Genomic DNA, 72,089 nt, shown 5'->3' on the forward strand with positions numbered 1-72,089 from the left:
TTTTAACATCAGCTGGTTTAATTAAATTGTTTTATGAAAATCATTTTTTTATTTTTCTATTTTACCTTGTTTTACTTTGTTCTTTAGTTGATGTGCACAAAAGCAACTTGTGTGCTGGAGAAACCTCAGACTGCTATGGGCTCTGCTTGAGTAAATGAGTAAGTCGATATGCTTAACATAAAAAATGTTTTCCATTGTTATAGCAGAGTTGCTTTGGAATTCTGCTACAGATGACTGTAGTAAACCAGCAACTACTATATTTTTATTATTATACACCTCATCTGAAACATCGGGACACTTGAGCTGTGTGTAAAATGCTGAGAATTCTCTATCCATACAGAATAGCGGTACACAATAAAAATATCCTGGTACTGTGCATACAGTTGTGTACTGTTAATTGATTCACAAAGGGTTGAATTTTTACCTGGAAAGCAATTTTTTTCAGACCCCTTAAAATCCGAACACTGACTCAAACAAACATATATCCAGAGATTTTTATCACTAATAACACCAGAGAATTTTGAGAAATGTTGTACATGCATACTCAGCTGTCACTGTGTCTTAAGATGTCTTGACAGTATTTATAAGATGTCTTGAGACATTTTTTTATGCCAAGACGTCTCAAGAAACCTCTTCAGAACATCTTAAGACATTTACATTTACATTTATGGCATTTGGCAGACGCTCTTATCCAGAGCGACTTACAGTGTGATCTACACAGGTAGGCGAAGGTAGTGTTAGGAGTCTTGCCCAAGGACTCTTATTGGTATAGTGTAGAGTGTTTACCAAGGTGGGGTTTGAACCCCAGTCTACAGTGTAGAAGGCAGAGGTGTTACCCACTACACTATACCAACCACCAATACCAAGACATATGAGTGAAGACACTGTCTTTGTCTTGAGACATGAAAGTTAACGTCTTAAGACAAAGAAGTAATTATTTTGTGTGTCTTGAAGACGAGGCATAACTTAAGACATCACTTTGTCTTAAGACATAGAGATGTTGTGTCTTAAGACAGTTCAGTTGAGACCAAAGAGTGGTCCATTACAAAAGGTCCTGTGGTATGAGTGTGGTATTCCTGTGATACTGCCAAACTGAAAATTACTACTGAGGATTACCACAGCACTGCCTAATGTACAATATAATGAGAATATAACTATATAAGAGAGAATATAAGTATGTCCTCAAGAAACAGCCTGCTGTAATCTTATGGTTTTTGTGTGATATTACTAAAAGAATATTCACAAAGGTTTTACTTGCTGTACTTTTGTGATTCTTTTTTTTTGTATGTTTTGTTTTTTGATTATTGCAGAAATGTGTTTACTGTGGCAAAATAGCAAAAGAAAAAATCAATTCTTAAACCATTTACCTTACCTTAAAATGTTTAAACTCATTTCCAAACTCATTTCATTGAAGTTCATGGTAGAATAACTTTTAATTTGTAACATTTACCAAAGGAGATAATCACAGTCAGTCACAGCCTTTTGCTCATTTGCAGAAAACATGCTATGATTAAAACAACATTGATCTATTTTCAAATGTACAACTGTAACCAGAGACAACAAGCTAGGAACCAAGATAAAACAACTTTGTGCTAATAGGAAGTAAATGTACTTAACAGCTAACCTGAGCACTTTAGAGATCTCATACCACCAAAACTTAATGCAAAAAAAAGCACTTGGTTCACTCTCTTCAACATCTACACTTCTGTTTATTTTCTTAAGCAGATCAGAGCTGCCCAAAGTTAGACTTTTAATTTGTATAACTTTCAAAATTATTATCTCCAGTATTTGGAAAACACGAACAATAATAAACAAATATATCTGAGTAGTAATATATAAAGACCTGTATTGTTTCACCACCTAAAATTACATAATAAACAGATTTTTGTTTAAATGTCCAACTTCATACTTTGACTTTAATATATTAAGACATGGCCTCCAGTGATGCTGTATGATAATGCTGCACAGCTGTCTTATGTATTTCAAGGGTTTGCAGTTTTCTATTCTGTGTCTAGATTAAAAAAACAAACAAACAAAAACATAGCAGCACAGTTCATTCAGTACAGCAGAGCCGTGCGAACCAGAAAAAAAGATCTATGGGAGGACAAACAAAAGACTGGCGGGAGTTTAGACCAATCAGAGCGCGGGACTCCGCCGCTTGGACGTTCGGTTTTGAAGCGCGAGCGCTCTCCGCCGTTCCTCCGTTTAAAGCCAAACGCGGCCGTTACAGCCGTTACAGTGAGCGGGTCTCTCAGGTCGCTACCGCGGGCAGTTTATCGAGTTTGTTTAGCGAGTGTTAAACCTCGATAAGACCGTCTCTTACACTCCTTACTAAGACAGCGCCGCCTGCCGGGTGACGCTTTCAGCTCCCAGAAACGAGGATTTTCAGCTGCGTAGCTGACTAACGATAACTACTGACTGGACCGAGTGGAGTGGAGACTGGTTTTACGACTGGAGTCCCGACTGCAGCGGTCAGAGTCTGCTTTTAAAAGGTGAGTAGTGACAAAATGAGATGAGCAGCCTCACTGACAGTCAGCTGGAGTAAACTTTTGTTTCTGTATTTCTGGGTTGATCTGCCGAGTGAAGACACCAGCGGTAGGTTAGCGTATGTAGTTAGCTAGCTAGCGGCTAAGCGGCGTGTCTGTTTACGCCTCGCGGCTGCGTCAGATCTCGCTTGGCACGCGCTCCAAATGAAAGACTGCCTCAGAAATAAACCTAAGACTGAACACAGTGCAGTAGGGTCAGCACACTGATCACGGTGCAGCAGGGTCAGCGCCCTGATCACAGTGCAGCAGGGTCAGCGCACTGATCACAGCGCAGCAGGGTCAGCACACTGAACAATACAACAATGAAACTGAACATAGTCCGTCAGTCTGTGTGGTTCAGAGAGGGTAGTAATAATTTTAATTTGCTCAGTTACATTTACTCTAGTAACGTCTTGGTGGATTTGTACTTTCTAGAGTATTTTTAAAATGTATTATCTGTGCTTTAGATTAATAATCTATGTTTTACTCGGCTACGTTTATTAGTAATATATAATGACCAGTTTGTTTTGTGTTTTTCATTGTTATGCCTTACTGTTGTTGTTTTGCTGCATTTACCTCATGTGTCTGTTTTGTTTTAGATGTTTCTCATCAGAAATCATCTGAAGCTGAGCAACTGGTGAGACTCAAGTTTTTTTTTAAATGAAACTATAAGAATGTCAGACAGATGTTTAGATTTGGTGGGTATTTCAAATTCATAATTCATGAAGTATTTATGGTAATACAGAAGAGCAGAATGTTTAGGTAAAGCCAGGTTACAGTATTCAAATATCTGCGCTTTGTTCACTCAATTTATTAATATGTTATTTGCCATTACAGGTGTGTTCAAAATATCGATATGGCAATATCACCAACACTATGTCAATATTTATGAATTTACTTCTTCACAGTGCTTTAATGTGTGTTACTGCAAGTCTCAGAGCCCTACAATTTATAGCATAAAGCATGTGGTAAACACGATCTAATAGAGTTCAGCTCTTATTAATAATCATTTCATGTAATAATTCTCTGTGAGAGAGATTAGAGGCATTGAACTCTTCAAACGTCTGGTTCTTGTCACTGCCACTATGAACAACTCTGACTCTGTAAGTTTTTCCACAGTGGAACATTTTGTATCAAACTATTTTTTGGCATCTTAATGATGAAATTGTGCTTAAAAATCATGTAATTCTTCTTTAACACAGCTTTTAACAGATACAGATATCAGTACTAAGCTCACACCTACCTCAATAGCAAATGATCATTTCTGTCACGTGTTGACTGAGGCATGTTAGAGGATGAAAACAATAGAATTGTGAATTATCTAATCAACTTTGTTGTTTTCAATCCTTCCCAAGGAACATTCTCTCTTTGGGCCTCATCCAGTATGGTGGCAGTCCATATCATTTTCAACACTCAACTGTGCTCTTACACAAGTGGCCTCATCCTGATGCTTCTTTCATTACACTGAAAATCATTGTCTGAACATCAGCTATGCGTGTGAGCTGGGTGCCACACTGGAGTTCATGCATAGGTATTATTTAAAGCCTTGTCACATTTCTTTGTGTACTAAATGCCTGAGTTGATTTTAGATGAGTAAAATTATGTATACTGTACATTATATTCTACTTATAAAGGGAATATATAATGCTTTCCCTTTTATTTACTGTGTTATGTAGCTTTTTGTGCATGCAAGATACAAAGCTGAAAGTATATGCCAGAGGGAGAAATTCTTTCCCACAGAAACCACTTTTCTCAGCTGCCTGAGGCCTGGAGTTCCCCAGCCCTTTTCCTTTGTTACAAGAGGATGTAATCCCATAACACAATCCTTATTGCCCACCTACCAGCAAGCTTGGCACGCCCTCACACAACGCAACGCATCTACCGGAGCCCGTGTATTGGCGGAACCACTCTGGTGCTTGATCAGTCAGAGCCAAGTGAGTGAGCTAACTAATCTGAGCATACTGGGCTCATCAGGAAGGAGGGGCTTAAAGACACTGAGGCTCTAACAGAGCGTTTCAGACAGAGGGTGAGTAAACAATTACAGTATGAGAAAAATAATGTGTTTCTGGAACACTGAAGCATGTAAATGTATTATAGTAGACCCCAAAAATAAATGTATGAACATTGGAAATTAGCATAACAGGTCCCTTTTAAATTCAGCCTGCTTGTGTATGCAGATCCAAAAGTAATTTCAAATTTATTGTCTTAAAATTGATTTTTTAACAGATGCATTTTCCTCATATCTCTGACAAAGAAGACCAACACTGAGAAAAAACAGAGGAAGAAGCGATGGGCTGTGAATCTGACAGTTCTCTCACTCATCACGGATTTAACTCTGAAAGGAGAGATCGGTAACATTAGCAGTGCGATATCAGTAATGTTAGTGTTCAGGCATTACGGCATGGACATATGCACACTGAGTTATCTGTGTCCTGTTTCCTGTGTCCACATATGTCCACAGCTTGACTCTATTCCAGCTACCAGCACATCTGAGTCTGGTATTAATTGTTTGACAGCTGATCATTATCTGGCTCAGGTATGTTATGAGTACTGCTGGGGTTCAGACCTCTGTATTACTCTGTTGGTCAGTTTTTCTTTTTAGTCCATATTAATTTGTCTTAAAATTGTTTCCTATCATTTATAATTGTTCATAGTACTATATTGTTAATAACCTCAGCATAACTTATATACGGAATAACAGCAGGCCTTAAAATCAGATTCATTGGTTTGTGGAACCAGTTAACATGTTTTTCTCTTTCTGTAGAACATATCAAGTGTGATGACGCTATTGTACTGTGCATATACACAGTTGTAAAAACAATAAACAATAACTGTAATTATATTTTTTGAAAGCTATGTGGGTGCTTTTTCATGGGCTATGCTTTGGATTGCAGAGTAAATTATTTGAATGTAGAAGTATTCTGAATTTTTAACAGATTAACAAGGAAATACAAAACTGTAAAATAGTGATTTTCCATACCCCTTTAAATTACTTTACTGTAATTTATGCATACTTATTATTGTTCTTGTTCTCCTTATTATTATTTTAAAAGTTGATAAAATGATACCTTCATTAAAAATGAAGCAACTGTAAAATAGTCTGTAAAAAAATGTATTTAACACATTTTACCACATTTTTAAAACATTAAGGGTTAATTACTATAAAAAGGTATTTAAAAGAACTGAATTAAATTTTTAAATTTTGCTGCAACACTGTATTACAAAATAGTTGCATAAGAGTCTTCTCTCATACTACCACCATGTTGAAGGCATGGTATGAACTCACAAATAAACTTTCATCATATCACTGATTCCATAAACTTTTCTAATGCAGCAGAAACATTTAAAGGAGAATTCCACATTTTTCTAAACTTGGCATAATTCTGTCATTGCGATGTAAACAAAATCATTTAGTGGTTTCATATAAAATGGCTTATTGTAGAGAAAGCTACAGACTGGGAACCATGTGCCTATTATTATTATTATTACTTTTGTTGTTAAATTTGTTCTGAAATGTATAAATGTAGTATGTACTAATGTATGTAATGTTTGTATGTTTATAAAATGATATGCAATATATTAAAATAAATGATACCATTATGCATCCTACATAGAACAAAAAAATTAACAAAAAAAATAATTACTATAATTTTAACTATAAATAGTGTTACATTTTAAAATTCCCTTTTAAAAGTAAAAGATTTGTTTAAAAAAATGTAGGTAAAATTTAAAAATACATATTATACATCCTACATCTTGAGACGTCTTGAGATGTTATTATTGCCAAGACATCTTAAGATCCGTGTCTATAGACACGTCTTAAAGACATGTCTTCATGTCTTAAGACATGCCTCAAGATGTCCTAAGACATCTTCATAATGTGTCTTTAGACATGTCTTAAGACATCTCAAGACATGGTGATGGCTGGGTATGTGTTTGCAACTTCATCACTGTTTACAAGCTTTGAAAGGGTCTCTTTCAAGTAAATACGTACTTTATTCAAAACATACTTATTTATATTGATTTCTTAACACAACTGGAAGTGTACAGTAGTAGTATTAGTATTAGTAGTAGTAATAATAATAATAATAATAGAAGGATGTGATTATACTTAAGTAGCACATAGAGTATATTCACATAACACTGAGTGAAAAATGTTTGTTTTTGTGCAGATTAACTCTGGTGAAGGGGCACCATTTCACTAAATCAGGAAAGAATCAATGGAGATGGAGTCTTAATGGTTTAAAGAAAATGACCAACAGGTGCTTGATGGGGAGAAGCTATCCCACCACAAGTGAGTGTATGTATATATACACACACAGGTTGCGTTATTTGGTACACCTACCTACACTCAGGCTACACTCACTGCCAATTTTTTAGGTCCACTTACCAAACAGGAGCACTTTGTACATCAGATTGTAGTCCATCTGTTTCTCTGCATACTGTATTAGTTTCCTTTTACCCTGATATTCAGTGGTCAGGACCCCCACAGGACCACCACAAAGCAGGTATTATTTGGGTGGTAGATGATTCTCTGCACTGCAGTGACACTAATGTAGCGTGCTTTGCTGTTTTAATTCATAAATGGATCAGAACTTTTTGAGCAAAGTCAGATCTGCATCTGCATGCGGCAGGATGTTTAGAAGGACCAATAGTAAATTTATGGCTGACTGCTAAAGAGACGTCTCACAGCCCATTTGCTGCTTTTTGGCAACCTGGTGCAGAAGTGGGGAGGGGGTGGCTCACCTCAGAATAGACCTACTTTGACCCAGAGGTCTGAAGACTTCCTTTTTCTTTTGACTAACAGTTTAAGGGCAACATAATGGAACGTCATGCCACCCCTTTATAAACATGCTGAAGAGACCTTTGGACATCGCTGAAGTAAATTTTGGGATACTGATAAATCGGGACTTTCGAAAATTCCTTTCCCTCTCTCTCACACCCATACATCTCACCTTCCCCCACAAAGAGAGACATCTAACCTAAACAAAGGCCAAAGATGGCCCACCAATCAACTCTGGGTGAGGGGACTGTTGAGACCTCACGGATCCCTGAGCAGACCCCTCGGTGTGGCCAGATACTCTTAAGTGCATTCCTTCAGTATCATAAATTTGGGGTTTGTGCAGAGGCTAGGCTCCTGAGAGCCCTGCTTTCTGGCAAAGTATTCACAAGGTGATCTTTAATCAAGTATCAATCAAATGCCTTTCCTTTATCAAACTGTGAAGAACACCTCTGTTACTGTTAACATGTTGCCTTGTCAGGCGTCAATTGATTAATCCCTGCCAAAGGGAATTCATACCTAACTTTCTACACTATGTTCTTTTATATTCTAGTAGTTATTTTGATTCTTGAATTGTAACCCTTCCTCACTGATCTAGGTTATTGTATTGATCTTTGATCATTTGCAACTATGTTCATTTCACCCATTATATAATTTTTCTTTTTCTTTTGTTTGAGAAACAACCCATGTATTTCGTGATCACTGTTAATCTTATATATCTGCTTTTCTTGCAAGTCTTCTTGTAGTGTTATTAGAAGTAGGATTCTAAAGTTTGTAGCTTGTGTGACTATGTACACTTTAATCATAGAGTTTCTCCCAACATATCTACAGAATTATTGATGATTACGTACTCACTTATTTTACTCTGAGTTATTATGTAACCGTTCATGTAAGCATTGTTTAGAAATAGTAATGTGACGTATGACCTCGGAATTGTCTTAACAATTTAATTCTTTTGACTAAGTAGTTCCTACTTCTTATATGACTAGAATGGTTAAGGATTCAACTTATTGTATGTAACCATATCATGGTTTACGTTAAGGGATAATGATCTGTATGCTCCATAGTCATTTGCAATAGTCGCTATGGGAACAATAATGTTTTATATGTGAAATTGCATGCTTCTTTTACTTAAGTGTAACCACACCCAGAATCTCCAAAGGATTATGTGACACTTGAGCAGCATTCAAAGAAATTGCATATTCATTATAGGTAACCTAACCTTAGCTTAGCTCTGCCTTAGCTCCGCCCCTCAAAGTTCTTTCTTTAAAGCCAGCAAGAAAGAGAAACAGTGAGGAGGAGAACGAGAAGAAGAAACAGAGAGACAGGGAAGGTTGGCCCTGAAGGGAGCGAGACAGCCAACATGTAACCTTAACGGAACTCCAAGTATAGAAGCCCGTTCTCCTCGTTTTGCACTTTAGCTAAGCTCTGCAAATCTTAAATGTTAGTTGTTTGTCTTGTGTCTTAATCCGTTTTGTTTCATTTACTCAGTAATCTTAAAGTGTTGTAACTGTAAGGTTAGACTATTGAAGAGCTGCATCTAGCTGCGTTTGTTTTTCAAGTTTTGTCAATCTATTTTGAAAGTCTAATTGCCAACGATAGGCCCTCAGAACCTAGTTTTAGAACAGAAACAGAAGCAAAACAGTGCTGACTGAAATCCACATCAAGAGCCTGCTCCGACCACCGCCTGCCTCCATCGCCAAGAAGAAGATCTGAGTTCCTCACCGGAGAGGCCGCCAAGCGTCGCCGGAAGCCTGCCTTGCCAGTGGGGTCCGGTCCAAAGCATTGACCAAGGGCTTGCACCTCTAACGGCCTTGCCTTCGACCTGCAGACTGTTCCTAGCCTGTGTGAGCAGCGGCTTCTCTTCCTCAACGTGGCATGCGCATCAACACGGCTCTGAGGCGTCCAGCAGCTTTGACCTTTGACCTGCGGACCCTGCTCCAGCCCATGCCAGCAGCGGCCTCTCTTCCCCTCAACGCGACACTCACATCACACAGCTCTGAGGCATCCAGGTCGTAGATTCACTCGCACTGCCCTTTTGTGGTCTCAGTCTCACTGTGATTTTGCTTTTCTTTATTGATACTTAGGCCAGCTTTACACTAGTGTCAGGGTTGTTCTGCTTGCTGCTGAAACGCCACATAATTTGGAAAATCAGCTAATCTTAGTACTTTTGTTCAGTATATTCAATATCTCTGGTTTCTTTACATAACTAGTAATCCAATATTTAGTACCTATATACCTTTGTAATTGATTGCTTTATATTTATATACCTCTATCAATAAATAACCCTTTATTACAGTCATCTCTGTCATGGTGTGCATATGAAAAACTTCAATTTGGTTTTATTCCCTGGACCATGGTCAAGCCCTCACTTGAATTTAATTAAAATACCCGTGTCTTACGGTAAGTGGGAAATTAGGTGCTTTTGAGGCCTTGTCCCGCTATACTAACATGACGGTGACATGGTAGTGGAATGTTATTGTGTGTTATGTGTGCTGCACTAAGTGGATCACACACAACAGCTTTTTTAACTACTCAGAGTCACTGCTGGCTGAGAACAGTTGGCCAAACAAATGTGTCCAATGTTTTGTGTCCAGAAACTGAACACTGATTAGATCAAGAGGAAAACTAATGCAAACTGTGCAGCAACAGATGAGCTATACTCTACTACTTTACATGTATATGGTGGAACGACAAGGTAGTTGTGTCTAAAGCAGCAGACAGTGGAAGAGGAGCTAACAAAGTATGCAGAGAAACAGATGGACTACAGTCTGTAATTGTAGAACTACAAAGTGCACCTATGTGGTAAGTGAAGCTGATACAGTGGACAGGGGTTTTACCTAATAAAGTGGCCACACACACACACACACACACACATAGTTGTATGCAAACATTGGGTTAATTTTCTGAGTGAAGATAAGTTCATATTTTTATGCACAAATACTGTGTATTTACTAAATTTAACATAAGATTAAAAAAGAAAAAAAAACATAAAATGTGGCCCATGCAAATGTCATAGTGTGGTAAGCTTGGTCGCCACTTTGGTGGTGGTGTGGTCAATAAGTGGTCTGGAGGCTCCCCATTCAACACTTTTGGACATCAGAACTCAATTCCACAGTGCTCTGAAGTTTATTGTGGTTTTTGCACACAAAAGTATTTACACTCGCGAGAGAAAAATTAAAAGAAAACAAAGCTGTAGCCAAATGAATCCACTGACTCCGCAGTCAGCATCCAGCAACCATTTGCCTCACACAGAACTAAAACGATTCTGTTGCATTGGGTCTGAGGCTGCAAAGCCACACAGACCTACCCCAAACATACTTCAACTCCTCCATTGTCCCCCTTCCCTTTTAACTTGGTAGCCCCGCACACATTAACTCTGGGTCATACCATTATCCACAGTCTAGGGGTGACAATAGAACAGACAATACACACATAAATCACCTATATACATACATACAATGGCCATTTTCTTCATATATACACATGCATACTTATCTTAGAAATGATTGTTAAACTAGCTATATTTAACATTATATTTTCTTCTTTACAGGTACCAGCGACCTGGCTCCCACCTCGCCTGGGTCCCCCAGGACCTCAGGTAAGTAGAAGTTTAAATTACGTGCCTGTCAAAATAAAAGTCACCATAGTATTTATTGAGGGAAGGTGAATTGTAGTCCTGGTGAGACACATAGCACTTTTTATATTTTGCCTTTTATTTTTTTCAACATGTTAAACTTAGCAAAAAAATAGAAATTGTGCACTAAAACATGCAGGAAATGGCATATTTAAATGCATTCCCCATAGAGAATGTATTTAAAAACAGGGATATTCAAACCTTTTGTACACACAGCCCTATGTTGATAATATTATGTTAGTAATATTATACTGAGTGAAAAATGTTTGTTTCTTGTACAGATGGGGGGAAAGAGTACCTTTTCAGTGGAACAGAGGAGAATCAGTTGAGATAGAGTTCTTGTCCAAAAGCTAAGTCTGAGGTTTACAGCAAAACAGCCAACAGGAGCTTGGAGGGAAAAAGCTGTCCCACAACAAAAGCCCAGCTCAAGAACCCCTAGAGACCAGAGAAGTTTGGAGCTTTAAAAGGTACGCTCTCTGTCTCACACACACACACACATTGCCATTCGCCTACAATACAGGTTCCAAACCCTGATCCTGGAGAACCCTTACGCTGCACATTTTAGTGTTTTTTGCCCAGACACGCCCACTTCAGGGCTGTTAATGAGATAATTATTTAACCCCTAAAATATGCAGGGCAGAGAATACTCCAAGACCAGAGTTGGGAACCTGTGGCCTACATCATCATGTGCCTACAGGACATAAAATAGACATAAAAGTTTTCAAAATGGTTGGGTGCTGTGCAAAATGTGAATGAAAACAGAATGCAGTGATGTGTAAATCAGTCCTATATTTAATTGAAAATATTACGAAGACAACATATCAAACACTGAAACTTAATGTTTTTTGTTTTTTTTAATATATATGCCCATTTTGAATTCAACACGAGTCAAAAAAAGTTCTGACAGGGGCAACAAGAAGACTGGTAAATTTGTGTAATGCTAAAAAAAGCACAGTGGAACATCTCACAAGTATATAAGAGAATCCAGAGAAATCTCTGTATGCAATATTGGATGGCTGTGATCTACAGGCCCTCAGGCAGCACTGCATTAAAAACAGACATGATTCTGTAGTGGAAATCACTGCATGGGCTCAAACACTTCTGAAAAACACTGTGAAAACAGTTTGTGGCTGCATCCACAAATGCAAGTTAAAACTCTAAAACGCAAAGAAGAAACTAAATATAAACAGCATCCAGAAATTCTGCCATTTAAGATGGACTGAGGTGAAGTGGAAAAGTGTCTTGTGGTCCCACGAGTCAAAATTTGAATTTGAATTTTTTTTGGAGATCATGGATGCTGCGTCCTCTGGGCTAAAGAGGAGAGGGACCATCTGGCTTGTTATCAGCACAAAGTTCAAAAGTCAGCATCTGTGATGGTATGGGAGTGCATTAGTGCACATGGCATGGGTGACATGCACATTTGTGAAGGCACCATTAATGCTAAACGATATATGCTGCCATCTAGATGATGTCTTTTTCAGGGAAGGCCTTGCTTATTTCAGCAAGACAATGCTAAACCACATTCTACACGTATTACAGCAGCATGGTTCCATAGTAAAAGAGTCCGCTTGCTAAATTGGCCTGCTTAAAGTCTAGACCTGTCACCATTGACAACATTTGGTGCATTATAAAGTGAAAAATATGAGAAAAAATACAAAGGAGATCCTGAACTGTTGAGCGGCTGAAATCCTACATTGAGCGAGAACAGGAAAACATTTCACTTTCAGAACAGCAACTGGTCTTCCCAGTTCTTAAACACTTACAGAGTGCTGTTAAAAGGTGATGCAGCACAGTGGTAAACATGCCCCTGTCCCTGTTGAAATGTATTGCTGGCAACAAATTCAAAATGGGCATATATTTTTCAAAAACAATAACATTTTTCAGTTCGAACATTTGATGTGTTGTTTTTGTACTATTTTCAATTAGGGTTTGTACTATTTTCAAAGGGTTTATTGCTCCCACATCATTACATTGTTTTTATTTTGATTTTGCACCGTGTCCCAACTTTTTTGGAATCTGGGTTGTATACCCAAATGTCCTCAAAATAAAAACTTTTTTTGAGTGTTCATGGTTCTATATAAAACCATTTTCTTTACCAAAGAACCCTTGAAGAACCATCTTTTTTTTACATGTGTAGCGTAATCGTATCCCAATCACCTCACTTTAAAAAGGTGTTCCACCGTCTAATATGTATCCCTTTCACTTGCATTTGTTTCAGCTGCTCCCCAGAAGTAAATTACAGGAAGCACCAAGCTGGCATCTGTTGTGAAAATAATATGTGCCAGAGAGGGAAAGGAGAATACCAAGAAGGACATCAGGTATGGTCATTTTGTTTTGATTCTTTTTGTCAAGCAACATATATAGGCCGCAATTGCATTAAATTAATATGATGTGCACTTTCTGTCTGTTGTTGTCTTTATTTGTTAGGTGCAGTGCAGCAGGAGCATTCCCACAACTTTTGATCACACTCTCCTATGAGAAAACTTTAACAAATTTTATAAAAATAAAAGTGCTTTCATCAAATAGTTTCATGTGTTGTTGTTGTTGTTGTTGTTGTTGTTGTTATTATTATTATTATTATTATTATTATTATTATTATTATTATTATTAAATTGAGTATATTAGTATTGTTATTTGTATTGTTGTTGTTGTTGTTGTTGTTGTTGTTGTTGTTGTTATTGTTATTATTATTATTATTATTATTATTATTATTAGACAACCATATTTTTAGAAATCCCGTTGTACATAAAACAGGGTTATATGTGTGATGTAAACACTGAAACAGCCTCACTATAAGCAATGTTTAGACAAAGGTTGAAATGGAGTTGATACGGCGTCTCGTTTCAACGGATTTTCAATGTTGATTCAACGTTGAACAGTATGTGCACTTTTCCGTTGAATCAACGTTGATTCAACAGTTCTGCGTTGAACTGGACAACGGTGAATCACCGTTGTTTCAACGTTACTTTGCTATCTTGGTAAAGTGTGTTTTATGGCAGAAATATCTGTTCTTAATCATTATAATGTATTCGCGTTAATAACATCCTGTATAGCGGTTCTAGACCAATGTCTTCATGTTAAGAGAATACTGCATAGCATTTCGAGACTTTGTAAAGCGTTTGAGCGCTTCTGCAATGCAGTCAACGCCTTTTCAGCAAAACACAGCGTTTACAACAAAGAAATCATACCCTACACAGTTCGTAACTTATGTTAAAGCTTTTGTGTTCATTCTCATGAAAATGTGATTTACAGTCATTAGTTTTACATATAAAGTGTGTTTTATTGTAGAAATGTCTGTTTATAATCATTAAAATGTCCTCACGTTAAGAGGATCCTGTAAAATTTTCTGAAGCGCTTGAGAGCTTTCAGAGTGCAGAAAATGCCTTTTTAGTGAAAACAAACGCCTAAAAGCAAGATTGAATGATTGCACAGATCTTGTCACACAAATGCTTTAGTGATCTTTCTCATTAAACTGTGATTTGCGGTCAGTACCTTTACATATAAAGTGTGTTTTATGGCAGAAATGTCTGTTCATAATCATTATAATGTTTTCGCGTTAACATCCTGTATAGCGGTTCTAGACTTTCTAAAGCTTTTGAGCGCTTGTGGAGTGCAGCAAACACCTTTTTAGTGAAAACAAACGCCTTAAACCAAGATTGAATGATTGCACAGATCTTGTCACACAAGTAAACGCTTTAGCGTTCTTTCTCATGAAAATGTGAATTACGATCAGTGCCTATACATATTTTATGGCAGGAATATCTGCTCATAATCATTATAATGTCTTTACATTAAGAGGATACTGTATCGCGCTGCTAGACTTTCTAAAGCGTTGGAGCGCTTGTGGAGTGCAGTAAACGCATTTTCAGTGTAAATAGACGCCTAAAACAACAATTTCATGATTGTACAGCTGTAGTCACCCAAGTTAATATTTTACTGTTCTTTCTCATGAAAATGTGATCTTAGTTCAGTTCGTTTGTAAACAAAGAGTGTTTTGTGGCGGAATTATCTGTTTATAGTCATTATAATGTCTTAACGGTAAGAGAATAATGCATAGCGATTCCAACCTTTCTGAAACGTTTGAGCGCTAATGCAGTGCAGTAAACGTGTTTTAAGTGAAACTTAGTGTCTACAACAAAGATGTCAGTATTGTACACAGTTCGTCACCCATGTTAAAGCTTTAGTGTTCATTCCCATGAAAACTTGATTTACGGTCTGTTACATTACATACAATGGGCATTTCATGACAGAAATGTCTGTATATAATCATTTTAATGTCATCACGTCAAGAGAAGATTACACAGCAGTTCTAGCCTTTCTAAACTGTTTGAGCGCATCTAGAGTGTAGTAAACGCCTTTTCAGTGTAAATAAACACCTGAAACCACGATTCCATGATTGTACAGGTGTGGTCACCCAAGTTAATGCTTTACTTTTTTTTCTCCTGATAATGTGATATAAGGTCTGTTTCTTTGGAGACAAAGGGTATTTTATGGCAGAAATATGTGTTTATAATCATTATAATGTCTTCAGTTTAAGAGAAAACTGCATGGCGTTTCAAGCCTTTCTAAACCGTTTGAGCTCTTGTGCAGAGCAGTTTCAGTGTAAACAAACGCCTAAACCACAATTTAATGATTGTACAGGTATAGTCACACAATATAAAGTAGTCAAATTTTTCCTCTCGAAAATGTGATTTACAGTCTGGTTCATTGCATTTAAAGCGTATTTCATGGCAAAAATGTCTGTTTATAATCATTATAATGTCTTCGCGTGAAATAAATACTGCATAGAGGTTTTACCTTTCTAAACCGCTTGAGCGCATCTGTAGTGCAGTAAATGCCTTTTCCGTGTAAATGAACACCTGAAACCACGAAACCATGATTGTAAAGGTGTAGACACCCAAATTAATTCTTAACTGTTATTTCTCATTAATATGTCACATTAGGTAAGTTTCTTTGGAGACAATGGGAACTTCATGTGAGAAATGTATGTTTATAATCATTATAATGTCTTCAAGTTCAGAAAATACTGCATAGCATTACTAGCTTTTCTACAGGGACAATAATGATGAAATGAAAGACCTAACACTCAGGCAAAGTTCCAGTTACATGAGTCAGCCACTTGGACTCTAAAGAATAAAATTTGTGATAGGAGCTCTGTGGCAAGGTCCAACCATAGTATAACTGACACAAAATCCCTTTAAATAAGGCCAAGACCCAACCTCTTAGAATAGGAACTCAAATATTTGAATGGTAATTTGGAGGCCAGAGCCCAGGTTCTTTTAACTGCACTTCTGAACAGAAGCCAACGATGAAATTTCAACGACATCTCTGAGCCAACACCCAGTATGAGTCATTTCATTTTGAAAGAGTAAGATGGAATATGAGCCCTTAAACACAGGCCCAGAAGCCTCTATCGTATTAAAATAGAATAGGGAATTAAAATTCTGGAGAGAAGACAAAGTAACTATGACCCAGATATTTATCCTTAAAAAAACATTTCATCTGAGCTTTTAGCCAAAGGTCATGGGCCCACTCTCTATTACAAAACCCTTAAGAATAGTGACAATGATATTATAATGGGAGCTTCGAGCCTTTGGGTCCATGAACCAAAATCCCAACCTCTTCAGAAAGCTGAAAAAAAAAATTGTGAATGCAGCTCTGAAACCCATGCAAGCATCTGCTAACAACGATCCAGCCATTTAGCCTGCAAAGAATAAAATGTGGAATGGAAGCTCTGAGGCCTAGGCCCAGTGTTCTCTGGACAACATAAAACAACTTAGAAAATAGAAAATAAATTTCTTTGGGAATGAGTTTTGAGTATGAGATACTTGGCCTAGGCCCAGGCCAAGTATCTCATACTCAATAAAAAAAAACAAATAAAGATAGAGAATATAATAAATCCCTGATCGTCTCCACGGTTGAGAAAATTCTATGATTTCTCTTCTTACGCTGTGGTCCGTAGCTCACTAAAATAAGCCAAACCCTCAGAAAGGGACAAAATTACACTAAAATGGCGTTTATTGCAGTCGACAAGCACTTAAAGGCATGTAACGCTATGCAGTGCTATCATGGTTATAAACAGACATTTCTGTCGTAAATACATTTCAAATATAAAGGAAGTGACTTAAATCACAATTTCATGGGAAAGAACGCTAAAGCTTCAACATGAGTGAATACAACTATACAATCATGGAATCGTGGTTTCAGCCGTTTATTTAGACTGAAAAGGCGTTTACTACTCTCCACAAGCTCTCATATGTTATGAAAAGGTTTGAAACGCTATACAGTATTCTCTTAACGTAAAGACATTACAATGATTAAATCCAGACATTGTAGCCATAAAAAGGCCTTTTATATGTCATGGAACAGACAGCAAATCACATTTTCACGAGAATGAACACTAAGCTTTAATTTGGGTGATGAGACTTGTACAATACCGAAATCGTTATTGTAATGGTTAAGCTACTCTGAAAAGCCGTTTCCTGCACTTCACTAGCTATCATATCGTTTACAAAAGCCCTTTAAATGTAAAGGAACTGACCTAAAATCACATTTTCGTGAGAAAGACTACTAGACTTTTAACTTTAACACAAGTAAAAGCTTTAGTGTTCTTTCTCATGAAAATGTGATTTATGGTAAGTAAATTTACATATAAACTGTTTTTATGGCAGAAATGTCTGTTCATAATCATTACAATGTCTTCACATTAAGAGAATACTGCGTAGCATTTCGAGCCTTTGTAAAGCGTTTGAGCGCTTCTGCAATGCAGGAAATGCCTTTCCAGTGAAACTTAGCTTCTACAACAAAGAAATCAGTATTGTACACAGTTCGTAACCCATGTTAAAGCTTTAGTGTTTATTCTCATGAAAATGTGATTCACGATCAGTACCTATACATTGAAAGTGTGTTTTATGGCAAAAATATATGTTCATAATGATTATAATGTCTTCAGATTAAGAGGATCCTGTATAGCGCTTGTAGCCTTTCTAAAGCGTTTGAGCGCTTGTGGAGTGCAGTATACGCCTTTTCAGTGAAAACAAATGCTAAAACCAAGATTGAATGATCTAGTAGCACAGATCTAGTCACACAAATAAATGCTGTAGTGTTCTTTCTCATGAAAATGTGATTTACGGTCAGAAATTGTACACGAAAAGTGTGTTTTTGGCAGAAATGTCTGTTCATAGTCATAATAATGTCGTCGCGTATAAAGCATCCTGTGAAGCGTTTCTAGCCTTTGTAGAGAGTGTGAGCGCTTGTGGAGAGCACTAAACGCCGTTTCAGTGAAAACAAACTCCTTGAACCAAGTTTGAATGATTACACAGATCCAGTCACAGAAATAAATTCGTTAGATTTCTTTCTCATGAAAATGTGATTTTCTGTCAATACCTTTACATATAAAGTGTGTTTCATGGCAGAAATGTCTTTTCATAGTCATTATAATGTCGTCGTGTTAAGAGGATCCTGTACAGAGCATGTAGGCTTTCTAAAGCGTTTGAGCGCTTGTGGACTGCAGTAAACGCCGTTTCAGTAAAAACAAACTCCTTGAACCAAGTTTGAATGATTGCACAGATCTAGTCACACAAGTAAAGGCTTTAGATTTCTTTCTCATGAAAATGTGATTTTCGGTCAGAAACTGTACAAGTAAAGTGAGTTTCATGGCAGAAATGTCTGTTCATAGTCAACAATGTCTTCCCGTTTAGAGGATCTTGTAAAGCGTTTGGAGCCTTTATAAAGCGTTTGAGCGTGTGTGGAGTGCAGTAAACGCTCAAACAAGTTTGAATGATTACACAGATCTAGTCACACAAGTAAATTCTTGAGATTTCTTTCTCATGAAAATGTGATTTTCAGTCAGAAACTGTACAATAAAGTGTGTTTCATGGCAGAAAAGCCTGTTCATAGTCATAACAATATCTTCGCGTTAATCGGATCCTGTAAAGCGCCTCGAGTCTTTATAAAGCGTTTCAGCGCTTGTGGAGTACAGTAAACGCCTTTTCAGTGAAATCAAGCGCCTAAAACCAACATTGAATGATTGCACAGATCCTAGTCACACAAGTAAAGGCTTTAGATTTCGGTCAAATGAAAATGTGATTTTCAATCAGAAATTGTACAAGTTAGTGTGTTTCATGGCAGAAATGTATGTTCATAGTCATATCAATGTCATCGCGTTAAGAGGATCCTGTATGGCGCTTCTAGCCTTTCTAAAGCGTTTGAGCGCTTGTGGAGTGCACTAAACGCCTTTTCAGTGAAAACAAACGCTTAAAACCAACATTGAATGATTGCACAGCTCTAGTCACACAAGTAACGGCTTTAGACTTCTCTACACTGAAAAAGCGTTTCTAGCACACCACAAGCGCTCAAACGCTTTAGAAAGCCTAAAATGGCTTTACAGTACTCTCTAAACCTTAACTCATTATAAAGATCTGAAACAGACATTTCTGCAGTAACAAACCCTATCTCTCGAAAGCAACTGAACTATAATCCAATTTGTAGGAGATAGAAAGCTAAAGCATTACCTAGGAAGACCATACCTGTACAATATTGACCTTGTCTTTATGTACTCTAGCATACAATGAAAAGACCTTTATTGCACTCCCCAAGCGCTCAATCGCTTTGGAAAAGCCAGGAGCGCTATTCACTGTTCTCTTAAGGTGAAGTCACCATAAATCCTAAAAACAGACATTTCTGCCAAAAAAGACCATTTATATATAATGGAACAGACCTTAAATCACATTTTCTTAATTAAAAATATGACTACTTTAACTTCGGTGACTACACCTGTGCAATCATGAAATCGTGTATTTAGACGGTTCTTCACACTGAAAAGGAGTTTCCAGCACTCCCCAAGCACTCAAACGCTTTAGAAAGGCCAGAAACGCTGTGCAGAATTCTCTAAGGTTTAATTGTAATAATTATAAACAGACATTCGTGCCATAAAATACCCTTTATATGTAAGGGAACAAACCATAAATCACATTTTCGTCAGAGAAAATATGACTACGTTAACCACACCGGTACAATCATGAAGTCTTTGGAGACAAAGGGTATGTTATTGCAGAAGTTTCTCTTTCTGATCATTATAATGTCTTCATGTTAAGAGAATACTGCATTGCTATTTGCTCTTTCACTTCATTATTGTACAGGCGTAGTCAACCAAGTGAGTCATATTTTTTTCTGAAAAATGTGTGATTTACTGTTTGTTACATTACATATAAAGGGTATTTTATGGCAGAAATGTCTGTTTATATTCATTATGGTGTCGTCACGTTGAAAGAATACTGAATAGCGCTCCTGGCTTTTGCTAAGCGTCTGGGCGACTGTGGAGTACAGAAAAAGCCTTGTCAGTACAAACAATCGCTACTACTTCATGATTGTACAGGTGTGGACACCCAAGTTAAAGTAGTCATATTTTTTCTAAAGAAAATGTAATTTACTGACTGGTCACAAAGATATGAAGAATATGTTATGGCAGTGATGTCCGTTTGTAAACATTATAATGAGCTCACGTTAAGAAAATATTGCATAGCGTTTCCAGCCTTTTTAAAGCGTCTGAGCGCTTGTGGAGTGCTGGAAACGCCCTTTCAGTGCGACGAAGCGCCTGAATCCACGACTTCATGAATGTACAGGTGAAGTCCCCCAAGTTAATTTAGTCATATTTGGTCTTTAGAAAATGTGATTTACAATCTGTTCCCACACATATCAAGGATGGGTCATGGCAGAAATATCTGTTTATAATCATTACAATAAGTCCACGTTAAGACAGTACTGCATAGCTTTCCAGCCTTTCTAAAGCTTCTGAGCGCTTGTCGAATGCTGGAAACGCCTTTTCAGTGTGAAGAAGCGCCTAAATCCACGACTTCATGATTGTACAGGTGTAGTCACCCACGTTAGAGTAGTCATATTTTATCTTAAGCAAAGCGATTTCCTGTCTGTTACCACACATATAAAGGATAGTTCGTGGCAGAAATGTCTTTTAATAATCATTATAATGAGTCCACGTGAAGACAGTATCGCATAGCGTTTCCAGCCTTTCTAAAGCTTCTGAGCGCTTGCGGAGTGCTGGAAACGCCTTTTCAGTGCGAAGAAGGGCCTAAATCCACGACTTCATGATTGTACAGTTATTGTCACCAAAGTTAACGGTTTTTCAGTAGAAAATGTGATCTACAGTCTGTTCGTGCACATATAAAGGACAATTTATGGCAGAAATATCTGTTAAAAATCATTACAATGAGTCCACGTTAAGACAGTCCTGCATAGCTTTCCAGCCTTTCTAAAGCGTCAGAGCGCCTGTGGAGTGCTGGAAACGCCTTTTGAGTGTGAACAAGCGCCTAAATCCACGACTTCATGATTGTACAGGTGTAGTCACCGAAGTGAAAGTAGTCATATTTTTCTTAAGAAAATGTGATTTCCTGTCTGTTCCCACATACATAAAGGACAATTTATGGCAAAAATATCTGTTTATAGTCAACACAATGAGTCCACATTAAGACAGTACTGCATAGCTTTCCAGCCAATCTAAAGCTTCTGAGCGCTTGTGGAGTGCTGGAAACGCCTTTTGAGTGTGAAGAAGCGCCTAAATCCACGACTTCATGATTGTACAGATGTAGTCTCCCCAGTTAAAGTAGTCATATTTTTTCTGCAGAAAATGCGATTTCCAGTCTGTTCCCACACATATCAAGGATAGTTCATGGCAGAAATGTCTGTTTATAATCATTACAATGAGTCCACGTTAAGACAGTACTGCATAGCGTTTCCAGCCTTTCTAAAGCTTCTGAGCGCTTGTGAAGTGCTGGAAACGCCTTTTCAGTGCGAAGAAGGGCCTAAATCCACGACTTCATGATTGTACAGTTGTAGTCACCAAAGTTAATGGTTTTTCAGTAGAAAATGTGATTTACAGTATGTTCGTACACATATAAAGGACAATTTATGGCAGAAATATCTGTTGAAAATCATTACAATAAGTCCACGTTCGGACAGTCCTGCATAGCTTTCCAGCCTTTCTAAAGCTTCTGAGCGCTTGTGGAGTGCTGGAAACGCCTTTTGAGTGTGTAGAAGCGCCTAAATCCACGACTTCATGATTGTGCAGGTGTAGTCACCCAAGTTAGAGTAGTCATATTTTTTCTGTAGAAAATGTGATTTACAGTCTGTTCCCACACATATAAAGGATAGTACGTGACAGAAATGTCTGTTAAAAATCATTACAATAAGTCCACGTTAAGACAGTACTGCATAGTGTTTCCAGCCTTTCTAAAGCGTCAGAGCGCCTGTGGAGTGCTGCAAACGCCTTTTGAGTGTGAAGAAGTCATCCAAGATAGAGTAGTCATATTTTATCTTAAGAACGTGTGATTTACAGTCTGTTCCCACATATAAAAAGGACAATTTATGGCAGAAATGTCTGTTTATAATCATTACAATGAGTCCACGTTAAGACAGTACTGCATAGCGTTTCCAGCCTTTCTAAAGCTTCTGAGCGCTTGTGGAGTGCTGGAAACGCCTTTTCATTGTGTAGAAGCGTCTGAAACCACGACTTCATGACTGTACAGGTGTAGTCCCCCAAGTTAATTTAGTCATATTTTTTCTTAAGAACATGTGATTTACAGTCTGTTCCCACACATATCAAGGATGGGTCATGGCACAAATGTCTGTTTATAGTCATTACAATGAGTCCACGTGAAGACAGTATCGCACAGCGTTTCCAGCCTTTCTAAAGCTTCTGAGCGCTTGCGGAGTGCTGCGAACGCCTTTTCAGTGCGAAGAAGGGCCTAAATCCACGACTTCATGATTGTACACGTGTAGTCACCAAAGTTAACGGTTTTTCAGTTGAAAATGTGATTTACTGTATGTTCGCACACATATAAAGGACAATTTATGGCAGAAAAATCTGTTTATCTCATTACAATAAGTCCACGTTCAGACAGTACTGCAAAGCTTTCCAGCCTTTCTAAAGCGTCTGAGCGCTTGTGGAGTGCTGCAAACGCCTTTTCAGTGTGAAGAAGCGCCTAAATCCACGACTTCATGATTGTACAGGTGTAGTCACCCCAGTTAGAGTAGTCATATTTTTTTCTTTAGAAAAAGTGATTTACAGTCTATTCCCACACATATCAAGGATAGGTCATGGCAGAAATGTCTGTTTATAGTCATTACAATGAGTCCACGTTAAGACAGTACTGCATAGCTTTCCAGACTACCTAAAGCTTCTGACCGCCTACGAAGTACTGGAAACGCCTTTTCAATGTGAACAAGCGCCTTAATCCTCGACTTCATGATTGTACAGGTGTAGTAATTCAAGTTAAAGAAGTCATATTTGGTCTATAGAAAATTTGATTTACAATCTGTTTATAATCATTACAATGAGTAGACGTTAAGATAGTACCGCATAGCTTTTCCAGCCTTTCTAAAGGACAATTTATGGCAAAAATATCTGTTTATAGTCATTACAATGAGTCCACGTTCAGACAGTACTGCAAAGCTTTCCAGCCTATCTACAGCTTCTAAGCGCTTGCGAAGTGCTGGAAACGCCTTTTTAGTGTGAAGAAGCGCCTAAATTCACGACTTCATGATTGTACAGGTGTAGTCACCCAAGTTAAAGTAGTCATATTTTTTCTGTAGAAAATGTGATTTACAGTCTGTTCCCACACGTATAAATGACAATTTATGGCAAAAATATCTGTTTATAGTCAACACAATGAGTCCACGTTCGGACAGTACTGCATAGCGTTTCCAGCCTTTCTAAAGCTTCTGAGCGCTTGTGGATTACTGCAAAGTCGCGTAAATCCACGACTTCATTATTGTATAGGTGTAGTCCCCCAAGTTAGAGTAGTCATATTTTTTCTTAAAAATATGCGATTTACAGTCTGTCCCCACACATATAAAGGACAATTTATGGCAGAAATATCGTTCATAATAGTCATTTCAATGGGTCCTCGTTAAGACAGTACTACATAGCTTTCCAGCCTTTCTGAAGCTACTGAGCGCTTGTGAAGTGCTGTGAACGCCTTTTCAGTGTGAAGAAGCGCCTAAATCCACGACTTCATGATTGTACAGGTGTCGTCACCCAAGTTAGAGTAGTCATATTTTTTTCTTTAGAAAAAGTGATTTACAGTCTGTTCCCACACACATCAAGGATAGGTCATGGCAGAAATGTCTGTTTATAATCATTACAAAGAGTCCACGTTAAGACAGTACTGCATAGCTTTCCAGCCTATCTAAAGCTTCTGAGCGCTTGCGAAGTGCTGTGAACGCCTTTTCAGTATGTAGAAGCGCCTAAATCCACGACTTCATGATTGTACAGGTGTAGTCACCCAAGTTAGAGCAGTCATAATTTTTTTGCAGAAAATGTGATTTACAGTCTGTTCCCACACATATAAAGGACACGTTATGGCAGAAATATCTGTTTCTAGTCATTACAATGAGTCCACATTAAGACAGTACTGCATAGCTTTCCAGCCTTTCTAACGCTTCTGAGCGCGTGTGGAGTGCTGGAAACGCCTTTTCAGTATGAAGAATCGCCTAAATCCACGACTTGATGATTTTACAAGTGTAGTCCCCCAAGTTAGAGTAGTCATATTTTATCTTAAGAAATGTGATTTCCTGTCTGTTCCCACACATTTAAAGGATAGTTCGTGACACAAATGTCTGTTTATAATCATTATAATGAGTCCCCGTGAAGACAGTACTGCATAGCTTTCCAGCCTTTCTGAAGCTTCTGAGCGCTTGTGGAGTGCTGGAAACTCCTTTTCAGTGTGTAGAAGCGCCTAAATCCACGACTTCATGATTGTTCAGGTGTAGTCACCCAAGGTAACAGTAGGACTTGGAACTCTGCGTGCCGAGTGACGGGCGGAAGTGGATGCTCTTGTGGCCGCAGGAAGCAGCCTCTGAGCGGCCACAGCGCGGCCAGTTTTGTTTTAATTTTATTTCGTCGTTTTGTCCCATCTTTTTCCTTTTTTTCCATAATGTTTCATGTAATCCATCAGGGAATTACCCAGTAGTATATTATTTTTTATTTCAGGTGTCTTTGTTCTGTGCTGTTCAAAGAACTGCTTCGCCACCTGAGAAGTTCAGTAGTTTGGTCAGAAAGTCGTAAGCCCCACTCTCATATTGACACTGCTTGATCCTGCTTGAACTTTTACAATTAGAATTAAGTTAGAGCTTTAAAGGCATAAAAAACACAGTAACTTTGAAAAGAATTTGAAAATATTTTTTTAATTTGCATAAAATGTTTTATTACAGTGCTTAAATGGCATTAAATAGTAAATATGGAGTATAAATAATTGTAATTAGTAAATGACGAATTAATAAATGCAAAGAAAACAAGAATAAGTAAAAAAAAATAGATGAGTAAAACAAATAAAATGCCTTAATATTTAAATTACAGGCCAAAATAAACACTTTACAACCTATGCAGTGCCAAAACTAGATATCAGGATTGTTGGTGCTTGATTTTGATTAGGTTAAAAAAAATGAAAAAAGGGAAAAAAGAAAGGTTAAATGTTATTCTAAATATCCTTTTGTCACAAAGGCCATTTCTGCTTGGAACCTGTGGAAGCCCTCCGTCTTCATTAGGATCAAGATGGTTATCTTTGAATGGCGAAGAACACACAAGTCTGGTCACTCACTGTTTGCTGAGCAATAATAGAACAAACAATTATAAAGTTTTCCATTGTTACAAAATGTATTTTCGTAATTTTTATATAACTGATTTTAAATTGCATCTTATTTTACCTCAGGTGTCAGAACCTCCAGAATATAAGCAGTGCTGTTAAGGCCAGCTCTGTCCAGCTGTGTGACTTTGTAGATTCGTTCAATGATGGCTTCTGTCAGTTGAATGGAAATTTTTTTACCAACAATAACTGAGTTACTTGTGAGTATTTCTACATCAAACATCATGAAATATTGCCCAGTGAAAACTTAAACTTTACCTAAACTTTTGTATTTACCTGTTTTTCATCAAAAATAGAAATCCGTAGGGCTAGCTGGCTCTTCAGTCGAGGGGCGAATGTGGGATGTACATGCAGATACATCCTGTTAGATCTTACTGCCCCTGTTTTGAGATCTTCATGTATTTTCAAGCAAAGACGTAGCAGCTGTCCAGGCAAATGCTGTAATTTTTACTACAGTGTCTTTTTGGTCTTGAGTATCTAAGTTTTTATAACCATAATTTTCATAATAGTATTATAACCCTAATGTACGTCTTCAACATAGCTTACTATTCCACAAATTAAAGTTTATTCTTTCTTTTCCTGACTGTTAGTCAGTCTGTTTTTTTTTTTTGTATTTCTTTATGCCTTTCTTTGTATTTCAGTGAAGAGGGAGCATTTTCCTTATGAAAAGTGGATAAGCACAGCCCTTTCTTTTTCTTTTGGGGAAAAGAGAACTACTACAACTCCAAATCATAAAAGGTTTGGAAAACAGTAATTTGTAAATTAGTTTTGACTTGTATTTCATTGAAAACAATAAACTAATACATTATTAGATGTTTTATCTTATGTTTTTCTTTTTGTAAAACACATTTCAATGTTAAAAATAACAATAAAATAAAAAAAAAATACAATTTGGACAGTGAAGCTGGCTTTTCACTGGGAGAATTTATTTTAAAATGTTTTAATTTGGTCCCATTAAAAGTGTTTTGATTAGCACTCTAGAGGGTAGTGAAATGTTAAGTGATGTACTGAATGTATTTAGTTTTCTCCACTACTTGTTGGGTGAGAGGGAAAAGCAGAATATCACACAGTAATGATTGTCTGCACTGATGATCAAAAGGAGCCGTTCGTCTTTAAAAAGATTGTAAATGTAATTGTGAAAAGTGAGTACATTTTCCTTTAAACAAATGTCAGTGCAGGGTTTTGACCACATGAATGCCTTCTGCTTTCAGGACACAACAGATGGCTTTACAGTGATTTGTGTTGAATTGAGAGACAGTTTTCATGGATGATGGAATGTATACGGTGCCTTACTGCAACTTTGTGATGTGAAATGCCAAGTTCAACACAACAGTGCAGTTCATGAAAAAGGCAATTTGTGGTTTACTGCAGTACTAATTTTTAAATTAAATCTTCTCAATTGATTTTGAGTTATTGTGTTTTTGTATAAAATACCAAAATGAAATGAGTTACTCTAGTGGAGTTATTTTTGCATGTACTCCCAAAAGTTTTGAAAATATTAAGAGTTACAATTTCAGCAAATGACAACAGCGCCTCCTGCAGGTTCTAGTGCCCTGTGAACGCTGTAAGATTTGAGCTAAAATCCCCTAAACCTGGCCTACCGACGCTCCTGATGGTCTTTTTTCAGACTTGATTTGTTTCCCTTAAAATAGACCGACAAAATGTTTCATAACAGTGTAAATTTCTCTTTTAGCTTTTCAGAGTCACAGTCTGTACTGCTCCTGTTATTAGCGCTATTCTACGCAAAAAAAAATAAAATAAATAAAAATGTTTATTTTTTCATTTTGCAAAAGAATTTAAATTCCTGTTAAACTAATTATTGTGTTAAGTTTTATGATACAATCATAGGAGAGCCAATAATTTAAAACAGGCATGCTAGTTTTCTATATTAGCTACTCCATTTTGTGGAGAGTACCATTGCAGACAACAGCTTAAGGTATGGTGATACACTAGTATCTCACGTAACAGCACGACCTTGAGTGAATTATTGTCATTATGTTAAATGTAAAACATTACCAAAAATTACAGCAATTAAGAAGCAAAGGAAGAAAAGGGAATACAAATAAACTTGGGCTATTAATGTATATTATAAGACAGGAACCACACGCATCTAGAAGATGCAATGTTTATAACACAACATTAAACGTTTAATCTTGTAATTTCAAAAATAAAATTGAACAGTTTGCCCTATTGTTTCTGTACAAATTTCGGCTTGCCCTTTACTGTTACCTAAATACTAGATACTCATTGATCTGGAATAAGCCTATGAAACATAATATCAGCAAAATGTTTATTTATTCTTGCCAAGTTTACAAATTTGTGTGGTCTAGCCCAGCAACAGTGTAAACTAGTAGTGTTAAATAGAAGTGGGAAGAGTTGCAGATCACAGTTATTTGCAGTTGGTCACAGAAGATTTCATATTACTGTGAGATGGGGCAGTGGAGCTCTGTGGGGAAAAAAGACAAAAAGAATCATTTGACTTGAACCTGTAAACAAGCACATTAGGAGAAGACTGAAATCTCTGAAGTCCCTAATAACACTGCTGGTGAAGTGGCCAGACAATGACGGCCGCTAATAAAACTGGCCGCGCTGTGCCCGCTCAAAGGCGGCCGCTAATAAAACTGGCCGCTCAGTGGCGGCCGCTAAAAAACTGGCCGCGCTGTGCCCGCTCAATGGCGGCCGCTAATGAAACTGGCCGCTCAGTGGCGGCCGCTGTGGCCGCTCAATGGCGGACGCTAATAAAACTGGCCGCGCTGTGGCCGCTCAATGGCGGCCACTAATAAAACTGGCCGCGCTGTGCCAGCTGAGTGGCGGCCGCTAATAAAACTGGCCGCTCAGTGGCGGCTACTGTGGCCGCTCAATGGCGGCCGCTAATAAAACTGGCCGCACTGTGGCCGCTCAATGGCGGCCGCTAATAAAACTGGCCGCGCTGTGGCTGCTCAATGGATGCTTCCTGCGGCCACACGAGCGTCCACTTCCGCCCGTCACCCGACACGCAGAGATCCAACTCCCTCTCCAAACTAAAGTAGTAATATTATATTTTCGAAAAATGTTACTTTCTGTCTGTTCCCACACATATAAATGGCATTTCATTGGAGAAATGTCTATTTATAATCATTATAATGAGTTTATGTTAAGAAAACACTGCATAGGGTTTAAAGCCTTTCTAAAGGGTCCGAGCGCTTGTGGAGTGGTGGAAACGCCTTTTCAGTGTGAAGAAGCGCCTAGATTCACGACTTCATGATTGTACAGGTGTAGTCACCCAAGTTAGAGTAGTCAAATTTGGTCCATAGAAAATGTGATTTACAGTCTGTTCCCCCACATATCAAGGATAGGTCAAGGCAGAAATGTCTGTTCATAATCATTACAATGAGTCCACGTTAAGACAGTATCTTATAGCATTTTCAGCCTTTCTAAAGGGTCTGAGCGCTTGTGGAGTGCTGGAAACGCCTGTTGAGTATGTAGAAGCCCCTAAATCCACGACTTCATAATTGTACAGGTGTAGTCACCCAAGTTAGAGTAGTCATATTTTTTCTGCAGAAAATGTGATTTCCTGTCTGTTTCCACACATATCAAGGAAGATTTATGGCAAAAAATATCTGTTTATAGTCATTACAATGAGAACACGTTAAGACAGTATTGCATAGCTTTCCAGCCTTTCTAAAGCTTCTGAACCCTAGTGGAGTGCTGCAAACACCTTTTCAGTGTGACGAAGGGCGTCAATCCACGACTTGATGATTGTAAAGGTGTAGTCACACAAGTTAAAGAAGTCATATTTGGTCCATAGAAAATTTGATTTACAGTCTGTTCCCAAGGATATCAAGGATAGGTCATGGCACAAATGTCTGTTTATAATCATTACAATGAGTAGACGTTAAGATAGTACCGCATAGCGTTTCCAGCCTTTTTAAAGCTCCTGAGCGCTTGTGGAGTGCTGCAAACGCCTTTTCAGTGTGTAGAAGCGCCTAAATCCACGATTTCATAATTGTGCAGGTGTAGTCACCCAAGTTAGAGTAGTCATATTTTTTCGTAAGAAAATGTGATTTACAGTCTTTTCCCACACATATAAAGGACAGTTCATGGCACAAATGTCTGTGAAAAATCATTACAATGAGTCCACGTTAAGACAGTACTGCATAGCGTTTCCAGCCTTTCTAAAGCTTCTGAGCGCCTGTGGAGTGCTGGAAACGCCTTTTCAGTATGGAGAAGCGCCTACATCCACGACTTCATGATTGTACAGGTGTACTCACACAAGTTAGAGTAGTCATATTTTTTTCTGTAGAAAATGTGATGTTTTGCCGTCGGTTTCCAGAAGGACAAATTATGGCAAAAATATCTGTTTATAGTCATTATAGTGAGTCCACGTTAAGACAGTACTGCATAGATTTCCAGCCTTTCTAAAGCTTTTGAGCGCTTGCGAAGTGCTGGAAACGCCATTTCGCTGCGAGAACATGTGATTTACAGTCTGATCCCACACATATAAAGGACAATTTATGGCAGAAATGTCTGTTTATAATCATTACAATGAATCCACGTTAAGACAGTACCGCATAGCGTTTAAAGCCTGTCTAAAGCTTCTGAGCGCTTGAGGAGTGCTGCAAACGCCTTTTCAGTGTGAAGAAGCGCCTAAATCCAAACTTCATGATTGTGCAGTTGTAGTCACCCATGCTAAATTAGTCATATTATATTTTCGAAAAATGTTACTTTCTGTCTGTTCCCAGACATATAAATGATACTTCATGGCAGAAATGTCTATTCTCTAATCATTATAATAAGTTCATGTTAAGAAAACACTGCATAGTGTTTCCAGCCTTTCTAAAGCGTCTGAGCGCTTGTGGAGTGCTGCAAACGCCTTTTCAGTGTGAAGAAGCGACTAAATCAACGACTTCATGATTGTACAGGTGTAGTCACCCAAGTTAGTCATATTTTTTCTGTAGAAAATGTGATTTACAGTCTGTTCTCACACATATCAGTGATTGGCGATGGCAGAAATGTCTATTTATAATCTTTACAACGATTCCACGTTAAGACAGTACCGTCTTAACGTGGACGTACCGCGTTCCAACCTTTCTAAAGCGTCTGAGCGCTTGTGGAGTGCTGCAAACACCTTTTCAGTGTGAAGAAGGGCCTAAATAAACGATTTCATGACTGTACAGGTGTAGTTATCCACGTTAGAGCAGTCATATTTTTTCTCAAGAAAATGTGATTTACAGTCTGTTCCCACACATATAAAGGACAATTTACGGCAGAAATATCTGTTTATAGTCATTACAATAAGTCCAGTTTAAGACAATACTGCATAGCTTTCCAGCCTTTCTAAAGTTTCTGTGCGCTTGTGGAATGCTGGAAACGCCTTTTCAGTGTGTAGAAGCGCCTAAATCCACGACTTCATGATTGTACAGGTGTAGTCACCCAAGTTAAAGTAGTCATATTTTTTAGGAAAATGTTACTTTCTGTCTGTTCCCACACATATAAATGGCATTTCATGGCAGAAATGTCTGTTTATACTCACTATAATGAGTTCAAGTTAAGTCAACACTGCATAGTGTTTCCAGCCGTTCTAAAGGGTCTGAGCGCTTGTGGAGTGCTGCAAAGGCCTATTCAGTGTGAAGAAGCGCCAGCATTCACGACTTCATGACTGTACAGTTGTAGTCCACCAAGTTAAAGTAGTCATATTTGTTCTTTAGACAATGTGATTTATAGTCTGTTCCCACACAAATGAAGGACAATTTATGGCAGAAATATCTGTTTATGGTCATTACAATGAGTCCACGTTAAGACAGTACTGTATAGCTTTCCAGCCTTTCTAAAGCTTCTGAGCACTTAACCCTAGACTCTTAAGACCAAAATTTGCAATAGGAGTTCAGAGGGCAAGTACCAACATTGTATCACCAACACAACATCCCTTAGGAGACGGCCAAAGCCAACCTCTTAGACCAGGAACTACAATATTCAAATAGTCATTTGGAGGGCAAAGCCTATGGTCTTATCACTGACAAAATCCCTTAGAATAAGGCTGAGACCCAACCTTTTAGAAGAGGATCTATTATACTTGAATGGTAATTTGAAGGCCAAAGCCCAAGGCTGCACTTCTGAACTGAGGCCAAGGATGAAAAGACATTGGTTGGTATAGTATAGTGAGTAACCTTTCTGAATTCAATGCTGCCGGTTGGGGTGTCATCCCCACCTGGGTAAGCACCCTGCACTATACCTATAAGAGTCCTTTGGCAAGACTCCTAACATTACCTTCGCCTACCTGTGTAAAATGTTCAAATTAAAGTAGCTCTGGATAAGAGCGTCTGCAAAATGCCGTATATGTAAATTGCAATGAAATCTCTGAGCCAGTACCCAGTATGAGCCATTTCATTTTGAAAGAGTAAGATGGCACATGAGCTCTTAAACACAGGCCCAGAGGCCTCTATGCTATTAGAGTTGAATAGGGAATTAATTATATGGAGACATAGTAATCATGACCCAGACTTTTAGCCTTAAAGAAAACATTTAATCTGAGCTATTAGCCAAAGGTCATGATGGGCCCAGTATAAAATACCCAACGCTTAATTACAGTGACTTTAATATTGGTATGGGAGCTTGAAGTCTTTTGGTTTTTGGACCAAAAGCCCAACCTGTTCAGATAGTTGAAAACAAATTGTGAATGCAGGTCTAAAACCCAGGCATGGACATGCTGCAAATGACCAAGGCAATGAGACTGTCAAGAATGACATTTGGAATGGACGCTCTACGGCCTAGGCCAAGGGTCCTCTGGGGAAGATAAAACGCCTTAGAATATAGCAGGTCATGTTTTTGGGGGAGAGCTATGGCCCAGGCCAAGGGTCCCCTGCCAAATTGCTTCGAAATAATGAAATCGTGGGCATGATTTTGACACAAAGGGCAAAAGTCAAGGAACTAAAACCAACACTGAAATATAGAGAATATAATAAATCCCTGATTAGTCTCCGTGACTGAAATGAAATTGCGATGACATTACTAACGCCCAAGGAAAGAACAAGTACCCATGACCCAGACTTTCAGTGTCTAAAAATTAAAAATTTGAACAGGAGCCAAGGCCTAACATCATCTCCCCTGACATAAATTCCTTATAATCGTCCCCAGAAATTTTGTTTGTTCATCTGAAGCCCAGGGTCTTGTTCTCAAGCTTCTTTCATCTAGCTGAGAAAGATTAAAGTCTATAATTCATGTTGTAAGGCACTGGTCCGTAGCCCATTAAGAATCAACTAAACCTTAAGACAGTGACAATAATGTTCAAGAGAAAGACCTAACACCCCTACAAAGTTCCATTAGCATGAGCCAGCCTTTTGGACTCTAAAGAACAAAATTTGCAATAGGAGTTGAGAGGCCAAGTCCCAACATTGTATCACCAAAACAAAATCCCTTAGGAGACGGCCAAGACCCAGCCTCTTAGAACAGGAACTACAATATTCAAATTGTCATTTGGAAGGCAAAGCCTATTATCTTATCACTGCACTTGTTAACTGAGGCCAAGGATGAAAAGAAATTGCAATGAATTCTCTGAGCCAGTACCCAGTATGAGCCATTTCATTTTGAAAGAGTAAGATGGCACATGAGCTCTTAAACACAGGCCCAGAGGCCTCTATGCTATTAGAGTTGAATAGGGAATTAATTATATGGAGACATAGTAATCATGACCCAGACTTTTAGCCTTAAAGAAAACATTTAATCTGAGCTATTAGCCAAAGGTCATGATGGGCCCAGTATAAAATACCCAACGCTTAATTACAGTGACTTTAATATTGGTATGGGAGCTTGAAGTCTTTTGGTTTTTGGACCAAAAGCCCAACCTGTTCAGATAGTTGAAAAGAAATTGTGAATGCAGCTCTGAAACCCAGGCAAGGATCTGCTTACAATGACTAAGCCAATGAGACTGTCATGAATAAAATGAGGAATGGCAGCTCTTAGGCCTTAAAAAACTATGACTACGTTAACTTGGGTGACTACACCTGTACAATCATGAAGTCGTGGTGTTCCTCACATAGCAAAAATCAGTCTGCCCACTTCTGGCCCAAATTCCGCATACCAAGCATGAATCTCATCGGCCCAGACTCAGTTTGAATCTAGGCCCAATTCTGGCCCAAATGTTCAGCTCACATTCGGGCCAAGTGCTGCATACCAGTATTTATTAGATCGGCCCACATCAGGCCCCAACGACTGGCCCACGTCCGGGCTGAGTGCTGCATGCCGAAACAGTTGGCGTGGCCTCAGTTTGAATCTAGGGCCGATTCTGGTCCAATTGCTCGGCTCGCATCCGGGCCAAGTACCGTCAGCCGGTATTTATTTGATTGGCCCACATCCGGCCCGAATGATTGGCCCACATCTGGGCCAAGTACTGCGTGCTGTGATACTCGGCACAGCCTCGGTTTGAATCTAGGCCCAATTCTGGCCCAAATGCTCAGCTTACATCCGGGCCGAGTACCGCAAGCTGGTATTTATTTGACTGGCCCACGTCCAGGCCATGTACTGCATGCTGTGACACTCGGCACAGCCTTGGTTCGAATCTAGGTCTGATTCTGGTCCAACTGTTCGGCTCACATCCGGGCAAAAGACCGTATGCTATGATATTCAACAATCCCCTGAAGAACCACGGCTCTGCACATTTGAGTGTTTTCCCTGCTCTAACTCACCTACTTCAACAAAGGAAAGTTTTGTTAATGAGATGACTAGTTGGGATCAGGAGTGTAGAGAGTAGGGAAAACACGAAGGGAGCAGGGGAGGCTCCAGGACCAGGGTTGGGGAACACTACTCTACACTCTAAAATATAAAATTACATTTTAAGGAATTTGTGTACTGTTACAGCTTAAAACATGTAAACGTCACTTATCTAATCAATAATCATCATACACCACATAAAATTACATGCCTGTTTGCCTTGTGTAACCAACAACCATGACAAGAAAGTAAGCTTTTCAAAACATTACATTTTATTACATTTCTTTGAGAACAGCATGTGAACAGACAACTGCTTCTTAATTATATTCCTTTTTATTATTAATTATGCTCCTAGCAACCCACAGCACTTGAGTTTTGTCTACTCCCTCCTCACCCCACCTGATCCAGTTCATGAAGGACTTGATAATCAGTTGATGACCAGGATCAGGTGTGGGGTAGAAAACAAGTGAAACTGCAGTTTTTGCCAGGAGCATAATTAGACATTTAACACTAACATTTAGAAAAAAAAATCCACTTCTGATACTCACTTTGTAGAAGATGTAGAAAATATCCCTACTTGGCATCAACTAGCAGGCCTCCCTGTACCCCTGGTAATAGGCAGTCATTTAGCCCCTGCTTTTTCAAATTTTCTATTCCACCTTGAACGGTGCAGCAGTTACATTCTGGTGCCTAAATGCACCCAAATGTTACTGCAGTGCTATTTAATGTGAAATGGAAACTTGAAAAAGCTAACATTAGCCTTAAGTTTATCAACGACTCCCAGACTGATAAACCAGAAAACCTAGCCACACTTTCAACTAAACACTCTCATCAGGTCATGCATAAAGATATTGTAAGCAACACCAAGGTATATATTTTTCTGCTTTACCCCATCTAGTAATGTAAGAATAGCTACTCTTGGGCCCCATTCTTCAGATAAAGCCATTTTTGCTGAGTGTGTTGCTGGCACTGACCTGATTGGATGCCTGACAGGTGAAAGTCTATAAAAAAGAGAATACAATCAGGTCAAATGCATTTTCAAAATCATTTTGCCACGGAATGAGCGCAGTAGGCAAGAATATCTAATTGCAAAGAGGAATGGCATTAGTTCCTTTTGTACATCTGAATTTTGCCCTCTTTCTAGCTTGGACTTCTCTTTAATAATGCAAATTCAAAAGCATTACTAGACAGTGAAAATGCATATAAGGTAAATTACATTGTAATTATCATTTTGATACCAATCATACGAAGCATAACTATGCAACTCTAAAAATATATTTTAATTTAAATGAAGCTACATAGTCAGTATTAGCGAACCAAATGACAAGTTAAAATAGCTGAATTGAATTTGAACTGCATATATGCGTGGGAAATTTAAATGCAAACATACAGATAAATTGACATTTTGCATTTTGCATATTACATTTTCATGATCTATATGGTAAGTGGAGCTGAAAAAATTGGCAATGAGTGTAGATTCAAGGAGATGTACTTAATGAAGTGTCAGTCGATATAAATATATATATATATATATATATATATATATATATATATATATATATATATATATATATATATATATATACAATTGATCAAAATCTAATGCTTCATCAATCATTTCAATGATAATGAAAATCAGAAATAGTTTTAGTAAAATGCTGTTTGTTTCCTTCGCTCTCTTGTCCTGATCAGCACAGATCTGCTGCTTAGACCTATATCTTTAGCTGACATGCATTTAATATTAACTGATTTATTTAAAATGTTTTAAAAAAAAGTCACATATTAAATAATGTAACACTGTAGGCCCGGGAGATATTTAAAAATTCTCAATATCTGCTGTAGTTAGGTGAAAACTACTTCACCTGTCGTTTTAATAGATGTTACTGCAAACATCTGCTCATAAACTTCTGGTGCAGATTTATGGGGACTTGCATGCTAATCACGCTCCCTGCTAGAGAATCTTTAGATTGCAAGTGATTTCCAAAGCCATGCCCATGTGCTTTACATATTAGTAAAAAGCAAGCTGTTTTCCATTGTTATAGTAGAGTTTTCATTACTCAGTTAACCACCAGCCAACTTGAGCTGTACAGAAAATAAGGGCAATTTACTGTTGCCTACCTGCTTTTAAAGGCCCCATGATAGAGCCGGACAGTGACCGCCCACTTTTTAGCAGCTCTGTTTATGAAAGTAAAAATCCCATTCATTTCTTCCACAGACATTTTGGAGAGTTTTAAGCACTCAAGCAAACCAGTTAGCTGCGAGACAAATCATGACCTTACAAACATTAAACTGGTGCAAAAAAAGATTAGAAAAATTAACAAAAAGGTAAAGGTGCAAGACTGTGTACTTACAAAGCACTGTGAATGGTTTCAACCAATCAAGTTCACTCCTTTTGTCACCTACTTTTGCAGTTTTCTTTATATTTTCTCTTCAGTGTTTTTGTAGACATTACGCTTTTAACATTGTAGACAGTACAGCCTTATGCACATATAATGTTTGATGTGTATCATTATAGCTTTAACAGTCCGTTTATTCTGTTTTTGCTATCAAGTTTTTAGAAGTCATGGTGCAGTTTATTGGCCTCCACAAGAATTATATTAATCCTAATGTGGCCTTTCTTCTTATTTTACTCATTGATTTGGCACCAAAGGACAAATGTAATCACTGAAAGGGAGCCTGAAGGGTGGAGAAAGTTCGATGCTGCGTTAATGTGTGGAGTAAAGGGGATTTTTGACAGAACCGACCACCGACCACCTCTGACAGAACCGACCACCTGCCCCCTCACACAAACTACGCTCCACTACACGGCCGGACTCTGATTTTCAATCTGAGCTCTCTTCTCCTCTGTATCCCTAAAAACGCATCATATCCGACAGTGAAACCGCGCTGCTGCTGATCGCTGACAGACGCCGCTGTGCTTCGTGCTCTTCTGGCGCTAGAGCACACTGTCTAAATCGCCACGCTAACAGCGATGTCTCTGATTGGTGGAGCTCTCTTTAGGACGTATGGGTAATGTATTTTACTTAATGTTTCAACAGTAACAGTGAATAAAACATTATGTATATATATTATTTAATATTACTTGTTACCTTTTTCTGAACCTGTTTCCCGGGCGAAAACGAGGATAAGAGGCTCTTTCTCTCCTGGGCTTGTGCTAGCTTCTTTAGGGTAATGCCCAATCACTTTATCTCTTTTACCGCATCGAGTCACACTGAAGCAAGTATAAGTTCTAAAGCACGTCGGCATTTATTTTCGGTTCACGCACTCAAGCTAAACTTAAGGTAAAGTAAAATAAACAGAGGGAAGAGGGAAGAGCTATGTCGTATGTAAAGCTAGCATTACAGAACGTAGCAGAGAGAATTAACAGTCAGCTAGTCCCCTCTAGTTCTGTCGGTTATTTTTCCAACATGGCGACGATTATCTTTTACGCATAGTCCTATTGCCCTATAGATGAATAATGCACACACACACAAACACACACACACAAAATACGGGAATCGGCCCGAGCCCCTTTTGCAAGTTCTTTTGCTGAGCGTCATCCACACTCGGCCCAATTCAAGCTGGCCGATGACGAGTCTCAGCCGACGCTGCCACAGATCAGCCGAGCTTTGCCGAGTCTTCATGCTGTCTGGGTCACACTGAAAATGCGTGTCCAGTACTCCTCAAGTGCTCAAACGCTATAGAAAGGCTGGAAACGCTGTGCAGAATTCTCTTAAGTTGAACTCATTGTAATGATTATAAACAATTATTTCTGCCATAAAATATCCTTTATATGTAAGGGAACAAACCGTAAATCACATTTTCTTCAGATAAAATATGACTACGTTAACCACAACGGTACAATCATGAAGTCGTGGTTTCAGGCGCTTCTTCACACTCAAAAGGCGTTTCCAGCAACTCCACAAGCGCTCAAACGCTTTAGAAAGGCTAGACACGCTATGCAGTATAATCTTAACGTGAACTCATTACAGTGATTCGAAACAGACAATTCTGCACTAAAGCATTAACTTGGGTGAACAAATTTGTACAATCATGAAATAGTAGGTTTAGGCGTGCGTTAACACGGAAAAGCACGCTTCAGACAAGCTTGCATAAGGAATATGTCCGTATTGTACAGGTTTGGTGTACTTTAGTGTTCTTTCTCATTAAAATTTGATTATAGGTCAGTTGCTTTGGAGACAAAGGGTATGTTATTGCAGAAGTTTCTCTTGCTGATCATCATAATGTCTTCATGTTAAGAGAATACTGCATTGCTCTTCTGGCTTTTCTAAAGCGTTTGGACGCTTGTGCAGTGTATTACACGCCTTTTCTGTGTAAACAAACGTCTTAAACAACGATTTCATGATTGTAAAGACTTGGTTACTCAAAGTAATACTTTAGTTTTATGTCTCATGAAAATATGACTTACGCATTGTTCCGTTGCGCATGAAGTGTATTTTATTGAAGAAATGTCTGTTTCTGATCATTGTAATGAGTTGAGGTTGATAGACTAACGCACAGCGTTGCGAGCCTTTCTAAAGCGTTTAAGCATTTCTGGAGTGCGCCTTTCCAGTGTGAATAACAGCCTAAAACCATCACTTCATTATTGTACAGGCGTAGTCAACCAAGTGAGTCATATTTTTTTCTGAAAAATGTGTGATTTACTGTTTGTTACATTACATATAAAGGGTATTTTATGGCAGAAATGTCTGTTTATATTCATTATGGTGTCCTCACGTTAAGAGAATACTGAAAAGCGCTCCTGGCTTTTGCTAAGCGTCTGAGCGACTGTGGAGTGCAGAAAGAGCCTTTTCAGTATAATCAAACGCCGAAAACTACGACTTGATAATTGTACAGGTGTGGTCACCTAAGTTTAAGTAGTCATATTTTTTCTAAAGAAAATGTGATTTACTGACTGGTCACAAAGATATAAAGAATATGTTATGGGAGTAATGTCCGTTTGTAAACATTATAATGAGCTCACGTGAAGAAAATATTGCATAGCGTTTCCAGCCTTTCTAAAGCTTCTGAGCGCTTGTGGAGTGCTGGAAACGCCTTTTGAGTGCGAAGAAGCGCCGGAATCCACGACTTCATGATGATACAGGTGAAGTCCCCCAAGTTAAGTTCGTCATATTTGGTCTTTAGAAAATGTGATTTACAGTCTGTTCCTACATATATAAATGACAAATTATGGCAGAAATATCTGTATATAATCATTACAATGAGTCCACGTTAAGAGAGTACTGCATAACTTTCCAGCCTTTCTAAAGCTTCTGATCGCTTGTGGAGTGCTGCAAACGCCTTTTCAGTGTGAAGAAGCGCCGAAATCCACGACATCATGATTGTACAGGTGTAGTCCCCCAAGTTAGAGTAGTCATATTTTATCTCAAGCAAAGTGATTTCCTGTCTGTTCCCACACATATAAAGGATCGTTCGTGGCAGAAATATCTGTTTATAATCATTACAATGAGTCCACGTTAAGACAGTGCCGAATAGCGTTTCCAGCCTTTCTAAAGCTTTTGTGCGCTTGTGAAGTGCTGGAAACGCCTTTTCAGTGTGATGAAGCGCCTACATTCACAACTTCATGATTGTACAGGTGTAGTGACCCAAGTTGAAGTAGTCATATTATATTTTCGAAAAATGTTACTTTCTGTATGTTCCCAGAAATTTAAATGGCATTTCATGGCAGATATGTCTGTTTATAATCAGTATAATGAGTTCATGTCAAGACAACACTGCATAGCTTTCCAGCCTTTCTAAAGCGTTTGAGCGCTTGTGGAGTGCTGGAAAAGCCTTTTCAGTGTGAAGAAGCGCCTAAATCCACGACTTCATGATTGTACATTTGTAGTGATCCAAGTTAAATTAGTCATATTTTTTTCTGCAGAAAATGTGATTTCCTGTCTGATCCCACACATATAAAAGGGCAATTTTTGGCAGAAATATCTGTTTCTAGTCATATCAAAGAGTCCACGTTAAGACAGTACTGCATGGCTTTCCAGCCTTTCTAAAGCTTCTGAGCGCTTGTGGAGTGCTGCAAACGCCTTTTCAGTGTGAAGAAGCGCCTAAATCCACGACTTCGTGATTGTACAGGTGTAGTCATATTTTTTCTGTAGAAAATATGATTTACAGTCTGTTCCCACACATAGAAAGGGCAATTTATGGCAAAAATATCTGTTTATAGACAACACAAGGAGTCCACGGTAAAACAGTACCGAATAGCATTTTAAGCCTTTCTAAAGCGTCTGAGCGCTTGTGGAGTCCTGCCTTTGGAGTGTTAAGAAGCGCGTAAATCCACGACTTCATGATTGTACAGGTGTAGTCACCCAAGTTAAAGTAGACATATTTTGTTTGTAGAAAATGTGATTTACAGTCTGTTCCCACACCTATCAAGGATAGTTCATGGCTGAACTATTTGTTTATAATCATTCCGAGTCCACGGTAAGAAAGTACCGCATAGCGTTTCCAGCCTTTCTAAAGCTTCTGAGCGCTTGTGAAGTGCTGGAAACGCCGTTTCAGGGTGAAGAAGCGTCTAAATCCACGACATCATTATTGTACAGGTGTAGTCACCCAAGTTAGTCATATTATATTTTCGAAAAATCTTACTATCTGTCTGTTCCCAGGAATTTAAATGGCATTTCATGGCAGACATGTCTGTTTATAATCATTATAATGAGTTCATGTTAAGACAACACTGAATAGCATTTTCAGCCTTTCTAAAGCGTTTGAGCGCTTGTGGAGTGCTGGAAACGCCTTTTCAGTCTGTAGAAGCCCCTAAATCCGCGAATTAATTATTGTACGGGTGTAGTCACCCAAGTTAAAGTAGGCATATTTTTATTAAGAAAATGCTATTTTCTGTCTGTTCCCAAACATATAAAGGACAATATATGGCAGAAATATTTGTTTATAGTCATTACACTAAATCCACGTTAAGACAGTACTGCACATCTTTTCCAGCCTTTCTAAAGCTTCTGAGCGCTTGTCAAGTGCTGGAAACGCCCTTTCAGTGTGTAGAAGCACCTAAATCCACGACTTCGTGATTGTACAGTTGTAGTCGCCCAAGTTAACGAACTTATTTGTTTACGTTATTTAATGTTTTTAATTCTGAAGTACATTCGAAATAAAGTTAGCGAATTAAAGTTTAGTTTTTAATCTAATTAAAACGTCTCCCGCTCGTACGATACTGAGGTAATAGCGAATTAAAACCTCTCCCGCTCGTACGATATAAATTTAATCCAATGAAATGGCTTCCCTCCAAATCTTTATTGAGTATATAAATACTGTAAATACTGTAATTTTCATTGCCGAAGTCCGTCACCTATCGAGAAAGAAGAAGAAGAAGAAGAAGAAGAAGAAGAAGAAGAAGAAGAGAGACTGCTCTCACACCTCAAAAACTCAAATCACTCTTTAGAGGATACAGGAGTCTGTCACTGTCACCGCAGTAGCTAAGTCATGTACATTTCTGAGGGCTTTATCTGCTCAGCCGTCAGTCAGAGTCCGCAACTTTTGCTGAGCTACACAGAAGCTTGTCATTTTGCTTTTTTTTTACATTTTACTTCGTGACGGTATGTAAACTGTGTGCCTACCTAGCTAGCTAAAGTGTTATTTACCTTGCTATGTGGTTGCAGGCCAATTAATAAAGGTTAACATTTCTGGATTGGTTAAATAAAATGAATTTTTATGTTTTCTATTAGTATACCGCTAACGCTGTGTAGTTTCTCATGTTGTTTGTGTGACATCGTTAGCTAACTTACATGGCAGTGAGCAAAGATTGTTATCGCTAACTTTAGATAAAGAGCATTGAATGAATGGCCATTAAACCCTGTGAAATCCATGCTTACTATTTCGTTATTTATGTTGAAGCGTATCGTTCAGTAATTACTCTGGAAATGGAACTGATACGCAAGTTATGTCGATGCGAATGGCCAGGTCGGATGGTTTGAACCGCCCACGGTTCCTTGGAGTTGAAGGGGCTACGATTAGGTGAATGTCGTCCTTTGTTTCAACGTTTATTGTGAGATGTATTATTAAATGCTTACCATGAATTACTGTATTGATCAAATGCGCATTGTCTGCTTTGTAAAGTCATACTTTAGTTCGGAAATGCGGTTTAACGTGCTGAAATTGTCATTAGAAAGAAGGCAGCCACGTAACGTTAATGTTATGTAAACATAGTCATTACAGAGTTTGGTTATCTTTTTATGTACGTTACGTTGGGATATTTTTGCATATATATATATATATATATATATATATATATATATATATGTATATATATATATATATATATACATATATATATATATATATATGGCTATTTAGGACTGTCAAAAAATCTGTAAATCTGATTATAATAGGCCTGTGTGTCATGTCTACTTAACGTTACTTTGAGGAAATACGACCCTGAGTGAATAAACAAAACAAAGGGGAGGGAGAGGGAAAGTAAGGAGTGGGAGAGACTGTGGAAATATTTTTGTGTGTATATATTTATATATATATATATATATATATATATATATATATATATATATATATATATATATATATATATATCAGTATAAATCAGTTAAGTGCTATAAAACAGTGCAATCAATTATGTAACAATTTTATAATAATGTTATCCTAAAATATCTAGACAAGTCAAGTGTATATATATATATATATATATATATATATATATATATGTGTGTGTGTGTGTATGTATATATATATATATATATATATATGTGTATATATATATATATATATATATATATATATTATATATACATACATATCTCTATACATATCTATATTTTATGTAAGTCTGTTACTGTTAGTGAAAGATGACTTCTAAAAGTCACAAAGCTATGGGGGATGACGAGTGGATGTCACGCCTAAAGAGGTTTGCTGCTTCTGGGATCTGGCCCTCTGACGCAGGCAACCGGCCCGCATCCAGACAAAAGAAGTGGTATGACTTCTATCCGAAGGTACAGTACCCCAGTGCAAATACATAATGGTTTTCATGTAGTAGCTAGAAGATGACAACATTTCAGCTTTAAATCTTGAAATAAATTATGTATTGTGAATCGTTGTAGATAGAGAAGTGTCCACTGCAGTCCCGTGGACAAACCACTTTGTTTCGCGGGTATCGGAGTTGCAACTGTGGATTTCATATTATCAGGGTAAATTTTAAAATATCAAGAACAGACGCTGAGGAAAATCTCAAAAAATGGATGTGATGTCTATATATGTGTATGAATAATCTGTTTGTGTTCTTCTTTTTTCAGGCCCTGTGACTTCAGTCACAACCACAGCCTCCCCCTCTTCCCCAGTGCAGAGCCCTCGCCAACCTGCACTAACTTTGTCTATGGTGAATATGCATTGATATGTATGAATGCTGTCTGACCATTGTTGCTTTATTATAGGCAGACACAATTATGTTCTTTGCCGTAGATGTTTTTAAACCACTTACTTGATTTGCTCCTCTTCTTTTAGTTTGATAGGCAACGTTTTGGTGGGACACACAGTGCTGTGGCCAAACCTAATTTGGTCTCTCAAAAGCCATGCCAGGTACGCATGATACGACAAATGAATCATCTTGAATAAATCTTTTGAACTATAACTTCTTTAATTTCCTTATAATGTCTCTTTGTTTCTAGCCACTACCCTGCCCTGCCGTCACCTCAAGCAGCGCCAGCACTGGCAGTACATCCATCTACACTGTCATCCCTTCCAGTCCTGATGAGACCTACACCATCACTCCTGGCACCCCTCGCACCCCTAGTCCTGGTGAGGTATCTGTTAGGACCACCACCTCAGGTAGCCCTAGTCCTTCTGAGGCTGCTTTAAGGACCACTACTGCAGGCTGTATTAGTCCTGCACAGACACCCACCACCATGTCTACAGTTGTTGCCAGCTCTGTTGTAAGTTCTTATTTTAACAATACACTAGTTTCTGTTCATATGCTGAAAACAATAATTCCATTCAGTCCTTTTTTTAAAAAAGTCTTAATAAAGGATTGAATGGAAGGAAGTAGAAAGAATTAAGTAGAAACAAGAATTTAAAAAATTTTATTTAATGTCATGTACTTAGGGTGAGGATCTGGCTGGTCCTGCTTCTGCTTCATTTTGGCTTCCTGTTGAGATGAAGAACTCGATTCCAGTGCAGGATCAACGATGGATTGTCTCTGCCCTCTACCATGCCGGAAAGCTGCTCCCCGACTTAAAGCTGTGGTATGAGCCTCCCGTGCCATTGCACATCTTGGTAGGCTCCAACACCAGAACGCTTTTTCACCCACCAGCTCATGGTGTGGATGCCCTACCACCAGTGGAAAGTTAGGGTGTTCTGTCCAACCTGTGGCAAGCAGCTGACTGGCTATGGTGTACATAAGAGAGTGCGCAAAGTCCTGGACATTGATACCTTCTATCTGCTGGTGACAGAGATCCTCAGGTGTACTGTGTGTCGCCCGACGTTTTTGTCTACCAGTCAGACAGCCCGGACCAGCTAGACTTACCCCATCAAAAGATGTTCCGTCTCATCCTGACACAGAAGTGAGTTTACTCAGTAATTTTACAAGTTTAAATAATAGTTCAGTAAAGTTTTGAATCAGTGTCTGCTGAAAATATTAAGTAATTATAAGTAGTCATAAGTAATGTGGTTAAAGCTTTTGTTGTATTGAAGTATTTTACCAAACAAAAGTACTAAAAAGGTCTAAAAATCTATATTAACTAATTGTACATATTTTCTAATCAAGGTATGCATGTGACATCCGCGTTATTCGTCTGCTTCGGGACCGGACTCTGGGTAACAGCCCTACCCGACTGGTGAAGCAGTTAAAGGAGAACCACGGTGAGGAATGGTTGAACCGGCTGACCCACTACTTGGAGGAGTGTGCAAGCTTTGTGAACCGCCCCAGCCTTTTCCCAGTGGCCTGCCAGGAACCCCCTGAACCAATAGATGTGCCCACCAGTCGCTGGCTCCTGTCTGTGTATGGCAGAGACATCATCAGCCGGATGGATCACATCAAGGCCACCATCACATCCACCTTTGGGTCCATTTTAAAGATGGACTCAACTAAAAAGGTTATTAACAATATAATGTAGGCATACCAGATAAATGTGTGTGTTTGTATATGCAAATGTCATAACTGTAATGTACTTACTTTTGTGTCATTTCAGATCACAAAGAAGTTGGCTGGCATAGGTACAGATGTGCCAGGGGGTCCACATCACTGGAGTCATTTCACTGCCACCGGCAGAGATTTATTCCAGGTTAGTTCCAGTCATCTTGGCCATCTCAAAATAAATATTTTTTTTTACTAAGTTACCTAAAATGTTTGGTTATAAATGTTTTTTCTAGGAACCACTGCAAACAGCTTAAATTTTCAGCTGTACCTCCTGGAAGGTCTCAGCAGGTGGAATCAGGACAGAGCAGCTGCATCCGTGGCTAGCCAGCCAGCCTCTCTGATGACCTATGCGGGGGATGTCCTTCACTGTGTGAACACCAACAGCCTGAAGGTTTTTGGCAGGAAATACGTCTCATCTTTTCAACCCCCTGCAAAGTACACTGGTACAAAACATTGTTAATATTATTATTATTACATTAATTGCCTTCTTCAGACAAGTACATATTTGCATATATTTTTAAATAACATTGTCTTGAATTTCTAGGAGAGCTGATTGGTGTGGACAACTGCTAAGACAGACAGGACTGCCCCTGCAAGACGTCACTCCGGACTCAGAGGAGACTGAGGGCTTACTGGAGGACCTGGCAGGGGAAGACGAACAAGAAGATGAAGGGTTTGAGGAGGACCATTCATTGGATCTGACGTTCCCAAGTCTTGACTCGTCAACCTCTGCTAAGCCAGGAATGCCATGTGTCCAGCATGCAAAACTTACTGCAGAGCCTACATTGCCCTGCATCCAACCTGATGTGCCTGGAATGCCCTCTGTCCAGCCTGCACTGCAGATCTCTGCCCAGCCTGAACCTCCGTCCTCTGTCCAGCCTGGAATGCCTTCTGTCCAGCCTGCACTGCCGCCCTGAGTCCAGCCTGCACTGCTGCCCTCTGCCCAGCCTGGAATGCCCTCTGTCCAGCCTGAGGCCACCATCACCCTTCCTGTTAGTGTCTCAGGTGACCCACAGCAGGTCCCTGAAGAGCATAAGTACCATGGTAAGTACCATTATCAGTACAGTCACACTGTCAATACAAAAAGTTAAGTTTAGTTGACCTACAAAGAAATGTGTTATATACATATAAATACACTACAGACACCACAATAAATATAATGAATAATGTGTTAAAACATTAATTATAAATATAATGTATAGCAAAAAACATAATACTTACACAGTTTCGAGTGACTGCATTCATGACTAATTGTGTATTCTTTCCCTCTGCCTGGAATGCCCTCTGTCCAGCCTGAGGCCACCATCACCTTTCCTTTTGTACGCCCCGCTAGTGTCTCAGGTGACCCACAGCAGGTCCCTGAAGAGCATTTGGTAAGTACCATTATCAGTACAGTCACACTGTCAATACAAAAAGTTAAGTTTAGTTGACCTACAAAGAAATGTGTTATATACATATAAATACACTACAGACACCACAATAAATATAATGAATAATGTGTTAAAATATTAATCATAAATATAATATGGATCGGGTAGACAGCTTGGCAGAGTATCTGGTGGAGCTCAGGACACAAACATCTCTGACCCTCAGCAGACAGCAGGTTACTAGCATTTATTATGTGCAAAATAGAAATGCAGCATTATTTCATTCTCACATTTATAATTCCCATAAAGATTTGTGGTATCTCTGACTGCATAAACTTTCATACTTTTTCTTTCTTCATTTTTAGGCAAGCACCATTGTGGCCCTGTGGCAGAACATGCTTGATTACGACATGCAGCGGGTGGTGTTTGCTGCCAGGCACCAAGATAAGCTGACAACTGGGAGATTCCGGTCACCTAAAAAGAGGGCTGAATTTACTTCTGGGGTGGACAGCTTGAAGAGAAGCGCCCTTACCACCACTGCTCCGCTGGCACAGTGGCCGGATTGCTGCCGTCTTGTTGAGGCCATTTTTGTAAGGCTTTGTGGTCTCCACAAGAGTCCAAAAAAACAAGGGCGGACCACTCTCAGATGGTCACTGATTCTTCAGGACTACCGCAAAATACGGCAGCTTATCTTGGGCAATGGCACCATAATGCAGGAAACATCAATACAGCTGGTGGAAGTTAACCAAACAACACTGAACCAGTGGCACAACCGCAGGGTGAAAAAGCAAGACAATGCCCTTGTGTTGCAGGGCATTGACCTTCCCAGTCGGGTCCCGGTGGCTGCTGAGACTCTCCTGGCAGCAAATGTGCGTCCTGCTCTCACTCCACAGGTACCTGGTGAGCCACACACATATCATCTACCTGACAACACAACGGGACAGGCACTAAGAGGATGGCAACTGATGCAGTTGCGGCTGCCCCAGCAGCTGTTAGACCCAAGGTGGCGCCAAAGAGGCAGCTTTTTCCAAAGCCTCCAACCCCAGGGCCTGCTCAGATCTTGCCATCATCTTCCATGCCTCCTGTCCTCTTTGGTACCCCACAAACCCATGCAATTACTTTTATTCCGCTTCCTGGTCAGCAGTATCCCCTTACCCAAGCCAGTGTTTCTAAAGCATCGCCTGCCACCACTTCTACCACATCTGCTCGCCGAAAACCCTACCAAAAGAAAGTCCTCACAAACACCTGCAGGAAATGTGGCCAGTACAGGACTGCTGGGACAGGGCACAGCCAGTATAAGGGGACAATCTATTGCCCCTCGACAGAGGCGCTCTCGAAGGAGGAATGGCTGGAGCAGATGAGACGGAAGTAGTTACTGTTTTATGTTGCTTGCACTTCATTTTAGCACCCACACTTTTATAGCTATAATAATATATTCTGATATTATATTATGATTATGCTATTATATATTTTTGCTTTAATTGTCTATGGTATATTATTATTATTATTATTATTAATATTATTATTATTATTTATTCTATAGTTAATTGCACTCATTGTTTTTAATACATATATAACATTTTAACATATCTGTCTTTTAAATATCTGGCTTGTCTAGATATTTTAAGATAATATTACATTGTAATTATGCTATGTTATTATAGTATTTGTTCTATAATTGATTGCACTGTTTTATAGCACTTACTGATTTATAGTTATAATAATAGTATAGTATATCTTTATTTTATAGAATTAATTATTATATTAATAATTAATTCCATATTGTATTACTTTTGATTGGGTATTCATCAGTATCAGTATTAAGCATTTTCATTCTCTGATTGCTTTCACTGTTTCATGGTTATTATATTATATTATATTATATTATATTATATTATAATTCTGAATTCATCAATATTTAGCACTTTTGCTTGTGTGAGATATAACCTTTGTTTTAGATGGTTATTGTATTTCTTTGTGTTCAATAATTGCATTTATTTAAGCTACTGTTTAGATAAGCAACTATTTATAGTTTATTATGCTCACTGTTTTGTCCCACCCTCTAGTCTATGTTGATCAATGCAGAACATTTTTGATTGTCTAAGTCAATTTTTCTTAATCCTGCTCATGGGGACCTACTGTGCTGCACAGTAAAGTACTGTAACCACACACAGTGGTTACTGTGATTTAAATCAGTGTGCTTTTATTCTGCTTCTGGGGACACATTGCCCTGCACAGGTTCAACTATTCTCTGCCTCAACACACCACTAGACTAGGTGTGTTGAGGCAGAGAATAGTTGAGCCTGTGCATTAATTTATAGCACCTGCTGTTGTATAGCTGATTGCACTTTCTGTTATATACTATCCACTGTCTTATAGTTAAACTGATTTTGATTCAGTGTTCCTCAGTAGTAAACATTTTGATCATAAGTTATAGCAAACACTGTTTCCTGTAGTTACTGGTTTGCCTTCATCAATGTTCATCAATAAATATTTGCAAATGTTCAAATTGTCACTCACTATTTTATAGTTTGCAGCACTCACTTGTTTTTATAGCACCCAGTGTTTTTATAAGTATTACTCTTTCGTTGTTCATCAATGAATATATGCAATTCAGTTACAGCATCACTGTTTTATATAGTTACTCGTTTTCTTTCAGTGTTCAGTAATAAGCATAATACAAGTAAAATCAATGAAGAACAAATATAAGTTACAGTTTATAATTTAATTTTGTGTAATCTCATAATGAAAAAAAGGGAATCAACATGCTTACAAACACAAACAATTATTGTATATAGGAAATGTGGTCAAAGAACAGTAACATAACCTGTGTAATTTATGTAGAGAAAAAAAATATATTTATATAATTATAATTATAATGTACATTAATGGTATTTAAATCACTGAAGGGAAATGATACAGTTCATAATTTAATACATTATACTGCAATGCATTCATGTCCCCTTACTCAACGTTACTTTCAGCAGCATAAACACAGTTTGCGGCTGTACGATGCGAACTTCCACTCTGTCCGAGGCGGGATTCGATCCTCCGCCGTGGCGGTCATGTCTGCCCGTCCTGAAATTCACATCGAGGTGGGAATTTGTAACTTTTTAAAAACACCACGGCATATAATGTCGACTAAACCTTCCGAAAGGGAACTGGGGGTGAGACGTTTCCCTTTTCTTTCGTTTTCTCTTTCTTTTCCTCCCTTTTTCTCTCCTTTTCTCCCGTTTTCTTCTTCCCCCTTTCTTCCCCCTTTTCCTCCTTCTTCCCCCTCCATCCCACACGATTGTTGCCCAGCTTTGGCGCAGTGGGTAGCGCTGTCGCCTCACAGCAAGCCTCGGTTCGATTCCCGGCTGACTGACCAGGGATTTTGCCTGTTCTCCCCGTGTCTGCGTGGGTTTCCTCCGGGTACTCCGGTTTCCTCCCACGGTCCAAAAACATGCAGTCAGGCCAATTGGACGTGCTAAAATTGCCCCTAGGTATGAATGTGTATGTCTGTTTGTCTGCCCTGCGATGGACTGGCGACCTGTCCAGGGTGTGTCCTGCCTTCCGCCCAATGGCGGCTGGGATGGGCTCCGGCACCCCACCGCGATTCAGAAGGATAAGCGGTTTAGATGATGTATGTATGTATGTAGTCATAACAATGAGTCCACTTTAAGACAGTACTGCATAGCTTTCCAGCATGCATAGCTTTCCAGCCTTTCTAAAGCTTCTGAGCGCTTGTGGAGTGCTACAAACGCCTTTTCAGTGTGAAGAAGCGCCTAAATCCACGACTTCATGATTGTACAGGTGTAGTCACCCAAGTTAAAGTAGTCATATTATACATTCGACAAATGTTACTTTCTGTCTGTTCCCATACATTTAAACGGAATTTCATGGCAGACATGTCTGTTTATGATTATTGTAATGAGTTCATGTTAAGACAACACTGCATAGCCTGTCCAGCCTTTCAAAAGCGTCTAAGCGCTTGTGGAGTGCTGGAAACGCCTTTTCAGTGTGAAGAAGCGCCTAAATCCACGACTTCATAATTGTACAATTGTAGTCATCCAAGTTAAAGCCTTTTTTTTGTTCCTAAGAAAATTTGATTTCCAGTCTGTTCCCACACATATAAAGGACAATTTATGGCAAAAATATCTGTTTATGAGTTCACAATGAGTTCACGTTACGATAGTACGGAATAGCGTTTCCAGCCTTCCTAAAGCGTCTGAGCGCGTGTGGAGTGCTGGAAACGCCATTTCAGTGTGAAGAAGCGCCTAAATCCCCGACTTAATTATTGTACAGTTGTAGTCACCCCAGTTAAAGTAGACATATTTTGTCTGTAAAAAATGTGATTTAAAGGCTGTTCCCACACATATCAAGGATAGTTCATGGCAGAAATGTTTGTTTATAGTCATTACACTAAGTCCACGTTAAAACAGGACTGCATAGCGTTTCCAGCCTTTCTAAAGCTTCTGAGCGCTTGTGAAATGCTGGAAACGCCTTTTCAGAGTGAAGAAGCGCCTTAATCCACGACTTCATGATTGTACAGGTGTAGTCATCCAATTTAGAGTAGTCATATTTTTTCTGTAGAACATATGATTTATAGTCTGTTCCCACACATATGAAGGACAACTTATGGCAGAAATATCTCTTTATAGTCAATACAATAAGTCCACGTATAGACAGTACTGGATAGCTTTCCAGCCTTTCTAAAGCTTCTGAGCGCTTGTGGAGTGCTGTAAACGCCTTTTCAGGGTGATGAAGCGTCTAAATCCACAACATCATTATTGTACAGGTGTAGTCACCCAAGTTAAAGTAGTCATATTATACATTCGACAAATGTTACTTTCTGTCTGTTCCCATACATTTAAACGGAATTTCATGGCAGACATGTCTGTTTATGATTATTGTAATGAGTTCATGTTAAGACAACACTGCATAGCCTGTCCAGCCTTTCAAAAGCGTCTAAGCGCTAGTGGAGTGCTGGAAACGCCTTTTCAGTGTGAAGAAGGGCCAAAATCCACGACTTCATAATTGTACAGTTGTAGTCATCCAAGTTAAAGCCGTCAATTTTTTTCCTAAGAAAATTCGATTTCCTGTCTGTTCCCACACATATAAAGGGCAATTTATGGCAAAAATATCTGTTTATGAGTTCACAATGAGTTCACTTTACGACAGTACGGAATAGCGTTTCCAGCCTTTCTAAAGCGTCTGAGCGCGTGTGGAGTGCTGTAAACGCCATTTCAGTGTGAAGAAGCGCCTAAATCCCGAACTTCATGATTGTACAGGAGTAGTCACCCCAGTTAAAGTAGACATATTTTGTCTGTAGAAAATGTGATTTACAGGCTGTTCCCACACATATCAAGGATAGTTCATGGCAGAAATATTTGTTTATAGTCATTACACTAAGTCCAAGTTAAAACAGGACTGCGTAGCGTTTCCAGCCTGTCTAAAGCTTCTGAGCGCTTGTGAAATGCTGGATACGCCTTTTCAGTGTGAAGAAGCGCCTAAATCCACGACTTCATTATTGTACAGTTGTAGTCATCCAAGGTAGTGTACTCATATTTTTTTCTGCAGAAAATGTGATTTACAGTCTCTTTCCACACATATAAAGGACAATTTATGGCAGAAATATTTGTTTATAGTCATTACACTAAACTCACCTTAAGACAGTACTGCATATCGTTTCCAGCCTTTCTAAAGCTTCTGAGCGCTTGCGGAGTGCTGCAAACGCCTTTTCAGTGTGATGAAGCGCCGAAATCCACGATTTCATGATTGTACAGTTGTAGACGCCGGATTTAAAGCAGTCATATTTTTTCTGTAGAAAATGTGATTTCCTGTCTGTTCCCAGACATATAAAGGACAATATATGGCAGAAATGTATGTTTATAGTCATTACAATGAGTCCACGTTCAGACAGTACTGCATATCGTTTCCAGCCTTTCTAAAGCTTCTGAGCGCTTGCGGAGCGCTGGAATCGTCTTTTCAGGGTGAAGAAGCGCCTAAATCCACGACTTCATGATTGTACAGGTGTCGTTATCCAAGTTAGTGTACTCATATTTTTTTCTGTAGAAAATGTGATTTACAGTCTCTTTCCACACATATAAAGGACAATTTATGGCAGAAATATTTGTTTATAGTCATTACACTAAACTCACCTTAAGACAGTACTGCATATCGTTTCGAGCCTTTCTAAAGCTCCTGAGCGCTTGCGGAGTGCTGCAAACGCCTGTTCAGAGTGAAGAAGCGCCTAAATCCACGACTTCATGATTGTACAGGTGTAGTCATCCAAGTTAGTGTACTCATATTTTTTTCTGTAGAAAATGTAATTTACAGTCTGTTTCCAAACATATAAAGGACAATATATGGCAGAAATATTTGTTTATAATCATTACAATAAATCCACGTTAAGACAAGTACTGCATATAGTGTCGAGCCTTTCTAAAGCTCCTGAGCGCTTGTGGAGTGCTGCAAACGCCTTTTCAGTGTGAAGAAGCGCCGAAATCCACGATTTCATGATTGTACAGGTGTAGTCATCCAAGTTAGTGTACTCATATTTTTTTTCTGTAGAAAATGTGATTTACAGTCTGTTTCCAAACATATAAAGGGCAATATATGGCAGAAATATTTGTTTATATTCATTACACTAAATCCACGTTAAGACAAGTACTGCATATCGTTTCGAGCCTTTCTAAAGCTCCTGAGCGCTTGTGGAGTGCTGCAAACGCCTTTTCAGTGTGAAGAGGCGCCGAAATCCACGATTTCATGATTGTACAGGTGTAGACGGCGGAGTTAAAGCAGTCATATTTTTTCTGTAGAAAATGTGATTTCCTGTCTGTTCCCAAACATATAAAGGACAATATATGGCAGAAATATCTGTTTATAGTCATTACAATGAGTCCACGTTCAGACAGTACTGCATATCGTTTCCAGCCTTTCTAAACCTCCTGAGCGCTTGCGGAGTGCTGGAAACGCCTGTTCAGGGTGAAGAAGCGCCTAAATCCACGACTTCATGATTGTACAGGTGTAGTCATTGAAGTTAGTGTACTCATATTTTTTTCTGTAGAAAATGTGATTTACAGTCTCTTTCCACACATATAAAGGATAATTTATGGCAGAAATATTTGTTTATAGTCATTACACTAAACTCACCTTAAGACAGTACTGCATATCGTTTCCAGCCTTTCTAAAGCTCCTGAGCGCTTGCGGAGTGCTGCAAACGCCTTTTCAGTGTGAAGAAGCGCCTAAATCCACGATTTCATGATTGTACAGGTGTAGGCGGCGGAGTTAAAGCAGTCATATTTTTATCAAGAAAATGCTATTTTCTGTCTGTTCCCAAACATATAAAGGACAATATATGGCAGAAATATCTGTTTATAGTCATTACAATGAGTCCACGTTAAGACAGTACTGCATATCGTTTCCAGCCTTTCTAAAGCTCCTGAGCGCTTGCGGAGTGCTGGAAACGCCTGTTCAGGGTGAGGAAGCGCCTAAATCCACGACTTCATGATTGTACAGGTGTAGTCATCCAATTTAGTGTACTCATATTTTTTTTCTGTAGAAAATGTAATTTACAGTCTGTTTCCAAACATGTAAAGGGCAATATATGGCAGAAATATTTGTTTATATTCATTACACTAAATCCACGTTAAGACAAGTACTGCATATCGTTTCGAGCCTTTCTAAATCTCCTGAGCGCTTGTGGAGTGCTGCAAACGCCTTTTCAGTGTGAAGAAGCGCCGAAATCCACGATTTCATGATTGTACAGGTGTAGTCCCCCAAGTTAGAGTAGTCATATTTTTTTTGTAGAAAATTTTGAAAGTGTAAGATCGGACATGAGCTCTTAAACACAGGCCCAGAGGCCTCTTTACTATGAAAATAAAAGAAGGAATTAATATTGTGAAGACATCATGTAATTTATCATGAACACCTGTTCAGATAGTTGAAAAGAAATTGTGAATGCAGCTCCGAAACACTCTCAGCAGGTCATGCATAAAGATATTGCAAGCAACACCGGGGTGTATATTGCTCTGCTTTACCCCATCTAGTAATGTAAGAATAGCTACTCTTGGGCCCCATTCTTCAGATAAAGCCATTTTTGCTGAGTGTGTTGCTGGCACTGACCTGATGGGATGCCTGACAGGTGAAAGTCTATAAAAAAGAGAATACAATCAGGTCAAATGCATTTTCAAAATCATTTTGCCACGGAATGAGCGCAGTAGGCAAGAATATCTAATTGCAAAGAGGAATGGCATTAGTTCCTTTTGTACATCTGAATTTTGCCCTCTTTCTAGCTTGGACTTCTCTTTAATAATGCAAATTCAAAAGCATTACCAGACAGTGAAAATGCATATAAGGTAAATTACATTGTAATTATCATTTTGATACCAATCATACGAAGCATAACTATGCAACTCTAAAAATATATTTTAATTTAAATAAAGCTGCTCAGTCAGTATTAGCGAACCAAATGACAAGTTAAAATAGCTGAATTGAATTTGAACTGCATATATGCGTGGGAAATTTAAATGCAAACATACAAATAAATTGACATTTTGCATTTTGCATTTTCATGATCTATATGGTAAGTGGAGCTGAAAAAATTGGCAATGAGTGTAGATTCAAGGAGATCTACTTAATGAAGTGTCAGTCGATATATATATATATATATATATATATATATATATATATATATCGTCAGTCGGTGTATATATATATATATATATATATATGTAGACCTATATTTTTAGCTGACATGCATTTATAGTAACTGATTTATTTAAAATGTTTTTAAAAAGTCACATATTAAATAATGTAACACTGTAGGCCCGGGAGATATTTAGTTATTGCTGTAGTTAGGTGAAAACTACTTCACCTGTCGTTTTAATAGATGTTACTGCAAACATCTGCTCATAAACTTCTGGTGCAGATTTATGGGGACTTGCATGCTAATCATGCTCCCTGCTAGAGAATCTTTAGATTGCAAGTGATTTCCAAAGCCATGCCCATGTGCATTACATATTAGCAAAAAGCAAGCTGTTTTCCATTGTTATAGTAGAGTTTTCATTACTCAATTAACCACCAGCCAACTTGAGCTGTACAGAAAATAAGGGCAATTTACTGTTGCCTACCTGCTTTTAAAGGCCCCATGATAGAGCCGGACAGTGACCGCCCACTTTTTAGCAGCTCTGGTTATGAAAGTAAAAATCCCATTCATTTCTTCCACAGACATTTTGGAGAGTTTTAAGCACTCAAGCAAACCAGTTGGCTGCGAGACAAATCATGACCTTACAAACATTAAACTGGTGCAAAAAAGATTAGAAAAATTAACAAAAAGGTAAAGGTGCAAGACTGTGTACTTACAAAGCACTGTGAACGTCAACCAATCAAGTTCACTCCTTTTGTCACCTACTTTTGCAGTTTTCTTTATATTTTCTCTTCAGTGTTTTTGTAGATATTACGCTTTTAACATTGTAGACAGTACAGCCTTACACACATACAATGTTTGATGTATACATTGATAAAGGGGATTTTTGACAGAACCGACCACCGACCACCTCTGACAGAACCGACCACCTGCCCCCTCACACAAACTACGCTCCACTACACGGCCGGACTCTGATTTTCAGTCTGAGCTCTCTTCTCCTCTGTATCCCTAAAAACGCATCATATCCGACAGTGAAACCGCGCTGCTGCTGATCGCTGACAGACGCCGCTGTGCTTCGTGCTTTTCTGGCGCTAAACCACACTGTTTAAATCGCCATGGTAACAGCGATGTCTCTGATTGGTGGAGCTCTCTTTAGGACGTATGGGTAATGTATTTGTTTACGAGAAATAAGGGAATAAAACGCGATTTTTCGGAAACGAAGCTGAAACCGGACTGATTCGTGGCTTTAATTGGAGCATACCATCATCTCTCACAAGTCTACATCAGCTTGATAAAAATCTAATTCCCTATGGTGATTATGAATGGGATTTTCGTTTCCAGAACCAGACTGTTCTCAGCTCTGTAACTTAATGTTTCAACAGTAACAGTGAATAAAACATTATGTATATATATTATTTAATATTGTTACCTTTTTCTGAACCTGCTTCCCGGGCGAAAACGAGGATAAGAGGCTCTTTCTCTCCTGGGCTGTTGCTAGCTTCTTTAGGGTAATGCCCAGTCACTTTATCTCTTTTACCGCATCGAGTCACACTGAAGCAAGTATAAGTTCTAAAACACGTCGGCATTTATTTTCGGTTCACGCACTCAAGCTAAACTTAAGGTAAAGTAAAATAAACAGAGGGAAGAGGGAAGAGCTATGTCGTATGTAAAGCTAGCATTACAGAACGTAGCAGAGAGAATTAACAGTCAGCTAGTCACCTCTAGTTCTGTCGGTTGTTTTTCCAACATGGCGACGATTATCTTTTACGCATAGTCCTATTGCCCTATAGTTAAATAACACACACACACACACACACACACACACACACACAAACACAATACGGGAATCTGCCCGAGCCCCTTTTGCAAGTTCTTTTGCTGAGCGTCATCCACACTCGGCCCAATTCAAGCTGGCCGATGACGAGTCTCAGCCGATGCTGCCACAGATCAGCCGAGCTCGGCCGAGTCTTCATGCTATCTGGGTCACACTGAAAAGGCGTTTCCAGCACTCCTCAAGTGCTCAAACGCTATAGAAAGGCTGGAAACGCTGTGCAGAATTCTCTTAAGTTGAACTCATTGTAATGATTATAAACAATTATTTCTGCCATAAAATACCCTTTATATGTAAGGGAACAAACCGTAAATCACATTTTCTTCAGATAAAATATGACTACGTTAACCACAACGGTACAATCATGAAGTCGTGGTTTCGGGCGGTTCTTCACACTCAAAAGGCGTTTCCAGCAACTCCACAAGCGCTCAGACGCTTTAGAAAGGCTAGACACGTTATGCAGTATAATCTTAACGTGAACTCATTACAGTGATCCGAAACAGACAATTCTGCACTAAAGCATTAGCTTGGGTGAACAAATCTGTTCAATCATGAAATAGTAGGTTTAGGCGCGTGTTAACACGGAAAAGCACGCTTCAGACAAGCTAGAAGCCTGCATAAGGAATATGTCCGTATTGTACAGGTTTGGTGTACTTTAGTGTTCTTTCTCATTAAAATTTGATTATAGGTCAGTTGCTTTGGAGACAAAGGGTATGTTATTGCAGAAGTTTCTCTTGCTGATCATCATAATGTCTTCATGTTAAGAGAATACTGCATTGCTCTTCTGGCTTTTCTAAAGCGTTTAGACGCTTGTGCAGTGCATTACACGCCGTTTCAGTATAAACAAACGTCTTAAACTACGATTTCATGATTGTAAAGGCTTGGTTACTCAAAGTAATACTTTAGTGTTATGTATCATGAAAATATGACTTACGCATTGTTCCGTTGCGCATAAATTGTATTTTATTGAAGAAATGTCTGTTTCTGATCATTGTAATGAGTTGAGGTTGATAGAATAACGCACAGCGTTGCGAGCCTTTCTAAAGCGTTTAAGCGCTTCTGGAGTGCTCCTTTCCAGTGTGAAGAACAGCCTAAAACCATCACTTCATTATTGTACCGGCGTAGTCAACCAAGTGAGTCATATTTTTTTCTGAAAAATGTGTGATTTACTGTTTGTTACATTACGTATAAGGGGTAGATTATGGCAGAATTGTCTGTTTATATTCATTATGGTGTCCTCACGTTAAGAGAATACTAAAAAGCGCTCCTGGCTTTTGCTAAGCGTCTGGGCGACTGTGGAGTGCAGAAAGAGCCATTTCAGTATAGTCAAACGCCGAAAACTACGACTTGATAATTGTACAGGTGTGGTCACCCAAGTTTAAGTAGTCATATTTTTTCTAAAGAAAATGTGATTTACTGGCTGGTCACAAAGATATGAAGAATATGTTATGGGAGTAATGTCCGTTTGTAAACATTATAATGAGCTCACGTGAAGAAACTATTGCATAGCGTTTGAAGTCTTTTTTAAAGCTTCTGAGCGCTTGTGGAGTGCTGGAAACGCCTTTTCAGTGCAAAGAAGCACCGGAATCCATGGCTTCATGACTGTACAGGTGAAGTCCCCCAAGTTAAGTTCGTCATATTTTTTCTGTAGAAAATGTCATTTACAGTCTGTTCCTACACATATAAAGGACAATTTATGGCAGAAATATCTGTTTATATTCATTACAATGAGTCCACGTTAAGACAGTACTGCATAGCTTTCCAGCCTTTCTAAAGCTTCTGAGCGCTTGCGGAGTGCTGCAAACGCCTTTTCAGTGTGAAGAAGAGCCTAAATCCACGACTTCATGATTGTACAGGTGTAGTCATCCAAGTTAGTGTACTCATATTTTGTCTGTAGAAAATGTGATTTACAGTCTGTTTCCACACATATAAAGGAAAATTTATAGCAGAAATATTTGTTTATAGTCATTACACTAAACTCACCTTAAGACAGTACTGCATATCGTTTCCAGCCTTTCTAAAGCTTCTGAGCACTTGTGGAGTGCTGCAAACGCCTTTTCAGTGTGAAGAAGCACATAAATCCACGACTTCATGATTGTACAGTTGTAGTCGACCAAATAAAAACCGTCATATTTTTCTTAAGATAATGTGATTTCCTGTCTGATCCTACACATATAAAAGGGCAATTCATGGCAGAAATACCTGTTTCCAGTCATAACAATAAGTCCCCGTTAAGACAGTACTGCATAGCTTTCCAGCCTTTCTAAACAGTCTGAACGCTTGTGGAGTGCTGGAAACGCCTTTTAAGTGTGAAGAAGCACCTAAATCCACGACTTCCTGATCGTACAGGTGTAGTCACCCAAGTTAGTGTACTCATATTTTTTCGTAAGAAAATGTGATTTACAGTCTCTTTCCACACATATAAAGGAAAATTTATGGCAGAAATATTTGTTTATAATCATTACACAAACTCACCTTAACACAGTACTGCATATCGTTTCCAGCCTTTCTAAAGCTTCTGAGCGCTTGCGGAGTGCTGCAAACGCCTTTGCAGTGTGAAGAAGCGCCTAAATCCACGACTTCATGATTGTACAGTTGTAGTAATCCAAGTTAAAGTAGTCATAGTATATGTTCGACACATGTTACTTTCTGTCTGTTCCCAGACATTTAAAAGGCATTTCATGGCAGACATGTCCGTTTATGATCATTATAATGAGTTCATGTTAAGACAACACTGAATAGCCTATCCAGCCTTTTCTAAAGCTTCTGAGCGCTTGTGGCACTGCTGGAAACGCCTTTTCAGGGTGAAGAAGCACCTAAATCCACGACTTCGTGATTGTACAGGTGTAGTCACCCAAGTTAGTGCACTAATATTTTTCTAGTACAAAATGTGATTTACAGTCTCTTTCCACACATAAAAAGGAAAATTCATGGCAGAAATATTTGTTTATAGTCATTACAATGAGTCCACGTTCACACAGTACTGCATATCGTTTCCAGCCATTCTAAAGCCCCTGAGCGCTTGCGGAGTGCTGCAAACGCCTGTTCAGTGTGAAGAAGCGCCTAAATCCACGACTTCATGATTGTACAGGTGTAGTCACCCAAGTTAGTGTCTCATATTTTTCTGTAGAAAATGTGATTTACAGTCTGTTTCCACACAAATACAGGACAATTTATGGCAGAAATGTTTGTTTCATAATCATTACAATGAGTCCACGTTAAGACAGTACTGCATAGCGTTTCCAGCCTTTCTAAAGCTTCTGAGCGCTTGTGGAGTGCTGCAAACGCCTTTTCAGTGTGATGAAGCGCCTAAATCCACGACTTCATGATTGTACATTTGTAGTGGCCCAAGTTAAAGCAGTCATATTTTTTGTGAAGAAAATGTGATTTACTGTCTGTTTCCACAAAGATAAAGGACAATATATGGCAGAAATATCTGTTATAGTCATTACAATGAATCCACGTTGAGAAACTACCACATATCGTTTCCAGCCTTTCTAAAGCTCCTGAGCGCTTGCGGAGTGCTGGAAACGCCTTTTCAGGGTGAAGAAGCGCCTAAATCCACGACTTCATGATTGTACAGTTGTAGTAATCCAATTTAAAGTAGTCATATTTTGTATTAGACCACTGTTATTTCTGTCTGTTCCCAGACATTTAAAAAGCATTTCATGGCAGACATGTCTTTTTATGATCATTATAATGAGTTCATGTTAAGACAGTACTGCATAGCCTATCCAACCTTTCTAAAGCTCCTGAGCGCTTGCGGAGTGCTGGAAACGCCTTTCTCAGTGTGATGAAGCGCCTAAATCCACGACTTCATGATTGTACAGGTGTAGTCATCCAAGTTAGTGTACTCATATTTTTTTCTGTAGAAAATGTGATTTATAGTCTGTTTCCACTCAGATAAAGGACAATTTATGGCAGAAATATCTGTTTATAATCATTACAATGAGTCGACGTCAGGACAGTACCGAATAGCTTTTTCAGCCTTTCTAAAGCTTCTGAGCGCTTGTGGAGTGCTGCAAACGCCTTTTCAGTGTGTAGAAGCGCCTAAATCCGCGACTTCATTATTGTACAGTTGTAGTCACCCAAGTTAAAGTAGTCATATTTTTCTTAAGAAAATGCTATTTTCCTTCTGTTCCCAAAACGTATAAAGGACAATATGTGGCAGAAATATCTTTTTATAGTCATTACAATGAGTCCATCTTAAGACAGTACAGAATAGCTTTTAAGCCTTTCTAAAGCTCTTGAGCGCTTGCGGAGTGCTAGAAACGCCTGTTCAGGGTGAAGAAGCGCCTAAATCCGCGACGTCATTATTGTACAGGTGTAGTCACCCAAGTTAAAGTAGTCATATTTTTTTTGTAGAAAATGCTATTTTCTGTCTGTTCCCAAACATATAAAGGACAATTTATGGCAGAAATATTTGTTTATAGTCATAACAATGAGTCCACGTTGAGACAGTGCTGCATAGCTTTCCAGCCGTTCTAAAGCTCCTGAGCGCTTGCGGAGTGCTGGAAACGCCTGTTCAGGGTGAAGAAGCGCCTAAATCCACGACTTCATGATTGTACAGATGCAGTCATCCAAGTTAGTGTACTCATATTTTTTCTGTAGAAAATGTGATTTACAGTCTTTTTCCACACATATAAAGGACAATTTATGGCAGAAATATCTGTTTATATTCATTACACTAAATCCACGTTAAGACAGTACTGCATATCGTTTCCAGCCTTTCTAAAGCTTCTGAGCGCTTGTGGGAGTGCTGCAAACGCCTTTTCAGTGTGATGAAGCGCCTAAATCCACAACTTCATGATTGTACAGTTGTAGTAATCCAAGTTAAAGTAGTCATATTATATATTCGACAAATGTTACTTTCTGTCTCTTTCCTAGACATTTAAAAGGCATTTCATGGCAGACATGTCTTTTTATGATCATTATAATGAGTGCATGTTAAGACAGTACTGCATAGCCTTTCCAACCTTTCTAAAGCTCCTGAGCGCTTGCGGAGTGCTGGAAACGCCTGTTCAGTGTGATGAAGCGCCTAAATCCACGACTTCATGATTGTACAGGTGTAGTCATCCAAGTTAGTGTACTCATATTTTTTTGTAAGAAAATGTGATTTACAGTCTGTTTCCACACAGATAAAGGACAATTCTTGGCAGAAATATCTGTTTATAATCATTACAATGAGTCGACGTCAGAACAGAACCGAATAGCTTTTTCATCCTTTCTAAAGCTTCTGAGCACTTGTGGAGCGCTGCAAACGCCTTTTCAGTGTGTAGAAGCGCCTAAATCCGCGTCTTCATTATTGTACAGTTGTAGTCACCCAAGATAAAGTAGTCATATTTTTCTTAAGAAAATGCTATTTTCTTTCTGTTACCAAACATATAAAGGACAATATATGGCAGAAGTATTTGTTTATAGTCATACAATGAGTCCATGTTAAGACAGTACAGAATAGCTTTTTAGCCTTTCTAAAGCTCTTGAGCGCTTGCGGAGTGCTAAAAAACGCCTGTTCAGGGTGAAGAAGCGCCGGAATCCGCGACTTCATTATTGTACAGGTGTAGTCACCCAAGTTAAAGTAGTCATATTTTTTTGTAGAAAACGCTATTTTCTTTCTGTTCCCAAACATATAAAAGACAATATATGGCAGAAATATCTGTTTATAGTCATAACAATGAGTCCATATTAAGACAGTACAGAATAGCTTTTAAGCCTTTCTAAAGCTCTTGAGCGCTTGCGGAGTGCTAGAAACGCCTGTTCAGGGTGAAGGAGCGCCTAAATCCGCGACTTCATTATTGTACAGGTGTAGTCACCCAAGTTAAAGTAGTCAATATTTTTTTGTAGAAAATGCTATTTTCTGTCTGTTCCCAAACATATAAAGGACAATATATGGCAGAAATATCTGTTTATAGTCATAACAATGAGTCCACGTTTAGACAGTACTGCATAGCTTTCCAGCCTTTCTAAAGCTCCTGAGCGCTTGCGGAGTGCTGGAAACGCCTGTTGAGGGTGAAGAAGCGCGTAAATCCACGACTTCATGATTGTACAGGTGCAGTCATCCAAGTTAGTGTACTCATATTTTTTCTGTAGAAAATGTGATTTAAAGTCTCTTTCCACACATACAAAGGAAAATTCATGGCAGAAATATCTTTTAAGATTCATTACACTAAATCCACGTTAAGACAGTACTGCATATCGTTTCCAGCATTTCGAAAGCTTCTGAGCGCTTGTGGGGTGCTGCAAACGCCTTTTCAGTGTGATGAAGCGCCTAAATCCACAACGACATTATTGTACAGTTGTAGTAATCCAAGTTAAAGTAGTCATATTATATATTCGACAAATGTTACTTTCTGTCTGTTCCTAGACATTTAAAAGGCATTTCATGGCAGACGTCTATTTATGATCATTATTATAAGTTCATGTTAACACAACACTGATTTACAGTCTGTTTCCACACAGATAAAGGACAATTTTTGGCAGAAACATCTGTTTATAATCATTACAATGAGTCGACGTCAGGACAGTACGGAATAGCTTTTCCAGCCTATCTAAAGCTTCTGAGCGCTTGTGGAGTGCTGCTAACGCCTTTTCAGTGTGATGAAGCGCCTAAATCCACAACGTCATGATTGTACAGTTGCAGTAATCCGAGTTAAAGTAGTCATATTATATATTCGAGAGATGTTACTTTTTGTCTGTTCCCAGACATTTAAAAGGCATTTCATGGCAGACATGTCTGTTTATGAGCAGTATAATGAGTTCATGTTAAGACAACACTGCATGGCCCATCTAACCTTTCTAAAGCTCCTGAGCGCTTGTGGAGTGCTGGAAACTCCTTTTCAGTGTGATGAAGCGCCTAAATCCAGGACTTCATGATTGTACAGGTGAAGTCAGCCAAGTTAGTGTACTCATATTTTTTTGTAAGAAAATGTGATTTATAGTCTGTTTCCACACAGATAAAGGACAATTTTGGCAGAAATATCTGTTTATAATCATTACAATGAGTCGACGTCAGGACAGTACTGCATAGCGTTTCCAGCCTTTCTAAAGCTTCTGAGCGCTTGTGGAGTGCTGCAAACGCCTTTTCAGGGTGAAGAAGCGCCTAAATCCACGACTTCATGATTGTACAGGTGTAGTCATCCAAGTTAGTGTACTCATATTTTTTTCTGTAGAAAATGTGATTTACAGTCTCTTTCCGGACATATAAAGGACAATTTATGGCAGAAATATTTGTTTATAGTCATTACAATGAGTCCACGTTAAGACAGTACTGCATAGCGTTTCCAGCCTTTCTAAAGCTTCTGAGCACTTGTGGAGTGCTGCAAAACCCTTTTCAAAGTGATGAAGCGCCTAAATCCACGACTTCATGATTGTACAGGTGTAATCATCCAAGTTAGTGTACTCATATTTTTTTCTGTAGAAAATGTGATTTACAGTCTCTTTCCATACATATAAAGGACAATGTATGGCAAAAATATTTGTTTGTAGTCATTACAGTAAACTCACCTTAAGACAGTACTGCATATCGTTTCCAGCCTTTCTAAAGCTCCTGAGCGCTTGTGGAGTGCTGGAAACGCCTTTTCAGTGTGATGAAGCGCCTAAATCCAGGACTTCATGATTGTACAGGTGAAGTCAGCCAAGTTAGTGTACTCATATTTTTTTGTAAGAAAATGTGATTTATAGTCTGTTTCCACACAGATAAAGGACAATTTTTGGCAGAAATATCTGTTTATAATCATTACAATGAGTCGACGTCAGGACAGTACGGAATAGCTTTTCCAGCCTTTCTAAAGCTTCTGAGCGCTTGTGGAGTGCTGCAAACGCGTATTCAGTGTGTAGAAACGCCTAAATCCGCGACTTCATTATCGTACAGTTGTAGTCAACCAAGTTAAAGTAGTCATATTTTTATTAAGAAAATGCTATTTTCTTTCTGGTCCCAAACATATAAAGGACAATATATGGCAGAAATATCTATTTATAGTCATTACAATGAGTCCACGTTAAGACAGTACAGAATAGCTTTTACGCCTTTCTAAAGCTCCTGAGAGCTTGCGGAGTGCTAGAAACGCCTTTTCAGGGTGAAGAAGCGCCTAAATCCACGACTTCATGATTGTACAGGTGTAGTCATCCAAGTTAGTGTACTCATACTTTTTTCTGTAGAAAATGTGATTTACAGTCTATTTCCATACATATAAAGGACAATTTATGGCAGAAATATTTGTTTATGATCATTACACTAAACTCACCTTAATACAGTACTGCATATCGTTTCCAGCCTTTCTAAAGCTTCTGAGCGCTTGTGGAGTGCTGGAAACGCCTTTTCAGTGTGAAGAAGCGCCTAAATCCACGACTTCATGATTGTACAGGTGTAATCATCCAAGTTAGTGTACTCAAATTTTTTTCTGTAGAAAATGTGATTTACAGTCTCTTTCCATACATATAAAGGACAATGTATGGCAAAAATATTTGTTTATAGTCATTACAGTAAACTCACCTTAAAACAGTACTGCATATCGTTTCCAGCCTTTCTAAAGCTTCTGAGCGCTTGTGGAGTGCTGGAAACGCCTTTTCAGTGTGTAGAAGCGCCTAATTCCAGGACTTCATGATTGTACAGGTGAAGTCAGCCAAGTTAGTGTACTCATATTTTTTTGTAAGAAAATGTGATTTATAGTCTGTTTCCACACAGATAAAGGACATTTTTGGCAGAAATATATGTTTATAATCATTACAATGAGTCGACGTCAGGACAGTACGGAATAGCTTTTTCAGCCTTTCTAAAGCTTCTGAGCGCTTGTGGAGTGCTGCAAACGCCTATTCAGTGTGTAGAAACGCCTAAATCCGCGACTTCATTATCGTACAGTTGTAGTCAACCAAGTTAAAGTAGTCATATTTTTATTAAGAAAATGCTATTTTCTTTCTGGTCCCAAACATATAAAGGACAATATATGGCAGAAATATCTATTTATAGTCATTACAATGAGTCCACGTTAAGACAGTACAGAATAGCTTTTACGCCTTTCTAAAGCTCCTGAGAGCTTGCGGAGTGCTAGAAACGCCTTTTCAGGGTGAAGAAGCGCCTAAATCCACGACTTCATGATTGTACAGGTGTAGTCATCCAAGTTAGTGTACTCATATTTTTTTCTGTAGAAAATGTGATTTACAGTCTCTTTCCGGACATATAAAGGACAATTTATGGCAGAAATATTTGTTTATAGTCATTACACTAAACTCACCTTAAGACAGTACTGCATATTGTTTCCAGCCTTTCTAAAGCTTCTGAGCGCTTGTGGAGTGCTGCAAACGCCTTTTCAGTGTGAAGAAGCGCCTAAATCCACGACTTCATGACTGTACAGGTGTAATCATCCAAGTTAGTGTACTCATATTTTTTTCTGTAGAAAATGTGATTTACAGTCTCTTTCCATACATATAAAGGACAATGTATGGCAAAAATATTTGTTTATAGTCATTACAGTAAACTCACCTTAAAACAGTACTGCATATCGTTTCCAGCCTTTCTAAAGCTCCTGAGCGCTTGTGGAGTGCTGCAAACGCCTTTTCAGTGTGTAGAAGCGCCTAATTCCAGGACTTCATGATTGTACAGGTGAAGTCAGCCAAGTTAGTGTACTCATATTTTTTTGTAAGAAAATGTGATTTATAGTCTGTTTCCACACAGATAAAGGACAATTTTGGCAGAAATATCTGTTTATAGTCATTACAATGAGTCCACGTTAAGACAGTACTGCATAGCTTTCCAGCCTTTCTAAAGCTTCTGAGCGCTTGTGGAGTGCTGCAAACGCCTTTTCAGTGTGATGAAGCGCCTAAATCCACGACTTCATGATTGTACAGGTGAAGTCATCCAAGTTAGTGTACTCATATTTTTTTGTAAGAAAATGTGATTTATAGTCTGTTTCCACACAGATAAAGGACAATTTATGGCAGAAATATATGTTTATAATCATTACAATGAGTCGACGTCAGGACAGTACGGAATAGCTTTTTCAGCCTTTCTAAAGCTTCTGAGCGCTTGTGGAGTGCTGCAAACGCGTATTCAGTGTGAAGAAGCGCCTAAATCCGCGACTTCATTATTGTACAGTTGTAGTCAACCAAGTTAAAGTAGTCATATTTTTATTAAGAAAATGCTATTTTCTTTCTGGTCCCAAACATATAAAGGACAATATATGGCAGAAATATCTATTTATAGTCATTACAATGAGTCCACGTTAAGACAGTACTGCATAGCTTTCCAGCCTTTCTAAAGCTCCTGAGCGCTTGCGGAGTGCTAGAAACGCCTTTTCAGGGTGAAGAAGCGCCTAATTCCAGGACTTCATGATTGTACAGGTGAAGTCAGCCAAGTTAGTGTACTCATATTTTTTTGTAAGAAAATGTGATTTATAGTCTGTTTCCACACAGATAAAGGACAATTCTTGGCAGAAACATCTGTTTATAATCATTACAATGAGTCGACGTCAGGACAGTACTGCATAGCGTTTCCAGCCTTTCTAAAGCTTCTGAGCGCTTGTGGAGTGCTGCAAACGCCTTTTCAGGGTGAAGAAGCGCCTAAATCCCCGACTTCATGATTGTACAGGTGTAGTCATCCAAGTTAGTGTACTCATATTTTTTCTGTAGAAAATGTGATTTACAGTCTTTTTCCACACATATAAAGGACAATTTATGGCAGAAATATCTGTTTATATTCATTACACTAAATCCACGTTAAGACAGTACTGCATAGCGTTTCCAGCCTTTCTAAAGCTTCTGAGCGCTTGTGGAGTGCTGCAAACGCCTTTTCAGTGTGAAGAAGCGCCTAAATCCACGACTTCATGATTGTACAGGTGTAGTCATCCAAGTTAGTGTACTCATATTTTTTTCTGTAGAAAATGTGATTTACAGTCTCTTTCCATACATATAAAGGACAATGTATGGCAGAAAATATTTGTTTGTAGTCATTACAGTAAACTCACCTTAAGACAGTACTGCATATCGTTTCCAGCCTTTCTAAAGCTCCTGAGCGCTTGTGGAGTGCTGCAAACGCCTTTTCAGTGTGTAGAAGCGCCTAATTCCATGACTTCATGATTGTACAGGTGAGGTCAGCCAAGTTAGTGTACTCATATTTTTTTGTAAGAAAATGTGATTTATAGTCTGTTTCCACACAGATAAAGGACAATTTTGGCAGAAATATCTGTTTATAATCATTACAATGAGTCGACGTCAGGACAGTACTGCATAGCGTTTCCAGCCTTTCTAAAGCTTCTGAGCGCTTGTGGAGTGCTGCAAACGCCTATTCAGTGTGTAGAAACGCCTAAATCCGCGACTTCATTATCGTACAGTTGTAGTCAACCAAGTTAAAGTAGTCATATTTTTATTAAGAAAATGCTATTTTCTTTCTGGTCCCAAACATATAAAGGACAATATATGGCAGAAATATCTATTTATAATCATTACAATGAGTCCACGTTAAGACAGTACAGAATAGCTTTTACGCCTTTCTAAAGCTCCTGAGAGCTTGCGGAGTGCTGCAAACGCCTTTTCAGGGTGAAGAAGCGCCTAAATCCACGACTTCATGATTGTACAGGTGTAGTCATCCAAGTTAGTGTACTCATATTTTTTCTGTAGAAAATGTGATTTACAGTCTGTTTCCACACATATAAAGGACAATGTATGGCAGAAATATTTGTTTATAGTCATTACAGTAAACTCACCTTAAAACAGTACTGCATATCGTTTCCAGCCTTTCTAAAGCTTCTGAGCGCTTGTGGAGTGCTGCAAACGCCTTTTCAGTGTTGATGAAGCGCCTAATTCCAGGACTTCATGATTGTACAGGTGAAGTCAGCCAAGTTAGTGTACTCATATTTTTTTGTAAGAAAATGTGATTTATAGTCTGTTTCCACACAGATAAAGGACAATTTTTGGCAGAAATATCTGTTTATAATCATTACAATGAGTCGACGTCAGGACAGTACTGCATAGCGTTTCCAGCCTTTCTAAAGCTTCTGAGCGCTTGTGGAGTGCTGCAAACGCCTATTCAGTGTGTAGAAGCGCCTAAATCCACGACTTCATTATTGTACAGTTGTAGTCAACCAAGTTAAAGTAGTCATATTTTTATTAAGAAAATGCTATTTTCTTTCTGGTCCCAAACATATAAAGGACAATATATGGCAGAAATATCTATTTATAGTCATTACAATGAGTCCACGTTAAGACAGTACAGAATAGCTTTTACGCCTTTCTAAAGCTCCTGAGAGCTTGCGGAGTGCTAGAAACGCCTTTTCAGGGTGAAGAAGCGCCTAAATCCACGACTTCATGATTGTACAGGTGTAGTCATCCAAGTTAGTGTACTCATATTTTTTTCTGTAGAAAATGTGATTTACAGTCTGTTTCCATACATATAAAGGACAATGTATGGCAAAAATATTTGTTTATAGTCATTACAGTAAACTCACCTTAAAACAGTACTGCATATCGTTTCCAGCCTTTCTAAAGCTTCTGAGCGCTTGTGGAGTGCTGCAAACGCCTTTTCAGTGTTGATGAAGCGCCTAATTCCAGGACTTCATGATTGTACAGGTGAAGTCAGCCAAGTTAGTGTACTCATATTTTTTTGTAAGAAAATGTGATTTATAGTCTGTTTCCACACAGATAAAGGACAATTTTTGGCAGAAATATCTGTTTATAATCATTACAATGAGTCGACGTCAGGACAGTACTGCATAGCGTTTCCAGCCTTTCTAAAGCTTCTGAGCGCTTGTGGAGTGCTGCAAACGCCTATTCAGTGTGTAGAAGCGCCTAAATCCACGACTTCATTATTGTACAGTTGTAGTCACCCAAGTTAAAGTAGTCATATTTTTATTAAGAAAATGCTATTTTCTGTCTGTTCCCAAACATATAAAGGACAATATATGGCAGAAATATCTATTTATAGTCATTACAATGAGTCCACGTTAAGACAGTACAGAATAGCTTTTACGCCTTTCTAAAGCTCCTGAGAGCTTGCGGAGTGCTAGAAACGCCTTTTCAGGGTGAAGAAGCGCCTAAATCCACGACTTCATGATTGTACAGGTGTAGTCATCCAAGTTAGTGTACTCATATTTTTTCTGTAGAAAATGTGATTTACAGTCTCTTTCCAGACATATAAAGGACAGTTTATGGCAGAAATATTTGTTTATGGTCATTACACTAAACTCACCTTAAGACAGTACTGCATAGCGTTTCCAGCCTTTCTAAAGCTTCTGAGCGCTTGTGGAGTGCTGCAAACGCCTTTTCAGTGTGAAGAAGCGCCTAAATCCACGACTTCATGATTGTACAGGTGTAATCATCCAAGTTAGTGTACTCATATTTTTTTCTGTAGAAAATGTGATTTACAGTCTCTTTCCATACATATAAAGGACAATGTATGGCAAAAATATTTGTTTGTAGTCATTACAGTAAACTCACCTTAAGACAGTACTGCATATCGTTTCCAGCCTTTCTAAAGCTCCCGAGCGCTTGTGGAGTGCTGCAAACGCCTTTTCAGTGTGTAGAAGCGCCTAATTCCAGGACTTCATGATTGTACAGGTGAAGTCAGCCAAGTTAGTGTACTCATATTTTTTTGTAAGAAAATGTGATTTATAGTCTGTTTCCACACAGATAAAGGACAATCCTTGGCAGAAACATCTGTTTATAATCATTACAATGAGTCGACGTCAGGACAGTACTGCATAGCGTTTCCAGCCTTTCTAAAGCTTCTGAGCGCTTGTGGAGTGCTGCAAACGCCTATTCAGTGTGTAGAAGCGCCTAAATCCGCGACTTCATTATCGTACAGTTGTAGTCAACCAAGTTAAAGTAGTCATATTTTTATTAAGAAAATGCTATTTTCTTTCTGGTCCCAAACATATAAAGGACAATATATGGCAGAAATATCTATTTATAGTCATTACAATGAGTCCACGTTAAGACAGTACAGAATAGCTTTTACGCCTTTCTAAAGCTCCTGAGAGCTTGCGGAGTGCTAGAAACGCCTTTTCAGGGTGAAGAAGCGCCTAAATCCACGACTTCATGATTGTACAGGTGTAGTCATCCAAGTTAGTGTACTCATATTTTTTTCTGTAGAAAATGTGATTTACAGTCTCTTTCCATACATATAAAGGACAATTTATGGCAGAAATATTTGTTTATGGTCATTACACTAAACTCACCTTAAGACAGTACTGCATATCGTTTCCAGCCTTTCTAAAGCTTCTGAGCGCTTGTGGAGTGCTGGAAACGCCTTTTCAGTGTGAAGAAGCGCCTAAATCCACGACTTCATGATTGTACAGGTGTAATCATCCAAGTTAGTGTACTCATATTTTTTCTGTAGAAAATGTGATTTACAGTCTCTTTCCATACATATAAAGGACAATGTATGGCAAAAATATTTGTTTATAGTCATTACAGTAAACTCACCTTAAAACAGTACTGCATATCGTTTCCAGCCTTTCTAAAGCTTCTGAGCGCTTGTGGAGTGCTGGAAACGCCTTTTCAGTGTGTAGAAGCGCCTAATTCCAGGACTTCATGATTGTACAGGTGAAGTCAGCCAAGTTAGTGTACTCATATTTTTTTGTAAGAAAATGTGATTTATAGTCTGTTTCCACACAGATAAAGGACATTTTTGGCAGAAATATATGTTTATAATCATTACAATGAGTCGACGTCAGGACAGTACGGAATAGCTTTTTCAGCCTTTCTAAAGCTTCTGAGCGCTTGTGGAGTGCTGCAAACGCCTATTCAGTGTGTAGAAACGCCTAAATCCGCGACTTCATTATCGTACAGTTGTAGTCAACCAAGTTAAAGTAGTCATATTTTTATTAAGAAAATGCTATTTTCTTTCTGGTCCCAAACATATAAAGGACAATATATGGCAGAAATATCTATTTATAGTCATTA

At 38.6% G+C, this 72,089-nt stretch overlaps 1 protein-coding gene and 2 long non-coding RNA genes across 4 annotated transcripts; all 3 read left to right on the top strand.

The window, feature by feature from the left end:
• The first annotated feature begins 2,349 nt into the window (after positions 1-2,349).
• Positions 2,350-4,003, top strand: LOC118802440. The gene is made up of 3 exons (XR_005006671.1): positions 2,350-2,492; positions 3,125-3,162; positions 3,881-4,003. It is a non-coding gene; the product is annotated as an uncharacterized LOC118802440 (long non-coding RNA).
• Positions 4,004-10,806: 6,803 nt separating this feature from the next.
• LOC118802468 lies at positions 10,807-13,468 on the top strand. Of its 2 annotated transcripts, XR_005006679.1 has the most exons (4): positions 10,807-10,906; positions 11,224-11,409; positions 13,161-13,260; positions 13,370-13,402. It is a non-coding gene; the product is annotated as an uncharacterized LOC118802468 (long non-coding RNA). The 2 variants fall into 2 exon arrangements; XR_005006678.1 differs by having other exon boundaries at positions 13,161-13,468.
• A 29,641-nt stretch (positions 13,469-43,109) lies between these two features.
• On the top strand, positions 43,110-44,580 carry LOC118802396 (LIM domain-binding protein 3-like). The gene is made up of 5 exons (XM_036562917.1): positions 43,110-43,179; positions 43,530-43,612; positions 43,738-43,812; positions 43,902-44,165; positions 44,335-44,580. The coding sequence occupies exons 1-5, from the start codon at positions 43,110-43,112 to the stop codon at positions 44,578-44,580; spliced, it is 738 nt and encodes a 245-aa protein (XP_036418810.1).
• Positions 44,581-72,089: the final 27,509 nt, after the last annotated feature.

Source organism: Colossoma macropomum, unplaced genomic scaffold, assembly GCF_904425465.1.
Source record: "Colossoma macropomum unplaced genomic scaffold, Colossoma_macropomum, whole genome shotgun sequence".
In the NCBI taxonomy this organism is placed as follows: Eukaryota; Metazoa; Chordata; class Actinopteri; order Characiformes; family Serrasalmidae; genus Colossoma; species Colossoma macropomum.

What these genes read in the sequence shown, in the direction of transcription:
- LOC118802396 (XM_036562917.1), top strand. Translation starts at nt 43,110, where the DNA reads ATGGGGGATGACGAGTGGATGTCACGCCTAAAGAGGTTTGCTGCTTCT. An exon ending in GATCTGGCCCTCTGACGCAG is followed by an intron (nt 43,180 to 43,529) that starts GCAACCGGCCCG and finishes TTCTTTTTTCAG; the next exon opens with GCCCTGTGACTTCAGTCACA. An exon ending in CTGCACTAACTTTGTCTATG is followed by an intron (nt 43,613 to 43,737) that starts GTGAATATGCAT and finishes CTCTTCTTTTAG; the next exon opens with TTTGATAGGCAACGTTTTGG.